Genomic DNA, 72,089 nt, shown 5'->3' on the forward strand with positions numbered 1-72,089 from the left:
TGTCACAGAATGAATATGGATCATTTGCCTTAGTTTCCTTGTACTTGCAGACTCCTTTAGGTGGATTGCTAACAATCTTTTTACAAAGATGAGTTAGGTGATTCATTGATCCACAGTTCTCACATCTTTTTCTAGGAGCATCTACAACATAAGCAAAATTATTGCTTTTGTTTATCCCAAATTTTTCATTTCTATTCTTCTTTTTCTTTTTGACCTGTTCAGCTTTAATCTCCTTCACAGGCTTTTTAGTTTCTTGATTGGCTTTTGGTGTTTCAACAGAGATGGAAGACTGATTTGTCTCATCATTTTTCTTTTCCTTGTCCTCATCAGCTATCTCCTGTTTGATGATCAACTCTTCTTCACTGAAGTTCACTTCACATGCCTTAAACAAAGGTGATTCAACTTTCTTCAAAATAATTGGAACATCTTCAGTTTCAGTTGATTTCCCTTTATCACTGACAGACTTCCTCTTGTTGTTCAAATCCTCATAATCAAGACCAATGGTAATGTTTTCACATGGCTTGTTCTTTTCATGATATTGGCCAATCAAATCAGAAGCATTTCTGAAGGATTTCAGCTTCACTTCATTCTTCTCCAGCTTTTCTCTCAATACTGCTTTAATTTCACTTGCACACTTTAATTTGTTCTTTAAGTATGCATTTTCTTGCTTAGCAGTATCAAGCTCAACCAGCAACAATTCAGTCTCTTGTTTTTCACTCTCAAGTTTTTCATTGATCTTTTTTAATCTGCTAACTTCCTCATTTGCAGCAACCATGCTTGTATGAATGGGGAACATTTCTGTGCTCATCTTTTCAACAGTTTCCTTATATTAACTCACATTTAAATCAATTGTGGTAAGAGTTGGTACCTGTGATTTAGATGCTGAAGAATCTCCTTGCTCCAAGGCCATGAATGCATAGTTTCCAACTTCTTCATCTTCATAATTATCTGAATCATCCCAGCTCTTGCCCTCAGCAATATAAGCTTTCCCTTGTTGCTTCTTTAGAAGAGCATCATACTTTGCTTCCAATTCAAGATAGGCTTTATCTTTCTTTGCCTTCTTGGGTTTCCTACATTCTGTAACAAAATGGCCCAACTCATCACAGTTAAAGCACCTTATTTTTGATCTATCAACAGATCCAGTTTTGTAGCCAGTTTTGCTATCAGGAGTGTACTTTCCTTTTCCTTTCCAGCTGCTGTCTTTGTTGAAGGACTGTCCTTTGCTCTTGAAAAATCTTGGTTTCTTTACTCTAATATTAGAGAATTTTCTAGCCAAGTAAGCCATTGATTTGTCTAGCTCATCAAGCTCATCAAGAGTGTAGAACTCATCTTCTTCATCTAATTCCAGTATGACTTGCTCTTCAGTGTCATTGACTCTTTTCTCACTTGTAGAAATTGCTGGAGTTGGGGATCTTTGCTTATCATTAGAAGTCTGGCCATCATTCACAATCAGTGCACTTGAGCCATCCATTACATATCCTTGACCAGCCCTTAATGACTTCTTTTGAATCATTTCAAATTCATAAATTTTTAGAACCCCATAGAGCACTTCCAGTGTGATCCTACTCAGATCCCTTCCTTCTCTAATTGCAGAGATTTTCTGCTCCAAGTGATCAGGGAGAGTAAGCAAGAACTTCAAATTCACTTCTTCGACATCATAAAATTTATCATGAAGCTGCAAGTCATTTATCAGCTTATTAAACCCTTCAAACACATCAGTAATACCCTCCTTTGGTTTAACCATAAAACCCTCATACTGAGAAATCAATATCCTTCTTTGATTTGACCTAACCTCCTCATCTCCTTCACAAAGTATTTCAATCTTTTCCCAGATCTGTTTAGCAGTGTCACAGTTGACAATGTTATTATACATTACATTGTAACATTGTCAAGTGACTCAATTAGTATCAGTTGCAAAGCACTGTCTAGAGAAACTTTCTCTCTTTCAGGTTCAGTATACTCAGAAGGATCCTTGAGAGCATAATGAGCTGGAATAACCATATCTCCATATGTGGTTTACTCGATTCTAACTATAGGAGTGAAGGGCCCGTTCTTGAGGATACCAAAAGATGATTGGCCATTCTTATAAACAACAACATTTTCTTTTTCCATAAAGCGTAATTGGCCTTATCAAAGGGAGGAATCTTGATACTACTGATTTTCTGTGTATTCATTTTTCCAAGATCTAATCTGTTTACTTTCAGATTTTGCTCTGATACCACTTGTTAGGTATGAATACAACACAGAAGGGGGGGGGTGAATGTGTTTTGGCTTAAATGTTTGACTTTCGATCGACTTAGGCTTTAGCAGTTGGTAGTTGTTAATGATTTAGTAGAATGGATGTTAAACATAAATAGATGTGCAAATATGTAAAACAAAGATCTTCAAAACTCACTTAATTTTATATTAAAAATCAAGCAGTGTTTTGCTACAAAATCTCTAAGTTCTTGTTTTAGAACTTAGCTTCTTTCCTGAGAGAGAACACACAATTTTCTATTCTGATTGTTCTACTTAACTAGAGGACCAGTGTTAAATTTATAACTCAGTTAACTGCTGGTTTACACAGTGGATAATAAATATCCTATTAGCTTTTCTAAACTATCACTTGTCATTTCTATTTATAGAAAAACAAATCTTCCATTTCTGGCTTAGCATATATTTAGCATCCCGTGATTATTTTAATCTCCTCTGTCAGTTAATCTTTGTCATTGATCTTGCACATCTCTCAAGCTGCTTTTTGTAGACTTGTCAATCCAGTTGTGTGAATTGTTTGTTGATTTGCAACCTTGGATATTGAACTGTTCTGCAATTCTGTACTTAGAGAAATTTCTTCACTTCGAGATCTCCAATTAAGCTGTAGAGAACTCGACATCTCGATAGGCATGTTGGCTTGTCGATATCTCTGAAACTTCATTGTTAACTTGACTTATCGACAACTCTGAGTTCTCTAGTGAATTTTGGTTTATCGATAACTCTGAGTTCTCTAATGGACTTTGGCTTATCGATAACTCAGAGTTCTCTAATGAATATATACTTGTCGATATCTCTGAGTTCTCGAATGGGTATCTGACTTATCGATATCTCCAATAGCAATTCCTGAGTTCTCTACACCCGGTGGATGTTGCTTATCCGTCGGGTAGACATTGCTCATCCGTCGAGTAGATATTGCTCATCCGCCGGGTAGACATTGCTCATCCGGCGGTACTCTCTGGAGTTTAAATGACTTATTGATAAGTCATTCTGGAGTTCTCGAATGATTTCTTTATAACACTAATTCTGTGACTTGTAGAGATCTTGACTTAGAATATTTTATACCAAACAGATTTATTCAACTCCAAGCTTCTTCATAATTCTTCTGAGGCATGATCTTCTTGATCTTCTTCCAGATAGAATTCTTAGGCTTGACATTGTTTAGAGAAAAATGCTCCAGTCTGCTCCATTTATATTTTACAGACATTAAGTGTTACAAGTATGAATTACAGATTAAGGTTACAATACAACTAATCTTAGGGTTGTCAGTATGACTTAGTCTTGTTATAATATAGGCATGTCTTACACAACAACTGACGCCCACCTCGGAATGATGGAGTTAAGATTAATTCTGATGCTGCTATATTCGAACAATCTAATTGCTACAACCATGCTTTTGTAGTTAGAAATTATCACGGTCATTTAATAGAAGCAAAGTCGAAATGCCTCCCAAATAATCCCTCTCCCGAGCTAGCTGAAGCTTATGGAGTTCGAGAGGCCTTAAGCTGAATCAAAGAGATGCAGTACTCGAATGTGAAGCTTGAAACAGACTGTCTTCAGTTATTCAGCTTATCAGATCATCTGTTAAAAGTTCCTCGTATTTAGGCAGGGTTATTGAAGAGTGTAAGGCCGTATTGGTGAGTTTAAAAGCCAAAAATGTGCTTATTAGATTTGTTAAACATTCAACAGTGTCTCGTTTCCTAGCGAGGCATAACTGTTCAATAGCTGATCATATTTGGAGAGTGGGGGATTTCCACTCCGAATTCCAGCATATACTGTCGTATGATTTAAGAAGCTAATGAAATCGCTTATTCTTGTGGCAAAAAAAAACTTCTAAACTAATCTATAGATTTACTTCCAGAATAAAATGTTCATAATTGGTGTAAATTAAAATTATTAGTTAATATACACTTTGGCAACAAAAATAATTAATATTACAATACTTGCATATGTACGCCGAACCCCCAGAGATAAAAGGACACGTACTCAACACAGGGCCGCATATGAGACAATTGTTCTCAGCGTTAGCGTGTGTATAATAATACTCCAGTACTTGCATACAGTTAGCACAAACACAATCAGTTCCTGCGATCAGATCCAATCAGCAATCTTCAAATCATCATGTCTTCTTCTTCATTCAGCGGCGATGAAACGGCTCCTTTCTTTGGCTTCCTCGGCGCAGCAGCCGCTTTAGTCTTCTCCTGTAATCCCCCCGCCCTCTCTCTCTCTCTTCTCTCTCTCTCTCTCTCTCTCTCCCTCCCTCCCTCCCTCTCTGCCTCTCTCTCTCCCGCTCTCTCTCTTTCTCTCTCCCGCTCTCTCATCCTCCCCCCCTCTCTCTCTCCCTCTGAATTTGTATGTAGACCTTGTAATAATGTCTACATGTGATTGTTGTTTTAGGTATGGGAGCTGCTTATGGAACAGCCAAGAGTGGAGTGGGAGTGGCATCAATGGGAGTGATGAGACCTGAGCTGGTGATGAAATCGATAGTTCCCGTTGTTATGGCTGGAGTGTTGGGGATTTATGGGCTTATTATAGCTGTTATTATTAGTACTGGGATTAATCCTAAGGCTAAGTCTTATTATTTGTTTGATGGGTATGCACATCTTTCATCTGGTCTTGCTTGTGGTCTTGCTGGTCTTTCTGCTGGTATGGCTATCGGTATTGTTGGTGATGCCGGTGTTAGGTATTCGTTCTTTTTCGTCTTCTCATGTTGGTTATTGATATTATTGGTGCATTATTTGTTGTTTATGTGGATATCTGCGAGTGTGCTTAAATTGTTACTTTGTGATTGGGAGTAGTATGAGTGAGTTCGGCGTGTTTATGTCATTGTTTATGTCATTGTTGATGCTTGGCTTTAAAATAGAAGGTTATTATGAAACACTATTAAAGGTTTTAAGTGATTTATATATGTCTACGAGGTTGTGTTTGAGGGATTAGGGAGGTTTGAAATCATTAAGCATTAAGATGATTCTAGTGAAGTAAATGCTGTGTTAGCTAAAAAGGAACATTGATTAAAAAATGTAGAATATGTCATATGCAGGACCATTTAACTCCAATAATAAAAGCAAAATGAAAACTTCATGCTTACAATATCGATTAACTATTATATAGTAATACATTAAAAAAAGTAAGTTCGGACCTTTATAAATCCAAAACTACAAAAGCGATCACCCTAGAATAATAAATCTCCATGCTAACAATCACAATGTGGGAATGATCTATTAGATACACATGTATAGATATATAATAGATGTATATATTTAAGAAATAACGGAGAAATGATCGATACCCTTGCATGAATGAACTCCCCAATTCTGCCATTGGAGAACCTCTCAATAACCTAGGGCCACGACCCATTTTGGACTTGAATTCAAATGTCCTAATTCCATTTTCCCCATCAGAGGAAATGTCTATTCCACCATAAATCCTAACCAAAACTTTTCTTGATCTCTCTGTTCTGTGGCCACTTAATCTGAAAAACTGATTTGTCGTAGCTTTTTTAACTCGAATTACCTGCGTCTAAATATGGTGTGTTTACATAGTGTCAATGCTTGGCAAATGTAATTTAAAATAGAAGGTTTTTTATGAGGCACTATTAAGGGTTGTCAGTGATTTATGTTTAGGAGGTGTTGGAAGGATCAGTAAGGTTTGAAAACATCAAGATGATTCCAGTGAAGTAAATGCTTTGTTAGCTAAAAAGGAACATTGATAAAAAAATGTAGAATATGTCATATGCAGTGGCGGACGCAGAAATAATATCTAGGGCGGTCCGAAAAAAAATGAAAATATTAATTTTTTTTTACATAATTTGTACTATAAATATAAAGACAAATTTAAATTAAAAAAATAAGATTTTTGTTATAATTGAATTACATAAACAAAATTAAAAAGGTTAGAATTTAGTTGAAATTTGATGTCGGATTTGATATACATACACAAGAATGAAAAAAGAGCAACTAACAAACAGTTGAGAGGGATGGAAGTATGGAACCCTGGTCTTCAAGATAGAAAACTGCTCCATTCCCTGGTCTTCAAGATAGAAAACTGCTCCATTCCCTGGTCTTCAAGATAGAAAACTGCTCCATTTACCAGCTGATCTGTAGTCGGAAAATGTTTTACATACACTACCTAGGATGTTAAATCTCAGGGGGGGGGCATGGACCCCCTAGATCCGCCTCTGGTCATATGCAGCACCATGTTACTCCATGATTTGGATAATTTTAATGTTCATCCTCTTGAGAAGCTCCTGTTTTTTAATGTTTTATTTTTCATGATGCCTGATTGTAGTCTTGGTTCTTGAATCTTGAGGAAAATTTCTTTATATAGGTAGTGTGCAGATTAATGGTAGAGGTCTTTCACCCTTTGATTCTTTTAAATATTTTTATAGAAAAGCATAAGTATTGACAATTCTTACTTTTTACTCCTGAAAAATAATTGTTTTTATTTGCGTCCAAGTCCTGCTACGAGTTTAATATGCTATGTGTACGGGGTTTTCTGAATTATTTAATGCGGACACCAAAAGAGAGACTTTTACTACTGTATTACATCATGCTAGCCACTAAATTCCTTTAGTTTCTATTTTGAACATTCCTGGCTACAGAAGTTTTTGCGATTTTATCTATTATGTGTAAATGTGCTTATATTATTCCTTTTTTTTCATTATCTTCCAGAGCTAATGCACAACAGCCAAAACTTTTTGTTGGTATGATTCTCATTCTCATTTTCGCTGAAGCTCTGGCTTTATATGGCCTAATCGTTGGAATCATCCTCTCATCTAGAGCTGGTCAGTCTAGAGCAGATTAAGAGTATTCCTGCTACCAAAGAGTAGGTTGGTTTATTAATCTACTAGTACTACTGTGGTGAGTATTCAAACTCAAAAGATATTCTCTTTGTTATGGGAGAGGTTGCTGTTACTCTATATTCGTATTGTAAATTAGGGGTATTCTTAAATAATGGTTTTTGTTCAATCTCTTTCACAAACCTAGTTTGGTCCTCTTTGTATATGTCCTGTTTAACGGGTTCTTTTTATCTCAAGTTGAGTTGCGATCTTGCAATTTGGAGAGACTATAACAGATGTATCTTGAATTGTTGAATTTTTGATGTTACATTAGTAGTTATGTACCCGTTTGAGAAATTTTAAAATAAGAAACTTATAACTTAAAATGAATAAGTAACTTAAAAGTGATAAGTAAATGAACACTTATAAGTTATATAAGTGTTTGGATAATTTTGCTTACAAGTCAGAATTTTTTTAACTTGAATGAGCTAAAATAATTAATTTTTAAATATAATTATCTCAATTCATAAATTTTAAATTAGATTAACATTTAAAACATATATTTTAAAATTAAAGTTAATAAAATGGCGAAAAATCAAAAGAAGTTGAAAAAAAATACGTCGTTATTAACATTTCACTTATCAGCTTATAAGTTGTAAATTCAACTTTTATAAGTTGGGTCGACAAACACTCGTTAATAAGTTGTTATGAGCCAGAATTAGCTTATAAGTAAGCACACAAACAGCCCCTATGTATGGGCGATCTGTAAGACTTATTTAACATCATCATCCTGAACTTCTAAATTACCTAATTATAACTAGTGCAGTGCACTGTCAAACTTTACTTGAAGTTGAACTTTCAAAAATCTAAATCTACTAGGTTACTGTTCATTTGGCTTAGTGGTTTGGCCTGTGTGCCGGTGTTAGTTATTTGTTTGTTGCGGCTAAGTGGATGCTCCGCTCCGCAGGGCCTTCTCTAATAGGAAAATTGCTTTAATCATCATAAGAAACAATGATCTATTTATTTTTGAATTAAACCATCAACAATTTAAAGCTGATAAATGGATTGAACAAAAGCCCCATATTTTTCTCTCCCCGATACGACCCGATTGACCGCTCTACTCAAAAGTGACGAAAAGATGCAAAGGTTTCGCTATTAGTAAGCACTCCCCTAGTTTTGACTCGCCCAGTAGAAACTGTGCCTTCTCTTTCCATTGGTCAAGCTTCTAACTGCTGCTTCTAATTGGGAATATACGATCTACTCTTTATTTTTGTCGCCCGGCTTTCCGAAGGAGGATCTTTCTTTTGGCTTTGCTGAAAATCTATGTATTTTTTTTAGTTAGAATTGATAACACATCTCAGCCGTTCGATTTAGAATTCTAGTTGGAGACGAGATTATTTCAAAATATGTATATGCAAAGCAGCTTAGGGAACTTATAACTTGTAGCCAAGTTTTTCTGTTCCCTCTGATATACTAATATTGGACGTTAGCCAATGTATATTTAGCAATTTCATCTCTACACGAAACTACATTTCAATTTTTGAAAGAAATGAAATTTCATTAACGTAATCTATCCTAAATGCCTTTTGCATGAATGTTTATGTTTCTTGAATGTCCATGCTTACTACTCCCTCCATCCCATTTTACTTCTCATATTTGAATTTATACGGTCAAATTGACTCGAGTTTGACCGAAGTTTATTAAAAATTCATAATTGAACAAAATAAAAAAATTACATAACCGGAAAGTAAATTTAATTTACTTTAATATATAATTTCTAGTTTTTTAAAATAATATAAGAGTAATATGTAATCTTTGGTCAAAAATTGATCAATTTTTTTTTTCTAAATAAAAATTGGTCAATTTAATTTTTATAAAAGAAATTGTGACAACTAAAATGGGATAGAGAGAGTATTATTTACTTTATCTAACATATAATTATATATATAATAAATTTTAAATTCCGCGCCGTGTAAGTTAACACATCACCGGCCACCATTCGAATTACGAGTAATTTATAAAAAATCGACATTCGAATAACGATAAATTTTTTACCGTAAGGCTCCCTGAATAACAAGACGAATATGTAGCATGTAACTTTTCTTAACCCACGAAACATTTATATTTTTTCTTGCACTTATATTAGTTTTCATGAGTATAAACAATTTAATCCGAAATAAATTGGGCAAAAGCATAAGGAAGTGCACAATAAGAACGCGTGGCGTACAAGGAAATGGAAACACACAAAGGAGGAGGACAAAAGGAATAAAAGGCTGCTTCATTTACAATATCAATATGGACGGCTCATTACGGACGTCCCATATTTTTCTATCTTCGTTAACGCATTCATATTTTCATCTCCACCCTTTTTTTCAGATTGTTCTTCATCTTTCTCGTTGTTTTTTCCTACGCAGAAAGAATTAACGAGGGCGGTGACGGGACCGCGCCTGCATTTCATTTCATCTCACTACATTTTTCACCCTCAGGAAGCTACACCAAGCTAACTTCCCGTAATATATAGGCATTGCATCAAATCGCTCCTGATTCATCATTTGTTTTCTTTCTTTTCTTAATAGATAGTGAGATATTTATATTTGTGTAAATAATGGCAACGGTGTTGCCAACAAAGAGTTCCTCATCGTTGATACAAACAGAGAGCTCATCAATGGCGTTACAAACAGAGAGCTCATCAATGGCAATACAAACAGAGAGCTCGTCCGTAATCCAGACGCCTGAGGAAGAGACACCAAGAACAAATGCAAAAGCTAAAAAGAAATCATTAGCAGCGTCACGGTGGGCAACTGTTCTACGCTGGATTCCTACTTCTACCGATCATATTATTGCTGCCGAGAAGCGCCTTCTTTCTCTGGTTAAGTACGTTTATTTTTTGGCATTTGTATTGCTATGTTATTTAGGCCATTTTTTCAATATTTAGGAATTCTTTTCAATTTGTTCTTGTAATTTGCAATTAGCTCCTTAATTTACTACCTTTTTTGTACGTTCAAAAAAATTAGATGTCAAATCTTTATTCAAATTAATGACCAAGTCTAGTTGAAAACAATTTTTTAAAAATTTTGCAAGTAGCCAAGTACCTATTTGTACACTGTAAATTTCCAGAACAGTTTGAAATTGCAATGCATAAACCTAATCAGGATGAATTTTAATGAACTGAAAACCTATATTAAGTCCATGTGCTAGCAGCATCCTCACAAATTAAATCAGAAACATTGGATATTATATTCACCTTGATTGCACAATTCTGATGTTGCAACTCTTGCTTGTTGGTTCGCTTCAACACCAGGACTCCCTATACACAGGAAAAGGTTAGCATTGGCTCTGGACCACAAGGATCTAAAGTAAAGTGGTTTCGCTCTGTGAGCAATGAACCAAGATTCATCAACACCGTCACTTTTGAAAGCAAAGAGGACTCTCCCACTCTTGTAATGGTTCATGGATATGGTGCTTCTCAGGGTTTTTTCTTCCGCAACTTTGAGTTTCTTTCCAAGCATTTTAAAGTCATTGCTATTGATCAGCTCGGGTGAGAACTAGTTTGCTTTATGCATCATCGATTGTCATATGGCATTACACATAATTAAGCAGTAAACTTGATCATTTTATATTGTATGCATTTGTCATTGTTTCTATTAACCAATTAATCTGGTATGCTACATAGATGTGTTCTCCTTCAGTGTAAAATAAAAAATATTTTATCAATGGTAGGCTATGTAAAAAGGATGATGTGTGCTGTTTATGCAAAAGCACTAGAAACGCCTTATGTTCCATGTAATCGAAACATATCTTATTCCTGGAGTAGGGAATCTAGAGATCCTTTATTTTCCATATGAAGATGTTTTATATTGATGTCAAACTGCAGCACCTCCATATAGTATCCTTCTTAAAAATTTAAAACTATATAGAGTTAATTTTAGATTGAATTCCTGATATAAGCTGCACTTCTTTTGGCGTGACATCTTAAAGTTATTTTTATTATTGCTCTTCATGTCAGAAATTTTCTCCAGCTAATTATTTCTTTCCTATACAGTTGGGGTGGATCAAGCAGACCTGACTTTACTTGCAAAAGTACTGAAGGTTGGCTATTATCTTCTTGGACTACTTCTTGTGATTAATGTATCATGGCAATTCTAGCTTCTCCTAAACATTTATTTATCATTAGTCGTTATCCGTGTTAGACTGTTTTCTCACTTCCAAATTATATGCTACGGTTTTGTTACCTTAATGCAGACCTAGGTATATTGATTACTTAACCTTCAATCTGCTACAACCCTAATTTTTGTTTCTTATTCTAGTGTGATATAATTTAAAATGCAGAAACTGAGGCATGGTTTATTGATTCTCTTGAGGAATGGCGCAAATCTGTGAAGCTTAGCAGCTTCATTTTGCTTGGACATTCATTTGGAGGCTATGTAGCAGCCAAATACGCTCTGAAGGTCAGTACATTTTCGTGTAAAATACTGAATGTGATTAGTAGCAGTATGAGTTCAAATTTACCTCCAATGTTAATCATGTTTATTTTTGTAGTATCCTGAACACATAGAACATTTGATTCTAGTGGGAACTGCTGGTTTTTCATCGGAAACAGACCATAAATCTGAGGAATTTTCAAAATTCCGGTCAACTTGGAAGGGGGCTATTATAAAAAATTTATGGGAGTCAAATCTGACACCTTCCAAGGTTATCAGGTGATTAGCTTTACCTTGGTGGTGGTGGCGATTGCCCTTGTCTTTGCTTTGCTCTCAAGTTTAACATATACATTAGCAAGTTTGAACATAGATATTACAAGATACTTTGGTAATACCTACAGGTCCTCTCCGTCTAGACATCTAGTTCAGGCCTATCAGTCTATCACTGAATATTATTAAAGTGTATCATTTAGATCACATATTAACAAGTTATTACATTGCCTCACATATTCTTGCACTGATGTTGAGTTTCTTATAATGCAGAGGTTTAGGCCCCTGGGGTCCTGATTTGGTTCGTAAATATACAACAAACAGATTTGGCACCTGTTCATCTGGAGATGTTTTAAATGAGGAGGAATCCAAATTACTGACAGGTAGTACTTCATAATAACCCCTTTGGTCTACCGCACATTCTGAATCTTGAATTTGAAATATATTTTTTCAATTGAAGATTATGTATACCATACTCTCGCGGCCAAAGCTAGTGGAGAGCTATGCTTAAAATATATATTCTCCTTTGGAGCATTTGCACGGAGTCCGCTTCTGAACAGGTGGTTCATCTTAAATTGTATATTTAAAAAAACAAAAAGTGTCTATGATGACGATTTAGTAACCTGTTGTTTGTTTTGAATGTGAAGTGCATCGGAATGGAAAGTGCCAACCAGTTTTATATATGGCGTTTACGATTGGATGAACTATGAGGGGGCAGTAGAAGCTCGTAAGAAAATGAATGTCCCCTGCGATATTATTAGAGTTCCAAAGGTCTCTTGCTACTCCTGTTGTCTTATAACTCCTAGAATTTTCCAGGGTAAGAACTCGTAACAATACAACATAATATGTTACTAATAGTAGTCTTATGTGATTGCTGCAGGGTGGCCATTTTGTATTTGTAGATAATCCAATTGGTTTCCATTCCGCTGTCATGTATGTTTGCCGCAGGTTCTTCACTACTCATCCAAGCAACAAAATTCCCGAAGGTCTGGAATCTGTATAAACAAAACAGAGCCACTGTTGTACATTATTTCCGTGCACAGATAATGCTGCAATAATCTTGCATTCTTTCATATACAAGCTCTGGCCCTCTTCGTGGCTTGGCTTCCGTATCTTTATGTAAAGAACTTAAATTTTATCTGAATCAGGATGACCCAGTTACACTATATGATACTCCATCCGTTCCAATACATTCTTTATATTGGGAGACTGGGGATTGACATAGGCTTCATAAAGTATGGTTTCCTAAATATTTTTTTTTCTTTTAAATTAAAATATAATGTTCAAATTTTTATATAGAAAAAGAAAATTTTTAAAATAAATTATACAAAATTATACTTTATTTATAGTAGCCTTAAAATGAGGGTAAAAATGAGAAAAAAACATGTAAAGAATACGGGGTGAGCAGTTGTGTTGAATAGTTGTACAGATTTTCCACTTTTTGCTCAGTTTTTTTTGTAGTAACATGCATCTCTAAAATTGTCTTTCTGTCAAAAAAAACATGCATCTCCAAATGTGCTGTAACTGGCATTCAATACTAAGCCCTAATGTTTTTTTATAATCTTTACCAAAAACTTAGTAGCCTGATTTTAAATAAAGGATTTAATAAAGAAATATGCTTTTAATTTCTAATAAAGGATTTCAAATGACCTGATTTAAGTTTAAATTTTATATTCTTATATTTGTACTTATATTTGAATATTTAGGATTTTAAATGAAATCTAAATCCAATTTTTTTTTTTTGTTTCGAAACATGGTATTTGGCCAAATTCACAACTTCAATGAACTGGAGGTTCCCAAATAAGCAATATAATGTTTCAAGCTCTTAGTGAAGAGATCCCAAAATATATCTGATGAGACTACACTCGTATCCATAACTGTTCTGATGAGACTACACTCAAGAGTTAAGTCTACAGCCAACAAATGAGGTGGTGAAGGATGGAGAAAGAAAGATATATTTGCCGAAAGTGCTTTACAGACCACGACAGTCTCCAAAAGTCTGGTTTAATAAATTTGAATCATACTTCATCAGTGAGAGTTTTGAAAGTTGTATTAATGATAACACGCTATTCACAAAGAAAAATGAAGACGGTGACATTCTTATTGAAGACGTATATGCAGAGGACCTTTTTATTTTTGCTGGAAATAATGAGCGCATAATGCTTGGAACTAAAAATTTCAGTGAAGACGACATTTTATGTCTGATCATGATCGTATGAAATATTTCCTTCAAGTTGAAGTAGTGCAAAGCTCTCTATAAATCAAAGGAAGTATGCCAAATTGCCAGTGAGATACTCCAGAGACTGGGAATGAATCAATGTAAATCGGTTAACCTCTGAATTTTTGATACTACAACTAAAACTTTGACAAAAAACACACAACTAACGTAGCTGTTAAGGGGCCTTTAGAAGGTGGTTAGTTAGAAGGTGGTTAGTGTAAAAATAATATAAGATCCTATAAAAGACTTTAATCTATTACCTCGAGGTTTTAGAGCGACTGCGACTGGTTACTTAACATGATATCAGAGTCACAGTCCCCTCCCTACTACCTAACATTCTCATAATTTATTAAGGACACAAAATGCAAAATTATGTGGAAAAATACTTTCTCTAATATCTTGAAATTTTAGAGTAACTAGTTTTTTAATAGGTAGAAATCAAAATCGAGAATGAGAATGAAAGATACGAGAATGATGCAATGCGAATAAGAATGATAGGGAGTTCCGAGAGGTGACGAAGATAATTTACCCAAGGATTGAGGTTCCAATTTCATGTCTGAAAATTACTAATTCAAACACCAATATATAAAGATTGAGGTTTAGACTTCCCTGAACATGCTCACAAATATTTGCTGCATGCTCGTGCTATAAACACTGCTTTTGTAAAACTAATTTTAATCTTTGACCAAAGATTCAAATCACCCGGGTTTGCTATAAGAATTATTTATAAAAAAAAACTTGTAATCTATTTCAACACATACACACACATATATATTAACACATAATATAATTTAGTGAGAAAAAAATAAAAAAATGGATAAAATGACGAGACTGGTCAATTTTCAATATATATAGTGATTATAGTAAAAGAAAGTAGTCAGTGAGTATATTGAAAGAAACTAGTGAATCTGGGTGGATTTAGCTAATTTATTGAGAACAAGTGAATTACAATAAACTATATTGTTATTTTTGAGGGTTACATAATGTACATATATATAATTATACATAAGACTATTCTAGAATGGTGGCAGCTGTACAAATCTACAAATCTGATCCCTGTAATTCTGGGATATGAATAAATCATACTGATATGCTGAATCAATTCATATCTTCTGTAATTACTGCAATTCAAACACTCCCCCTTAAGCTGGCTTGTAGATATCTTCCATAGCTAGCTTGATAACAAGTAGTTCGAACTGTCTTTTTAATAATTCTTTGGTGAGTATGTCGGCTGTATTCTGAGTCGTTGGAACATATGAAATACATATCAGGCCACTTTCAATCTTCTCGTTAATGAAATGCTTGTCAACTTCGATATGCTTTGTTCTATCGTGTAGAACTGGATTATAAGCAATCGAAATGGCAGCTTTATTATCATAGTAGATTTTTATAGGAATTGAAATGGAAATTCTCAACTCTTCCAGTAACTTTTTTATCCATATTGCTTCACAAATTCCATTTGCAAGAGATCTTAATTCAGCCTCGGCACTACTTCGAGCTACAACACTTTGTTTTTTGCTTATCTAGGTGACAAGATTTCCTCCAATAAAGGTGCAGTACCCTGATGTTGACCGAGCATCGGCACTTCCTGCCCAATTAGCATCAGTGTATACCTCAATCTGTAAATTACCACGCCTTTTAAACATAAGACCTTTTCCAGGCATTCCCTTCAAGTATCTTAATATTCGGTAGGCTGCGGTGAAGTGTTCTTGTCCAGGTGAGTGCATAAATTGACTCACCATACTCACAGCAAAAGCTATATCAGGACAAGTATGTGATAGATAGATAAGCCTGCCTACAAGACGCTGATATTGTTCTCTGTTGATTACACCTTCAGGCTTAGCAGGTGTAAGTTTTATATTAGTTTCAATTGGAGTCTCAGCAACTTTGCAACCTAGTAGTCCTGTCTCCCTGAGTAAATCAAGAATGTATTTTCTTTGATTGACAAAGATGCCTTCCCTCGACCTTGCAAACTCCATGCCAAGGAAATATTTTAGCTCTCTTAGGTCCTTTATCTCAAAGTCTTGTGATAATCGTTTCTTTAAACCTGTTACTCCTTCAAGATCATCACCTGTTATAATTATGTCATCCACATAAATAATTAAAATAGAAATTTTACCATCCCTAGACCGTTTATAGAACAGTGTATAGTCAGCTTGACTTTGAAAGTAACCATAGCCCTTTACGACCTTAGTAAAACATTTAAACCATGTACGCGGAGATTGTTTAAGGCCATACAAGGATTTTTTTAATCTTAATACCTTATCATGACCTAATACCTGTTCAAATCCAGGAGGTAACCGCATGAACACCTTTTCTTCTAATTCTCCGTTAAGAAAGGCGTTCTTGACGTCTAACTGATGTAAAGACCAATTGAAATTAGCTGCTAGAGACAATAGTATTCGGATAGAGTTTATTTTAGCGACCGGAGCAAAAGTCTCTTGATAGTCTACTCCATATGTTTGAGTAAACCCTTTTGCAACCAATCTTGCCTTGTATCTCTCTATACTTCCGTCTGTTTTATATTTTACCGTAAACACCCATTTACATCCAACTATTTTATGATCTTTAGGTGGATCAACAATTTCCCAAGTCCCACTTTTTCTTAGAGCATTCATTTCTTCCATCACTGTCAGTCTCCAATTTGGATCATTAAGTGATTCCTGAATGTTTCTGGGCACAAACAGATTAGAAATTTTTGATGTAAAAGAACTATGTTTTTTTTAGAGTTTACCGTAGGACATATATTTGGACAAAGGATGATTAGTACATGAACGCTTTCCTTTCCTAATTGCTATAGGAATATTATGATCATCAGAAACAATATTTGGATCAGACAAATTATTGGAAGTTGGAGAAAGGTTAGCTGGACTGTTAACAACACTAGGTAAAGGCATATGTGAAGTACCTGTATTTTCAGATTCAATGTCCGGGATTGTTGATTGGACTTGTGCAGAAGGGATATCTGGTTCTCTACTTTTTTGATAATTTTTCCTCCTTGTATAAACCAGAAGCTCTGTACTCCGTTCCTTAGGAACTTTAGATAGTATTTCTCCCCCTATTAAAGAATCAGTTATACTTGGAATATCACTGCTAGGATTTCCAGTTTTACCAGTAGTGAGAGGCATAACAACATCCTCTTTATAAGATAATATGTCATTATCCACAATTTTAGGTAAAGGAGTGGGTATCATATCCCAAAAATTTTCTTTTGTTTGCTCTTGTTCCTCTCCCTGAAGTAAACCCCTTTTAAAAAATGGTTGATGTTCGAGAAAAATGACATCCTTAGATATTGTGTTTTTTCTCGATTTTGGGTTAAAGCACTTATATCCTTTTTTATTTGGGGATAACCAATAAAAACACATTTTTCAGCCCTAGGATCAAGTTTTGACCTTTTTTTAGTGGATAAGTAAACATAGACAGTGCACCCGAATGTTTTAAGAGGAATGTCTGACAAAATACGTGACTCGGGAAAATACCTTTTGAAATGTTCAAGAGGAGTAACATAGTTTAAAACACGTGTAGGCATACGATTAATTAAGTAAGATGCAGTTAAAATTGCTTCTTCTCATAGATATTTAGGAACGTGCATAGAAAACATAATTGCACGTGCAACTTCAAGTAAATGCTTATTTTTTCGCTCTGCGATGCCATTTTGTTGAGGCGTATCAACACAAGTAGATTGATGTTGAATGCCTTTTTCTTTCAAAAAACTTGTAAGAACTCTTTTAAAATACTCGGTTCCATTATCAGTACGAAGAATTCCGATTTTAGTTTGAAATTGGGTTTTCCACCATTGAGTAAAAATTCTTGAACAAGTCTGCAACTTCAGATTTTTCACTCATCAAATAAATCCAACATAAACGAGTATGATCGTCAATAAATGTGACAAACCACCTCCTACAAGTATAAGTTTTAATTCTAGAGTGACCCCAAACATCACTATGTATTAAGTACTATGGTTTAGAGGCTGGATAAGGTCTGGAAGGATAAAGAGTTTTATGATTTTTAGATAATATGCAGCTTTCGCAAAAGAATCAAATCCCTTAAATAAGTTGGGAAACAATTTTTTAAGATATAAAAAACTAGGGTGTCCTAGTAGGTAATGCCGAAGCATAATTAGATCTTTATTAGGGATAGAACTGATACTACTGAAACCTCGAGCTTCTTTATTCTTGAAGGCATCTTCAAAATAGTAGAGACCATCTATCAACTTAGCACTGCCAATCATCTTCCTCGAACTCTGCTCCTGAAATATACAGTGAGTTTCACAAAATATAACACGGCAATTAGAATCTCTGGATAACTTACTACCTGACAAGAGATTACATGCAAGTTTTGGGACATGAAGAACAGATTTAAGGGAAATGGTTTTAGATAGATTAATCAAACATTTACCAGCTATTGCAGAATATGAGCCATCTGCGATACGAATTTTTTCATGACCAGGACAAGGATTATAAGTATGAAATAAGTAAGAAGAACTGGTCATGTGATCTGAAGCCCCCGAGTCAATGATCCAGGGGGTAGAATGATGAGGAAAATAAGAAGATAAGGCTTTTTTTCATTACATGTTTGCGCAACAAAAGCATTGTGAGCAGTTGAAAAGCCTGGATTAGAGTTTAACAGCTTTAAAAGATTGGTGACATGCTCTTCATTAAGTGTAACAGATTTTGCCTCGTGTGCAGCGGGAGAACGGTTGGGCCTTCATGAGAACCCTTCCAATTTGTTGGCTTTCCATGAATCTTCCAACAAGTTTCACGTGTATGACGTGGTTTGTTGCAATGATCACACCAAATACGAGGCTTCTCATCAGTCCTTTTAGAAGCAACTCGTCCAATATTAGTACCAGCTGCAAGAGGAGAATTCTCAACTGTACTGATGAGATTCCTTTTTCCAAGCATTACTAGGCGACGCCTTTCCTCGCGACGGACCTCTGAAAACACTTCGCCCATAGATGGAAGAGGTTTCCTAGCAATTATCCTGCCTCTAACTTCATCAAACTCAACATTAAGACCAATGAGAAATTTAAAAATACGATTATCCTCCACCGTTTTCTTATAGTGATTACAATCCTCTGGAGATTTCCACTCATAATTATTGTATAGATCTAAATCTTGCCAAAGACGTTTTAAGGAATTAAAATACTTAGTAACATTATCCTCACCTTGGCGGATTTCTCCAAGCTTCAAAGTCAGCTCATACACTTGAGACTGATTTTTTAAATCAGAGTACATCTAATTGACGTTATCCCAAAGCTCTTTGGCTGTGTGGTAGCACATATAGTTGGAACTTATATCCTCCTCCATTGAATTCACCAGCCAAGTCATAACCAAAGAATTCTCTGCATCCCACGTTGAATAGGTGGCATCTTTTGCATCAGGCTCTTTCTTATCCCCTGTCAAGTAACCAATTTTACCCATGCCATGGATGTATATGCGAACAGACTGAGACCAGCATAGGAAGTTTTCTCCATTCAGTCGTATAGTAGTGATCTGAATGGAGTGAGATTCTGTTGTAGGGTTTTGAGTCGTAGAGGTCCTTGTGGACTGCTCAATGATACTTGCGAAATCAGAAATATTATCGGACATGGTGGCTATATTTAGGTAGAGAGGAGTTAAATAAATATTATGGTTTATTGTCCAGGCTCTGATACCATGAGAACAAGTGAATTACAATAAACTATATTGTTATTTTTGAGGGTTACATAATGTACATATATATAATCATACATAAGATTATTCTAGAATGGTGACAGTACAAAATCTACAAATCTGATCCCTGAGATATGAATAAATCATACTGATATGATATGCTGAATCAATTCATATCTTCTGTAATTATTGCAATTCCAACATTTATGTATTATAAAATTTTAATACTACTTTTGTTATAAAATTTTAGTACCATTTTTGAAATGTTAAGAATTTAGAGGAAAATTGAAAAAGTAAAATATATAGAAATAAACGTGACATTAGTATAATTAACCCGAAGGTGTAAATATTTAAAGAGGCTAGGGTAGAGAAGCAGGAAAGGAGGGATGGGGGACACATGGAAACCTAGTGGGTGTACACGTGTAGTTGGTGGGATTTGTTTGCATGGAGATTGAACACTAGTTATATTAATATTATATCACTTGTTGTTGGTGGTGTTAGATCTGAAGGAGACAGCAAGCAAAGGAGGGGGGAAGGAACATAAGGATAGCTTAGTTGTTGTACACTTGTACGTGTTGGATATGCAAAGTACTCGACTACCTGTACCGTTTACAAGTAGTATTGTGTGAGTACTGGCTAGTCGACCGCGTATTCCTCATATATAGGGAAGGGAACAATATGTTTAGAATTGTGCTCCCTTATATTTTTGTTTTGTGCTCGGCCCTCAACTTTAAGTCTGATGACCAACCCCCTTGCTGTCCTCTACGTCGCCTTCACCCAGCTCCCAACTTAACCCTTTGTTTATTGTGTGTAGTGTTTATATTTGCTTGCTTGAGCCTTTTTGTATATGGCAGATGAATGCCTTTTGATCCATACATCAACCAACTCTTCCTCCGGACAACAATATATGGTAAGCAGTCCAAAATGATCTGTAATATAAAGCATCATCAACTTACCATGTGTTACATCCAGATATATGCAGGGCCTTCCCTATTATTCATGAGAATCCTGGAGCCTTATCTTTGGTGTGCCCAGATTTACATTTTACATCACTTCTGGGCTTCGGATCTCATGTGTTTGTTTCCAATTTTCATTTTGTTTCTCCAAATAAGCTTCCAACTCATATTTATCAAACTTCTTCTCTTCTATTCATTTTTGCAACACTTTTCTACTTTTTATTTTGTTTGTCCTATGTATTCACTATGCGGATACTCCTCAAAATATGCTCGCACTCAACACATCCTGTCTAACACCATGAAACTAATATCTCAATCAAGGGCAGATCTTACAGATATATAGACCATTTCATTTCCAACAATAATGGTTTAAAATCCTACAAAATTTTCAATTATCAACTCTAAAGTTTTTTTTAGGCAAGGGCTATATGTTCATCAACTTTTGTACATACTCTTGCATATATGCGAAAACCGCCTTGTCCCATTGGAGAATGACCCCTTAGAACAAAAGCTTAATCACTTGAATCTCAGTGCAAGGAACCTGTTTTTTCTTTAGACCAACAACTGAATCCTTCAATAAGAGATAGCGAAAAGAGAAAATAACACAGTTTATCCAGTTTTATTGATGATACCACCAAATGGGTAACATTGCCGAGTAACTAGAAATACAAAACACATTGCTTACACAATTTTATTTTGTCAAGTCCAGAAAAATATCATCTCGGCAAATAGAAAGACGCCGAATTTTCATAACTCAGCTGCTAAGCAAGAATTTAAAGCTTTCAGAAACAACAGTTGCGATATGCTCTCGTTGTGTTTAAGATTCTGACCAGATGTTTACCTGCAGGTGGTCCTTGATGATGGATGTAACATATCGCTAGAAAAACAAATTAAGTGTCTGCTGCGGCGGTGGTGGTGAACGAGTTGTCTCATTATTTGCAAGTTTGTGCAACTCTTTCTCTACCTCTATGTTATTGTACATCTTCTTTGCAGCCATGTTTTCCTTAATCATTGCAGCCATCTGAAGTTGCACATAAGCTAATAAATCACTGACTGGTGCTGCTTGTGTAAAAATATATATATACAATAATGATGTTCAGGTTAACAATTGACACTCCATATCTACCTGCTGCTTCAGGAGCTCGTTTTCTTCCCTTAACAAATTTTCCTACACAAACAGGTTAGCAAAGTCACACGTCATTACAATTTCTCTTGTTATGTTAGTTTAACATTATAATGCCGATGTCCGTGTATAGTGGCCTGTTGTATTTTCAACAAAGAACCACTACATCCTTTATTAAAAAAAAACTAAGAACCGCTAGTTAAGCACCGAATATGCTCCACATATGCGAAAATTATTTTTCATCTTTCATTGTGCTTAATTTACAAAATTTTACACAATAAATACATAAAAGTTCGGATTAATTTTAGGATATGTAGTTAGATGTTTAAATATTCTTGGCGTAATCAATATAAATAACCTGTAAGAGAAATAAAACAAGTCGAGAGTTATTAAAATGATATAGAGTGCGACTTAAAATTTAAGATGGAGTAGTATATGAAAGTTGTCCTTGCAACAAATATAACAGATGCTGCCAGTCAGTGGTAATAACAACTAAGAAATAATATGTTCCAGTGAGATATTTCTTTAAATCTGGTCCCTCGAGTATATTGGATACCACAATGCTTCCCCCGGCTGTTTGTAATCAACAACGTTAAGAACCCTTACTTCTGGAGTCAAAACAAATTTTATGGAGAATAATAAGGATAAAATACCTTTTCCTGGAGACTTCTTATTGATTCCATCATCTGTTGTGTCTGCATATTAAGTAAAATTAATATCAATTGACTAGACACCATACACAACACTGCCTATTTCCCATTTTTAAGTGATGTTTGACCTTTTGACATGCATATTACGTTCTAAGAAGATAATAGTCATACTTCATTTAATTCTTATATCAAAAATAAAATTTATGTCCAAGTGCGAATCTTTAAACCTCAATTTACTTGTTTTGTAAGTCAAACATTACTTAAAATGGGATAGAGAGGGAAATATGTACTATAAAACGTGCGCCAGCAAGTATGTCCAGTAGACAATTCATAAATATGTCCCTGAGGGATAAGTTCATTCTAAACATTGGTACATAGGTAGACATGTCCCTATTTAACATCCAGTTAGAGAGTGACTAGCATAGCAATCGTTAGTCACAGCAAGAGAAACTCACATAAAACAGGATGTTCTAAACCAACTAACCATAATTGTTGTATATAGCATAGAAGGTAAGGTAGGAAAATGCATTAAATTAAATTCCAAGTTAATCACCAACATATGAGCTAACCACAAGTCATTAGTATGTTCAAATGTAAGTCCTAGGTAGCCTAGGTTCTTTGAAATCTAAATTAACCAGATTATAGCTTGGAATAATGACACGCTTTAAACTCTAATCAACACACAAAATTCTAGGAGCATAATAGTTTCTTACAAAATTCTGATTCAGTATTTCTTTGGCTGTCAAGACAATCCATAATCGTTGTTTTGGCAACAATTGACTTGTTAAAAAAGAGACATTGCATTTGTGTATTCTAGACAGAGCATATATCACCAATTTAAATAGATAAAAAGTTTAGGTGTTCATACTTTGACCGAGACTGTTGCCGCTCTTGTCTCTACTAATGCAATTTCCAGATCTTTCTCTAGTTGTTCAAGTTCAGCAACAGTGAGCTGGTCTAAATCTAATTGATTGAGGTAACTAGACAAGATTAATATATACATGTCAGACGTATAAAATCACATAATATAATTATCCGTTAACATTCAAATAATAGAGTACTTGCCTTGGAACTCTTTGCAAGATATTTCCATTCCCCCGACTCGTAGCACCCTCTGAGTTCTATGCACAAGTGAATATTACACATTATCAAGTTAGCAACCTACTGTAACAATCCCTTAAACTAGGATCACCAACCAGACAAACGTCAGACTTGCTTCCAAAAACTTTTTACCAAATAAGAATTTTTATTGGGTTAAATAAGACTAGTTAAGTAGGCAGTAGTAGAAATAATTAATTTTTTTAGAATATAACACATCATGCTAATGCAGTAATTAGCTACTTATTGATCAAAAGTTTTCACTCTGATTATTTTCTGGTGTCTTCCTAATCAGTCATTTGTTATTTACTTGTATAAAATTTTGACCAAAAATGTTAAATATATTTAGATTAGCAACTAAACAATACAATTTACATTGGACAGAAGTTTAAGTTAACAAGTGGCTACGTAACCTTTTGGATTGGAAAATATTTGTAAAAAAAAAACAGTGAATTTATATTGACAAATATGAAAACGGTGATTAAAGGATCTTAATTATCTCAAACAAAAAATCTTCCAAACTAAAGTGAAGGTTTATGGTAAATTTGGGTGGCGACCATGGTGGAGGATACTCCTTTCATAGTTCAGAGACAGGAAATATAATAATATTGACCAAAGTGTGACTTTTGATATGTTGTATATTCATAGTTGGACGAATACACAACTAGTATGAGAAAATGGTTACCTTAAGTTCATGAATTCCACTGGCTTCTCTTCCATGTTCATCAGAGACACTATGATATTCTTCAAGAATTGCATCCAAGCTGAGTATTCAAAATGGTACATAACAATAAGATGATCAAGTGCATAAAAAATTTGAAGTAATTCTTGTAAACAATCAAAATCATAGTCCTTGCCAGAAATGCACAAATCAAGTGCAAAGTTAAATACGAACAAGTGATGAATTTGTAAGAACAAAAAGCTAAAAAGAATTGATCCAAATTTGCTACCACCGGGAAAAATCTAGTATCTAATAAAATTCAAAGATGGCTAAACAGTTTATAGGATGGTTGGAAACCTAGAACATGTAGTTCTTGTAAGAAATTATAAATGTTATTCCATTAATGTTGTACACGGTGAAAACAAATGACGAGAAGAGATACTGGGTTTTAAATTACCAATTATCCTATAATCTTAAAGGTGTTAAGAAGACCTACTATGATCTTATATATTTTTAACATTGAAAAGTTGATCATGCCGGCAATCTTAGGAAAATAATGTATTATGTAAATATTAAATATTGAGAATATACGGGGACATCTAGAAGTTGAACTCGTGACCTTTCTCATTTGGAGCTATGATACCATGATCTAATATTACATTTAATAATGGGAATGGAAAACAAAATAAAAGAAATACATTCATTGCATATTTATCATGAAAAACTGACTTATTGCATTAATAAGGAAATATTCAATTTAGGATTAACACATTATCACCAATTTAGGCAATATTGGGTATTTAATAAACTATTAATTATATATGCGAGTTTGGGGATTTAACAATGACATGTGGTTTTGGAAAGTATCATTGATTTAAGATCTTTAATTATTAATTTACTAATGTATAGCAATATTGATGGACATGGTTAGTTCTTTTACATTTTTCCTTGAACAAGCTCAATATATATAAATTTATGTATTATATAGATGTGTGTATGTGTATTCACATTCGACCCGACAATTTTTAAAACGACACGAAAATATTACACGAACACGAAAAAATAGTGTTTGTATTTGCATTTTGAGTACACGACACGAAAAGGTACACGACACAAGATATCGGTTTTGTATTTATCCTTTGGGTACACGACACGACACGAGTTATACGAAATAAATATATTTTTAATTAAATATTAAGTTTTATTATAAATATTAATATCTAAATTAATTAAATGTAAATATAAATATGTATAATTATAATGAATATTTTAAAAATAATGCATAACTTTATAATGTTGTAAGTATAAATGATTTAAATGTATATATTTAATATAATTTTGTACTAGCCTATAACCTGTGCTGATTATAATATTTATAATTTTATTATTTTATATAAATAAACTATAAAAAATAATAATAATATATGATTGAAATTAATAAAGTTAAAATATTTACGTATGATTTTGCATATATCATATTATAGATGGATTCAAAATTCAGATTATTAAAATCCTATAGAAAATTGAGAGTTTCGAATAGGATTGTTACATGTGGATGACTTGGTATTATTTATTTATTTTAAAAAATTTCTTGATTTACTAATTATTTTGTTATATTATAATTTGAATTACTAAAATTAATTTTGAAAGTATATGATTCCCTACGAAGGAGGTTAAAAAGAAGTTGAATGAAATTAGAAATTAAGTTGGATAATAATTCATAGAGTTTGTAGTTATATTAGATACATAATTTAATTATTTTTAATAAAATTATATTTGTTTAAATGTTTTGGAAGGTATTAACATATGTTTTAGAAATGTGTTAACCAACCGACCAAAAGAAACTATTTTTCGCTTATAATAATATAGTATAGATATATTTTACCTAAAAAATTAATATTTTCATTTATTTAATTAAATATATTAATATTAATATTCAATTTTACACGAAACACAACACGAGAACGACACAACGTAGGTACACAAATACAAAAGTACACGAACCCTAAATGGGTCGATTTTGTATTTAGCCTTTCAGTACACGACACGAAAAGGTACACGACACGAAAGTACACGACACGAACGAATTGTCAGGTTTAATTCACCCACACTCTATAATATAATTGCATTATTATTGAAACAATAAAAGATTGGTAGGAAAGTTGGTCAATTTTGGGTAGTATTAAAAATAATAATAAATTATAGTATTTAATAATTTCGACCAGACTAAAATTATACAATAAAACCATGAAACTTTTGCATTACATTATGGACGGTAATATTATGAATGAGATATTATTTAGAGATATATTAAATTAACGTTGTAATAATATTATGGATTGATTATAAATTATCATATAATTAAAAATAAGTATATATATAATTATTTAAAGAATAGATAACAGATAATCCCCGTTGATTTCGATACATTTACTATTTGCACGCATTTCGAGATTTCTATAAAATATAGTTTCGTAATGTTTTTTTAATAAAAGTTTAAACATAAAACTTTCATACAGAAAAAAAAATTAAAAAAATATAATGGAGTTGTACTTTAAAGGTGTATTGAAAAGCATGTAAAAAGTGATGTAGAGAATTCAATGAGACAGAGAGTATCATATTATGTTAAGATATAAAAAATTATATTCAAATACTCTATGTTAATTTTTGTTTCAGATCTACTTTTCATTCTTTTAAATTTTGAATGTGCATGGCTAGTATTTTACTTTAATTTATTTACTAAACAACTTTTACACATGGAATAATTCCTAGGTTAATAAGGTTCTGCTGCATAAGCTATACATTGTAGGTATATTCAAATTTTGATTTTTAAAGGATCATAGAAAATCTTGGTTTATTCTAAGATTTTTGAAAATTCAAGTGTATTCAATTTGAATTTAAAATAATTAATTAAAATATAATATTAATTATTTAGGTTTTTTAAAATTTTACTAAAATCTAGACGTATTCAATCAAGATGCTATTGAGCAAAAAAAATGCTAAACTATCCTAAAAAATATGATAACGCTCAGTTAAGATTGCATATAATTAATTACAATTGATGGTGTAGAGTATTGTTTATATTCTTAATAAACTCTCCTTCATAGAGTATTGTTTTTCCAACCTAAGTCTTTAAGCTTATATCATAGTTTTAAGTTGGGACATCTCATGTGGTTCGTATTAAGGCTTTAACTCGCATCAACGGCCAAATAAAAATTTAGATTTGTAATCTCATACAATATGTCGATACTAAAAAATGTTAACTATGCTTTCATGCACTTTCCGAGACGTGGGATTTTCATTCTAAAATCTTCACCTCTAATATTTTTTGTTATTATGGATTGCGAGTAGTTTCTTAAACTCGTGCTATATTTTTAAATTTTGACACTCCAGGCATCAATTTGGATTCTTGAACTTTTGTGTGGCTGCTTATAGTGTTTAAATCAAGTTTTTTTCTCAACTACAAAAGAGAATTCATGTAATTATGTGTATATTTATGATCATAAATTGTATATAACTATCAATACTCGAAAAAAAAATTCTTTTTTAGGCTTTTCCATCCTTCCAAAGGTTTTATATTTTCTATTAGTTGTTTGATTTTACACTAGTGGATATTAGCCACTTTGAACTCTTCTCGTGTACCTTACCTTATTATATATATATACATATACATATATATAAGAATCCCCTAAAATTTTCAAGTTCTTATATGTGACATTGTATACGTCTATGCCATGGAACTATTATAATTGAGAATTTTTTTTTATTTCTAAAATATCAATTGGTCTTGTACCACCTCAAACGATTTAGCACTAAGGGTTCAAAACCTAGCATTAAAGGTGTTACGATGATATACGAGAGGAATAGAGAAAAACCCGTGAATGGTGTGGAGGGCAGATCTGTTTATGATATAGTGAAAGAAAGAGTCGTCTCATTTCCATACTTCTTCGTTCTTTCTAATTCATTTACTTTAAGCTTGTTCTGAACGCCGTATAACATCATCTTTAACCAACCTCCACTTTCCAACCCTTTCTTTGAACCTTATTCAATGATCGAACTTAAAGATATGAACTGAATACCACTTGATGAGCAAGAACAAAAGAGAGGGATATGGAAATAATGAAGTAATGAAAGATGAAGTCATTGCTAGTAGTAACGACTTGCCACAATCCATTGGTTCATATAGAATCCATGTTCTAGGTGTATCATAAAATATTCTTTTCGCTAAATGTATATTATGAAATAGAGTGTAAGGGTCCACCTCGAAACCAATGGGGGTACTAACTAATAGCTAAGTCTTCTCCGAACCGCAGGAGAAAGTTGCCCATCATATGGCTCACCAACTTTACTTGCCTCTATGGGGGCTCGCTCCAGGCAGGTTCGGATCACTTACAATACACAGCTCTACGAAGAAAGGATATAGGTTAGAATCGTTTTCAATATGGTTCTTTTAGTGTATTTGTTCGATGAGAAATGCGAGACGAAAAAGGAACCCATCTTTTCGACCGGGAAATGCGAGTCTGTTTTGTCCACTTTCTCCATCCCCCTTTATGAAAATGATGAAAAATGGAAAGCGAAATTGCTTCTTAATTTTCGTCTTTAATCTTTTCAATTCATGCCTCGCTCGTTGTCACCTATGTTGAAGAAATATTTAGAACCCTATAACAGTGCTTCTCAAGGCTCCACCTTCCCCCTGAATAAGTAAGGCCCTGTTACCATGGGCGAAGATTGGGATAAAGAGTAAGGATTGGAGCCTCTTTAGCTCTTCCAGGCACTGGACATGGGTTAGCTCTATAAATGTGTAGAGTTAGAGCCAAGTGTAGTGTGGTGTAGTAGTAGGCACTTCTAGAGAGCATCTCAATATACGATCGCACACAGTAACTGGGAGTCCTATTACACCTATGGCCAACTTCAATTCACCAAACTAAGGTTCATCTCGTGTAGTGATTGTGAACTTGTACAAGGATATTGAGTAGACGGTTATTGTATCAGACTCAACCCTATCTTTCGTAGCATGCATTCCCATCCGTGTCGCAACTGATTCGATAATTTACGTGCTCGGTGCACAGAGAACTATCTTCGGTCCGCCAAACTGACTCGTGGCAACCTTTCGGCTGCCCAACAACCTAGAACGCTAGTCACTATTCCCACTAGGGCTAGGAAGTAAGCCCCATAATCCAATGCGGCAAAAGAATAAATAGAATTTGCTACAAAAGCGGGCTAACGGGGGTATTCCTGCGTATGAGAACATAGTCATGGAGAAAGTAATAGCTGAAATAGGATTCATTTTGGCTAGAGCGCCCAAATCCGATATATAATTGACACGGGTTTTCCGTAATGCTAAAACTATGATGAAATCATCTATTATCATTGATGCATAAATAAAGATACCAATTAGTAGTGATTGAATTCTTTATATGGTTCCGTAAGAGAAACCGGTACGAATATAACCTACATGTCAAATTGAACTATGAGCTAAAATTCTTTTGACTTTTGTTGGGGACATGTCGGCCAGTGCTCTTAAGATCAGAGAAGCAATACTGTAGAAAAATAAGATTTGTTGCAATGTACTTCCATAGAACCATAAGTAGAAACACGTGAAATATTGGTAGAAATATAGATTGTAGGTGCAATAGATAAGAATGCTGTAATCTAGCATAGATATCAGCTGCTCACATATATAGTTCAAAGAGATATAGAATCTGGGGGTGGTTTTCTTAAGGGATCGAGAAATGGAATAAATAGGGCCCGCAAGTTTTTAATTCACCGCCGGGGAATTCGCTCGAAAAGGAACGACGAATTCTCAACAAAAAAGTGCTCTATGAACTGAACGTGGAAGTCGTTTTCCATTAGACAGTTGTTCCCGTAACTCTACTTTTGACTTGGATTATATATCCAAAAGGTCTGCTCTCGGCCATTTCACGCGTTGCCCTAGCAGAAGCGCAATCATCTAAAGTGGATTCTCTGTTTTGTAGTGGATGCCGAACCTGCCTGCCTCATTGACTAAGAAAGAGGGGGCGAACACAGTAGCTACACGAACCCCTTCCTTTCAGTTATTTCCACCGCTTTTACGGGCTGAGCCGGAATTTTTTATTCTATTAGAAAGGGCAGGTAAAGTCCGAAGGCTGCTATCCCAATAGGCCAGCGGGCAGAACGACCTTGTCGACCCTCCATAATTAGAAGCTACATTTATAGTTATTGTCACATGGCTTAGAAATCATTAATTTTCACCATTTTAATATGAATATTTTTTTTCTCCCCCAACAAGATATTACTTATATGACCACCACGCCTCGTAAAACCTATGAACCTCAAGTAATTTGATACAAAACACGGTTTTTAATTTTTTTATTTATTGTAGTTGTGCATATGAACGCAATCTTAATATGAGTTTATGGTTACACTTATCTAGTTGTGTATATGAATGTGAAAAATATGTGCCCCCTCCTCGAACCTCCATTTTAATGAGGTTACCCCAAAGTTTAAATATATCACTTTAATTATGATCACCATATATTCGTAGGTCGAACACAACTCAAAATATTTGCTTGATATAATCAATTGAATAACAAACTTGCATCTACATAAATACTACTATGATACTGTCTGGTTTACACTTAAGTCCACGCAAATTAATTTTTTCCTCTCAATATTCCTCTTAAATACTAATGGAATTGAATGGACATTTAAATTTTTAATGTGCGAGTTGTGGTAATCCCCTTACAATGTTTCGCTCAAACCAAACAAATGAACACAAACTTGTGGCATCCTTATACGAATCATATAACTAAACTAGTACTATATCAGAAACACGGATCTCTAAAGATATGCGTACGTTCAAGAGTCTTCTCGCACAATGAAAACACAACTTATTATCTAATATTCAACTCCGGAAACATTTTACTCTTATACATGTTTCGCACTATTGGGCCTAACTCGACCAAAAAGCCATCTCACTCCCCTTTCTACTAATCTCACAACATCTAGCCACTCCACGGTCGATGTAACACTACTCAACAATCTTTCTTTCATATATCGAGCCTCGAAACCCTTGTCAAACTCCACTAAAGACTAGTGGGAACCTAGTTACAAATCTTTGTAACATGGGTTCCGATACCACTTGTTGGACCATAAATACACCTTAAATTTAACATGAGATTAATATAATATTCTCCATTACAATCCTAGCCTTCAAAATTTTATTTTTGGTACCTCTTACAATGTCACGTGCTATAAAGTAAGTGAACACTTATATTTAAGACTTCTTAAATTGAAGTCAAGTTTTCGTATACTTTTTAGAGTGAACTTAATTGACACCCCAACAATTCTCCACACAAGCCATTATTATCACACAATTATTATTATCTAATTTGATTTAGAAATAGAGTTTGTTTTGGGTGTAGCCATTATTATCCATAGTTAACATATATAGTAATTGTTATCATATTAATGAGATTTGTTAGCCACACAAACAACACTTCAACTTTCACTCGACATCAACTAAATTTCCGCTTATTAAATAAGATAAATTTAAGGTGCACATTTATCTCGTGTAAGTAAGTTATCATAAATATCATTATGAATTTGTTAACTTATTCGATAAATCAAGTTGATATTACTAACCGTCTTGTTAGAATAATAATTCAAAGTTGTTTTATTTATTTAAATTGTTTCCAGTTATTAGTTTTTTGGTTATTAGGACAAGTGGAATTAGTATCAGATAGATCATGATGAATAAGTAGTAAAATAGTAATTGAAAATTATCAGGTAAATATCTTTTAAAAGTAGTTATCATAATAATAATATATTATCCAATACCACCAGCTTATGTATTCTAAATTTAGTAATTGAAATATTACAAACTTTGTTCATAAAATATTAATTTTTGTTTTTCCAAAACCAAAAATGATATTGGTGGTAGAATGATCTTAATTCTTAAAGGCTCTGAGAGAATTTGAGAAAAAACATAGTCATGAACTCAAACAACATATCAAGTCTTCTCCCTCAACGGTGAAAATTACAAAGTATGGAAAGATTATTTGAGAGGTTTGTGTTTGTGAAAATGGATTGAAAGTTAGAGGGACAACATCTGGCAAAGAAATTAATACTAAATCAAATAAGGTCTATGAAGATTAACTAAACAAGGGTTCACGTGTTTTATCAATAATTCATGCAGTCGAGTTTGAGAAAATTTTCACAAGAATCATGACTTGTGAAACAGGAAAGGAGGATTGGAATAAGTTAAAAAAAATTATTTGAAGATATATAACACAAGAACAAAGAGCATGCAAGTTTTAAATCTTAAAATATATCTCGAGACTTTAGCAATGCAAGAAAAATATACCATACAAGATTATTATGACAAATTGATGGACGTGGTAAATTAAATGAGGTGGATGGAAGAAGATCAACCTGGTAGCAAAGTTGTAAATAAGCTATTTATGAGTTCACCTGAAGATTGGAGGAAAAAAATTCATCTCTCAGAGATTGTAAAGATAAAAGTAAACTAGCTATATTTGAGTTAATTAACTTTTACAAGCCCGATAACAAAGAAGGGATATGAGAAATAAGGAAGCTAAAAAAATATGATGGAGCTTTTTTCATTTAAAAAAATCAAAAGAGAAAACAAGGTTTTCTCATTGAGATCATTACGAGAAGACCGGTTATAAAGAAAAAGAAAATTGGTCATAAAGAAAAAGATTGTAGGCATAAGGAAGCTTTATGGTTTAAAAGCAAGAGTTTTGGACATGTGCACAAGTATAGTAAAAACAAGATGGGAGAAAGTTTCGTTCATTCACAAATTATTGATGAATAAAGATATTTTGTTTTGGAGAGACGTGCTCAAATGTGTAAGTTGGTGAGAAAGTGCATCAACAAGTGAAATTAATGAGAAGTGCACCTATAAGCAATAGTGGAGAAAAGTTCTCTAACAAAAAAAAAATGAAAAATGCATCAATGGTTAACTAATTTTAGAACTTTGAAGTAGAAGGGAGTATTAGAATAATAATTCAAAGTTGTTTTATTTATTTTAAATTATTAATTATTGGTTCTTAGATAAGTAAAATTAGTTTCAAAGATTAGGATGAATAAGTAATAGATATAGTTATTGGAATTATCATGTAACTATCTTTTAGAAATGCATGTTTTCCCAATTTGTCTATAAAACAAGCTTAGGTATTTGAAATTTATGATTTAGATAGTAAAAGCTTTGTTGCTAGCATATTAAATTCTGTTTTTCCGTTAAAAAACAATACTTCTTACTAGTAATCAAATTAAACGGTTTAATAAGATAAGTATAAAAAGCAATTTTAATATGATTGGTTCCCACTAACCAAATATCTAAATTATACATAGAATGTTTTGGTGGTTATGTAATATTTCTTAATAAATTGATAAATATTATTATTTAAATGACGATGAATATTGTCCATATATATAAAAAGAGGGTAGGGACCATCCCACGCTACAAATTTCAACACAAAATTGGGATAATTTGATATGATTTCTTTTTATGGTTTTCCTATACTCGCATAATCTATATTTTACTTAAAATTATTCTTGCTAACCTAAAACTCCTCAATTATTTTATCTCTAGTTGTTGCAGATCATATTTCAAAACCGTTCAATGTTATAGACTTACTGGGTTTCAGGTTCAAATTGAAAAAAATGGCTTCGAGGCTTAGAAAAAAGAAAGAATATTTTTTTTCATGAAAGTGGTTTATACATAAACTTGAAATAAGATGTTGCTCCCATTGAATTAAACGACTATAACATTAAGTTTCGAAAAGGTCTACCCGAATATACTATTATCTTTTACTAAATATGAACCAAACTTCAACTATAATTTACTTGTCTTCTTTTCAGTTCTTGTTTATTCGAAGTGTTATTAGTTCTTTCAAGTTCTTCCATTTACTTTTGATTTTTGAAAAATGATTCACCGATAACCTTATTTATTGAGTTTTAAGTTATGCAATATTAATTGTTTAAATGGTGTGCTTTCAAAAAGTAAACTTTACATTAACACGAGTAATAGTACATATTATTCTAAATATTGACGAATATTAATGCGTGAGTAAAAACTGAAACAGACAATTGAAATGAAATGATCAAAAATCATGAAATGTGCATGAATATAATTCTCGTTGAATTGGTGTATATGTATATAAGTACATATTCTAATAGTACAAAAACAATCATCTTTAACAAAAATAATACATAATTTCAATCATTTTTAAAATAAGAAATATTAAAGAGTCATGATGATCATGTAAGGGAGATACAACATATTATAAGGGACAAATTAGTAAAAACATGATTTAAAAAATATTGTGAATAAGTTAATATCTGAAGGAGAAATATATTATCACCTTTCCCCGTGAGAAAATGGATATAATTTGTCACGGTTAGAGAAGATAATGGTAGCAATACGAACATCACACAAGATAGAGAGTTGTTTGACTTTTTTAAACAATCCACTTCTTCTCTTTGAGAAAGTCACTTGTTGATTACACTTGTCTTCGATTCGCTTGATTTCCAACTTCTTTCTCCCCATTTATTTGCTCCCAACTTATTCTTTCCTCCACGTCAACCCTAGGTCTTGTGTGTTCTTCCCTGTTTGAATTTAGATAAGGATTAAATGAAACATAATTTATTTTTACCAAATTCTTTATTCAAAATTTGAGATAGTCATCGTCACAATGTTCAACCAATCGAACTAATCGAATCAATCGGGTTGAAAGGATCGACTAGTGAATTGTTGAAAAGTCGATCAACATGGGCGACTTGAGTGTCAACAAGTTCGATCGACTTGTCAACAAGAGCAAAATCCGACCAAAACCTAAAAAAAAATATGAGAAAAAATGTATTTTCTAATTCCTACTCCAAATCAATATATACAAATGTTCATATCAATTTTTCTTCTTCTCACTTTTATGAACCCTTAAATATCTTAAAAGTAAAACTGATCATACAAACTACAAAATTTACATGAAAAAATATCTTAAATGAATGGTTTGAAAGTATAGTTGTTGTCAACGACGAATTATATTGTTTGGTAATATTAGACATTTTTTAAAAATTAACAATGTTCAGAACATATATAATCATAAAATTAATTTGTGAAAAATATTTATGAAACATACCATGAATAAACATGAGTGTGTTTGATAAATGGAATTACAAGGACTTGGGAGACTTAGGGTGTGTTTGGTATTCAGCAACAACAGTTTTTTGCTGAAAACCAGTTAAAAATTGTTTGGTAAAATTTAAAAGCCGATTTTCGGAAAAGTACTTTTGGCCTAAAAGCTCTGTTAGAGAAAGCAAGTCCCTCATATTTTTAGAAAAAACTGTTGTTTAGCTTTTGCGGGAAGCAAATGCTGATTTCACCATCAAACCTGACCAAAAGCATTATTATTTTTAATTTTTTACATCAAAACATATACATATAAAAAAAAATTCCAAACAATTATCTAATTTTTACATCATCATTTTTTTCAGCAGCACTTTTTCTACCAGCACAACAATTTTTAACAGTAATCACAAACAGAGCCTTATTTCCATTTATAAGAGGTTATTAAAATTGGACTAACACTCTATATTGTCTCGAGATACACCGCAAATAATTATGAAAGTATTTGTTAACCCAAAATCAAATATTTGCGGGACTATTTTCGTTTATAAAGGATTTTAGAAATAAAACTAATATCCAAAATTTATCTCAATTAGGCAAGATGAACGAAATAATTTTCCCCCGTAATATTCCCGTTGATTAAGTTTCAAACACTTTAAATGACAAGAACCGATTTCTCTATATTTTAGTTTAAAATTGGTTTCCTCGGCTCTAACATTGTGCTCCAAATGAGATAAAGAGAATAGAAGAGAAAGAGGACGAACATTTTAAAATTTTATTTCTAAAGTGTGCTTTCGAGTTTTTTGATAAGAGAAAAAAAAAATTATAAGAGAAATTTTCCTTTAATTTTCTATAAAAATAGGAAGATTTGAAAATATTCTCATGCGACTTTTTAAATCATACCTACCATTTTTTTTATAACTTTCTTTTCTCTTTTCCAACCTAAACTTGGGAGTGGGAGATTTTTTTAGTATATAACTTCTTTTCTTTTTTCATCCCATCTTTTATACTATATTATGTTAATTTTTTACTTCTGATAGCACAAAAATTCAAGATCTTAACTCTTGACCAAGTGCAAGTTGAGCGGAGTCAAAAAGCTCAAACTTTAATTTAGTTAGAAATTTAGGTCCAAGATCACGCTCAAATTCGATCAAATTATTATAAATATATAACTTTATTATTTGTAGTATTATAAAATAAAAATTAGTTTAGGGATGTGAGTTCGTGAGTCGAATGATTTACAACTCCAACTATCTCTACACATGTAAAATACTAAAATTTTAAGCCGGGCTCTATTTTTTTGTTATCAAGATTAGGTCCATTATTATTGATTTGCATTTGATGCATTGAACTATTCACATATTTGTGCAATTATAGTCATTGTAATCAATTTTTACAAGTTAGTATCTTGGATCACAGGGGTCCATTATTATTAGGGTTAAATATCAAAATGGTCACTCAACTGAAGATCATATATCAGTTTAATTATCAAACTTAACGGGATATCATTTAGATCACTAAAGTAATAATAAATATCAAACAGATACCTCAAAATATGTGCTCGAGAATTAAAATTTATTTTATGGAGTTCTAAACTTTTTTTTAAAATTTAATTACAATCAAATGAAAAGTTATGAATACATAGTATTTTAGATGATTTTTTGAGATTTTTAAAAAATTATCTACTAATTATTTTTATTTAAATAAAGCAAATGACTACAAAATTAAAAATAAATAGTAGATAAATTTTAAAAAATCTTATTATATTATAGAAAATACTAGAATTCATACATTTTCATTTGGCTGTAATAGGATTCAAGAAAAATATATAGAACTCCATAAAATAAATTTTAATTTTCGAGCACATATTTTGAAGTATATGTATGATATTTATTATGACTTTAGTGATTCAAATGATATCCCGTTAACTTTGATGATTAAACCGATATACGGCGTTCAGTTGAGTGACCACTTTGATATTTAACCCAATATTATTAATTTACATTTGACATAAATTGAACTGTTCACTTGATAAATGGGATTAACACTAAGTTACAATCAAGTTTTAATTAAGTTTATAGCTTGTTTCACCAAAAAATAATTTAATTTTTTTTAAAAAATCCTTCATTTTCCTGTCTTTAACTGACCGCTGGAGATTTTATTTTTTATTTTTTTGAACACTTAAGAAAATATTATCTAACAATATGGTGTCAATTTTTGTTATAAAAAAGTTCACTTTTCAAGGCACGTAAAAATAAAAATAAAAATAAAAATAAAAATCTAAATCTGCTATTAATTTTATTTTGTTTTGTTTTGTCTCTGTTTATTATTAGCAAGTCATTGAGTAATGGAGTAGAATCATTAAGCAAAATCTTCAATTCTTCCATGTCACTGAAAGCTAATAGAGGTCAAAAGCTAAAAGAAAGTGATACATAATGTTATCTTCTTGATGAATCAACTGAATATGGAATAAGAATTAGGTGTCATATAATCTTTTCTAACATATAGTTAACACAAGCGGCACAAATTCTATACAAAAAAAAAACAAAGGGGATAAAAAAGATAGAGTATAAACCCTACAGTCCAATTCCAAGAAACTAATCATGTAAATTTTGAATATATTATTTAAATAACAAAATCTAACATCAACATATTATTAAAATTTCCCAACCCTGAAATTTTTTACCTGAAGAAGAGAGTCACTTGATCGATGGAGATGAGAGCAGGAGCTAAGGATGAGTGAGGAAGAAGATCAGAAACGCGTGATTCATGTGTGCGTGTTTGTGTGGTCTGTATATATATCTCAAGTTCCAAGAGATAAGGAGGAGGATTAAAGAAAAGAGTCAACTTAGGGAGAAGAAAATGTTTTTACGGGATGTCTTCCGGAAATAATGCTCAAACTACACTACTTTCCAGTTTCAAGTACCCAAAATACCCATATGCAGGAAAACTGCCATTTTTACCGACTGAATACGCATTTGTATCATGCGTATTCTATTTTTTTGAAAATTAACAAAGACTGTTTAGTGTAGCAGTTGATACGCATATCTGACATGCGTATCCTTTGTAAATTTTTTAGAAAACAGGGTACGCATGATACAAATGCGTATTCAGTCGGTATTTTAGACATTTGGGCAGTTTTCCCGCATATGGGTATTTTGGACACCAGACCCCCAAATGGTGTGTATTTTAGTTTTTTACCCTGTCTTTTACTGGTAAAATTAAATTAATTATTTTTGCAGCTTTCATTTTGACAAGATCAATGTGAAATCAGTACAGATTATAATATTAAATTAAATGAAAATGTTAAACATTAACGGGTACTGAGTTTTTATTTACACCCGGTGTTTGTTTTTTGTAATTTATATATCCTTGTATCTATTATTTATCAAATAATAATTATAATACTAATTTAATATTTTTTGTTGAAGTGTTATATTATTAATAACATTGTTTCTGAATATGATAGTATTAATAACATTACTTGATCACTTTCATACATAATTACTTTTATTATTTTATTTCAGGTTCTTTTAAATAAAAATAACATAAAAATATTAATATCTATATTTTATTCATATTTTTAATATCTCATTCTGAATTTATGTATTAAGTTTAGAAATAAGTTTAACAATGAGTGTTGTACCAAAATACTTATTTTTATTTATGGGGGCAGAAAGTGTAAGATTTTTACTAAACGCGCATTATTTATACTTATTATTTGTTATAAGGAACGTGTATGCTAAATCCGAGTATTCACTAAAATCAAAATAATTATTATATTAAATACATATAGGTGACATGCATAAATAATTATTACATTGAATGCGTATAGGTGACATGTATATAGTTCAGAATATAAATACATATGACCTAAATGCGTATTTGGTGGATATTTTGAACCATGTTGTGCACCGGTAGATATTTTGGACTTATTATTTTTAAAAGTGATGCCTTTCGATAATAATTTATAGATGGATATTAATTAGAACACAATTTAAAAATTTTAAACACATTTTTTTAAAACAAATTCAAATCAACAATATTAAAGCGATATATTCCATCACAATTTTTCATCAAGAAATTGACTCTTGTTTTTATTAATTTTTAAAAATTAAGATTCTAAAATATCGTGAACAAATGTGTATATTATATTTAAATTATGAATTGATAAAAGATGATTAAAGATACAACTGAAAGAAACTAGTAAATTGAATTCTTAAACTATAATACTCGAATATAACTATATAAGAATAAAAAAGATTTTATATGATTTTACATAAATATAAAATACAAATTTTTGGTGGTGGCCCCTTTTTATAGGAACCGGTCGATTTTTTAAAAATTATTGATAAATCACTCAAAATCGGTCCAAAATATTTGACTGATTTGACCGATTTTCGATTGATCACCGATATATCATCCGACTTTTTAAAATGACATAATAAATCGTAAATCGATATCTCAACTGAATAATTCCGATTTTGAAATTCGATGGCCTAATTCACATGAATAACACAACCGACAATGTAATATATGGGATTTTCGCGATTTATATTTATGTGAATAAATGGTTTATTATGTGGTTTATATACTTTATGTGAATCAGCGAATGAATATTTAAATATAAATTATTTCAGTTTGACGAGTCAACTATGATTTGAGATATGGTTAGTCAGTATTATTGAATCGGGCCGTCAGTGGGGATGTGACCTGTATTTTCGAGTTGTGGTGAATATGTTGTGAACTTGATGATTTCATTAACAAAATATCTTAGTAGATTTTACTAAGTGAAAAATGTAGCACTCGACGGATAAGGATTGTAGTCCCGACTGATGACTCTACATAGTCCCGACGGATGATAATTTACTATCCATCGAGTGAGTAGCTTGTGTAACAATAAGTCTGTAGCACATTTCTGCATACACATTGTCCAGATTCTGTAAGTAGTACTCAAGTCATGTTGACTTTAACTAGATATGCAGAATAGGTTGATTAACTGTACATAGATGATGTCTTGTAATTCTGCATAAATGAAATGAAGTCAAGTGCCAGATAGCTACCCGACGGATAAACAACAATGCCACTCGACGGATGATCAACTAGGCAACCCGACGGATGATCATGTACCCGACGGATAATCAATTCAAACAGCAGTTGACAGTGTCAACACAGTCACATGCGTCGAGTATATGCAAATGAAATGTGGAAGCCTATTCAACTGGGTTTTAGAGAACAAAGAAGCATTGCCATTTCCATGCTATTATGAAGATATTCAAAGATGCTGGAAAAGAGTAATGAAGCAACATAGTATTAGACTAGATAGTTTTTGTCTTATCATCTTGTCTTATTACTTTGTAATCTTGGTGTTATATAAACCAAGAAGTAGCAAAAAGAACTAAGCAATAAACAGAGAAATATTTGTAAGCTGTATTCTTAGCATTTCTCTGAAATCTTAGTTTTTAAAATTTGTAAGCAGCTGTGAGCTAACTGCTACACAGAGTTCTCTTGATATATTATATATCTCTGGTGGATACATTCAAATCCACCAGAAAGTTTTTAAAGACTTGTGTTTTTAATTACTCGTGTTTTGATTCATTTCAAGTTATTATTCCGCACTCTGCAAATCAATTCACACTGATATATATTTAAGTTAGAACACCTTAATTTGTGAAAAAGTTTCAAGAATTCCATTCAACCCCCCTTCTGTAATTCTTGTTACATTGTTAGGGACTAACAATTGGTATCAGAGCAAACTCTTGATAAACAAAGAGTTTAAAGATCACAACAAAACAACAAGATGAACAAAAAGGATGTTGGAGTCAAGATTCCTTTTCTGGATAAAGATAATTACCATCACTGGAAGGTAAAAATGCATCTTCATTTACTTTCTCAAGATGAGGCATATGTAGATTGCATAGAAAGAGGCCCTCATGTACCAATGAGAGCTGCAACTGGAAATGAGTCATCTGTCCCCAAGCCAAGGCATGAATGGTCTGATCCTGATATTGAACAAGTCAGGAAGGATAAGAAGGCCATGAATATTCTGTTCAATGGAGTTGATGGTGACATATTTGACAACATCAACAATTGCAAAACTGCCAAGGAAGTTTGGGATACTATACAGATTATCTGTGATGGCACTGAGCAAGTAAGGGAAAACAAGATGCAACTACTTATTCAGCAGTATGAGCATTTTTATAGTGAAGAAAGTGAGTCTCTCACTGACATCTTTAGTAGGTTTCAAAAACTACTAAATGCTCTGAAGTTGCATGGAAGGGTCTATCAGACAAAAGACTCCAATCTTAAATTCCTTAGATCTCTTCCAAAGGAATGGAAACCTATGACAGTCTCATTGAGAAACTCTCAAGATTATAAGGAGTTTACTTTGGAGAGACTGTATGGCATCCTGAAAACTTATGAGCTTGAAATAGAGCAAGATGAGAGGATGGAGAGAGGAAAGAAGAAAGGAGGATCCATTGCACTAGTTGCTGAGTTAGAGAAAGAGAAGGAGATGAAGATGGAAGCTTTTGAATCAACTTCAAAGGTCTGTGAAAATAAGGGCAAGGGGCTGGTAGCAGAAAATGAAGATTCTTTGAGCCAAGATGACATGGAAGATATTGATGAACATCTAGCATTTCTTTCCAGAAGATTTACCAAGCTCAAGTTCAAGAAGAACTTTGGAGCAGCTAAGCCAAATAGAAACATGGTGGATAAATCAAAATTCAAATATTTCAAATGTGGCTTAGCAGGGCACTTTGCCAGTGAGTGTATAAAGTCAGATTCCAGCAAAAAGAAGTTTGAGCCTGTTTATTATAAATAAAAATACTTTGAGTTACTCAAATAAAAGGAAAGGGCTTTCATTACACAAGAGAATGACTGGGTAGCTGATGGTCTGGATGAGGATGAGGATGTCAGCTATGTCAATCTAGCCCTAATGGCCAAGTCTGATGAAACAGAGAGAAGTTCTTTAAGCAATCAGGTAATCATCACTAACCTTGCACATTTATCTAAAGCTGAGTGTAATGATGCAATAAATGACATGTCTACAGAATTATATCATTTGCGTGTTACACTTAAGTCTCTTACTAAGGAAAATGAAAACAATCTATTTTTAAGTGAGAGGAATAATGTGCTAGAGTCTCAATTCATTGATTTTGAAAAATTAAGAATTGAGTGTAAGATTGCTAAGGAGGAATTAACTGAGTCCTTGAAGAAAGAAGAGATTTTGAAGAAGCAGCTTGAACGAGAACAGTAAGTGATTAAGGCATGGAAAACATCTAAAGATGTTCATGCTCAAATCACCAAAGTTCAAGGTATTGAGTCCTTTTGTGATGCAGCCTGGAAGAAGGATAAGGGGAAGCTGGAATCCAATTTGGTTGAAGGATTGCTAATAGATGTAGACTCAATGGATGATGAGGGTCATCCGTCGGATAACAAAAAGGGTTATCCGTCGAGTGACATAAATCTTCATCCATCGATTGTGAGCAAGCCTGTAAGTAAAGCCAAGCTTGTCAAGTTAAATGAGAAATATAGATCAGTTTCCAAGAATTTTGTTCCAGGAGAATATAGTCAAGTGAAGAAGAAGGCTAATGTTGGTCATATGATTGTCAAGCAATTGAGTGACAGACTTGAAAATATTGAGGTTAAAACAGAGGCTAAAAGGAAAAATAATATAAATGGTAAAGTAGGGATTAACAAACACAATAACTACACACCTGATAAATACGCTCCTAGAAAAATATGTGTCAAGTGTGGTAGTGTAAATCATTTGTCTGTTAATTGCAAATATGCCATGCCTACTTCCATATCTGTGCCACCTCACTTTCCCAACATGAATGTCATGCCTTCTATGCCTATGAATGCTATGTCTACACATAATATGAATGCATAGTTTTCTAATATGCCATTTGCACCTAATCCCTATTATAGTGCATTTAGTATGCCACAAATGCCATTTAGCATGCCTTACTGGAATAACATGTTCACTAATAGCATGTCATTCCCTGTTAATCAAAATATGCATGATAATTCTGCTGTAATGAATGGTTTCAAAGGTTCAACTCAAATGACTAAGGATGAATCTGATATCCCCAAGTCAAATGAGATCAAATCTAAGAAACAGAAAAAGAAAGCTAACAAGGCAGGACCCAAGAAAACTTGGGTACCATAATCAACTTGATTTGATTTTGATGTGTGCAGGGAAACAGAATGAATCTATAGTACTTGGATAGTGGTTGTTCAAGACACATGACTGGTGATTCTACCCTGCTCACAGAGTTCAAGGAGAGAGCTGGCCCAAGTATTACTTTTGGAGATGACAGCAAGGGTTATATTGTGGGATATGGCTTGATTTCAAAAGACATTATCATCATTGATGAGGTTGCCTTAGTGGATGGTCTCAAGCATAATTTCCTGAGTATCAGTCAGCTTTGTGATAAAGGAAATTCAGTGACCTTCAATTCAGAAGCCTGTGTTGTAACTAACAAGAGGAGCAACAAAGTGGTTCTTAGTGGTGTGAGAAAAGGAAATGTGTACCTAGCTGACTTCAACTCATCAAATGCAGAGTCTGTTACTTGTCTTCTCAGCAAAGCAAGTCAGGATGAAAGTTGGTTATGGCACAAGAAGCTATCCCATTTAAACTTCAAGACCATGAATGAACTAGTAAAGAAAGAACTGGTTAGAGGCATTCCTCAAGTGGAGTTTTCTAAGAATGGATTGTGTGATGCCTGTCAAAAAGGAAAGCAGATCAAAGCATCATTCAGGAAGAAGCTTGATTCATCAATTGAAGAACCCTTGCAACTGCTACACATGGATTTGTTTGGACCAGTCAATGTATTGTCAATTTCAAGGAAAAGATTTTGCCTAATTATTGTTGATGATTTCTTAAAGTTCTCCTGGACATATTTCCTAAAGTTTAAAGATGAGGCTAGTGAAATCATTATCAATCACATAAGGCAAGTCAATAATCATCCTGATTTCAAAGTTAGAAGAATCAGGAGTGACAATGGAACTGAGTTCAAGAATTCTACTATGAGAGCATTCTGTGAAGAAAATGGGATTATGCATGAGTTTTCAGCAGCAAGAACTCCACAACAAAATGGAGTAGTAGAAAGGAAGAACAGATCACTTATTGAAGCTGCAAGGACAATGCTTGAAGAGTCTAAGTTGCCAACATATTTCTGGGCTGAAGATGTAAATACTGCATGCTACACTCAGAATATTTCTCTGATTAATCAAGCAAAATGCATGACTCCCTATCAATTGTTCAAGAACAAGAAGCCAACTCTAAATTTTCTTCATGTCTTTGGCTGCAAATGTTATATCTTAAGAAATCAAACTGATCAGAATGGGAAGTTTGATGCTAAAGCAGATGAAGGAATTTTTGTTGGATATGCTGTTGGTAAAGCATACAGAATCTATAATCTGAGAACCTACATTGTTGTGGAATCAATACATGTTGTGTTTGATGATAAAAAGATTGAAGGACTACAAGATGGAGATTACCATGAGAGCCTCAAGTTTGACAATGTGGAGATGGTCAGTGATGATGAAAGTGATCAAGAAACTACTATTAAGGATTGTGCAGGAAAATCTACATTCAATAAAGCTGTTAACTCAACATCCGTCGAGTTACAAAATGCATCATCCGTCGGTAGACAATATGCATCATCCGTCGAGAGACAACCAGCCTCATCCGTCGGTACTCAAAATTCACCATCCGTCGGGTTATCATAAAGGGCTGAAAGTCAGAATAGATCACTTTCAAAAAATTCCCCTCTATCAAATCAAAGATCCATAAACTCAGGGGGGTTTCAAACAATCAAAACTCAATCACACATCAAGACAACAATGAGGCCTCTTCATCCAGAGCTAATCTACCTCAACAAAGAAAATGGACAAATGATCATCCTTTTGAACTTATCATAGGTGATGTATCTTCTAGAGTTCAAACAAGGAGAGCAACTCAAGAAGAATGCCTATACAGCAGCTTTCTTTTTAAGGAAGAACCAAGTAGAAGAAGCTTTGTTGGATCCTGATTGGATTTTAGCTATGCAGGAAGAGCTAAACCAATTTGAGAGGAATAAGTTATGGAAGCTGGTGCCCAAGCCTAAAGGAAAGAATCCAATAGACACCAAATGGGTATTCAGAAATAAGATGGATGAAAATGGCATAGTGGTCAGGAACAAAGCTAGATTGGTTGCTAAGGGCTATTGTCAACAGGAGGGAATAGATTTTAATGAAACATGTGCTCCTGTTGCAAGACTTGAAGCCATAAGAATTTTCTTAGCCTATGCAGCCCATGCCAATTTCAAGGTCTATCAAATGGATGTCAAGAGTGCCTTTCTAAATGGAGATTTGGAGGAGGAAGTCTATGTCAGTCAACCTCCTGGTTTTGAAGACTCAAATTTCCCAGATTATGTTTACTATCTATTGAAAGCACTCTATGGACTAAAGCAAGCACTTAGAGCCTGGTATGACACTTTATCAAAGTTCCTTTTGGAAAATTACTTCACAAGAGGTACTGTAGATAAAACTCTATTCTTTAGAAATATTAATGGCTCTAGTATACTTGTTCAAATTTATGTAGATGATATCATTTTTGGCTCTACAGATGAAAAACTTTGCAAAAAGTTTGCCAAACTGATGCGAAGTAAGTATGAAATGAGTATGATGGGAGAACTAACTTACTTTCTTGGTGTGCAAGTTAAGCAAGTTAGTGATGGAATATTCATTAGTCAAACTAAATACATTTATGATCTTTTAAAGAAGTTTGATCTAATGGATTGCACATCTGCAAAAACTCCCATGGCCACTGCAACTAAGCTTGAATTAAACACTACTGAAAAGTCTGTGGATATTTCAAGTTATAGGGGCATGGTTGGTTCACTTCTGTACTTAACAGCTAGTAGGCCAGATATAATTTTTGCTACATGTTTATGTGCTACATTTCAGGCTGATCCTAGAGAATCTCACTTAGCAGCTATTAAGATAATTTTCAGATATCTCAAGGGAACACCAAAACTTGGCATTTGGTACCCTAGAGATTCTGGTTTTGATCTAACTGGTTATTCAGATGCAGATTATGCAGGTTGTAGAATTGATAGAAAAAGTACAACAGGAACCTGTCAATCTCTAGGAAACAAGCTTGTGTCCTGGTTCAGTAAAAAGTAGAATTTAGTGTCTACTTCTACAGCAGAAGCTGAATATATTGCTGCTGGCAGTTGCTGTCCATAAATTTTGTGGATGAAAAATCAACTGCTAGACTATGGTCTGCAAGTTGAAAGGATTCCTATTTTCTGTGATAACACAAGTGCAATTGCCATCACTGAAAATCCAATACAACATTCAAGGAAAAAGCACTTAGACATCAAGTACCACTTCATAAGGGAACATGTAATGAATGATACTGTGGAACGACACTTTGTTCCAAGTGAGAATCAGCTTGCAGATATATTTACCAAGCCACTGGATGAATCCACATTTTCAAGGTTGGTAAGTGAGTTAGGTATGCTAAATTACTCTTAAATCTTTTTAGATAATTTGCAAGTTGTAATGCAGCCAGAAACTTAATTGATTTTTCAGTCTTGGATGAAATTTTGGCTAAGTCAAAATTTACATCTCGACGGATGATCATTATCCATCGAGTTTGATCATCCGTCGGTATACATTTTGTTAATAAAATCAATTATCTTTTATGGAATATTTTATAACTCGACGGATAACTGATTTATCCTCATCCGTCGAATTGCTTAATCTTAGCCGTTAATTTCCTGAACATTATCCATCGGGTATATGATAAGTGGCATTTTATACCACTTAGAACGTCTTAAAATAGCTTAAATTGGTGTCTTGAAATCAAGTATTTTGTGTATTTGATGCATTTTTCTAGTGTTTATGCATTTCAGGGTATTAGTTGCATTTCGGGGGAGTAATCATCAAGAATAAGCCTTGGCATGTTTTCAGCATTGCGAGAGTAAAGAAAGGGGCAGATTACAGCGAAGAAACGGAGCAAACTCAGGAATTTTCCAATAGGGTCCTGAGTGCCCGCTCAGCTATGTTGAGCGGTCGCGCAGGAAGCTGAGCGCCCGCTCAGCTATGCGGAGCGGCCGCGCAGGGTCGAGAAATTTGATAAGTTATTTTAGACTTCTACTTCTGTTTGGCTTCCAACTTCTATGTAATCTGAGTTTTATGGGACTATTATGTAAGTAGATTTAAAGACGTTTTCAAGAGGCTAGAGTGTGGTATTAAGCAAGGAGAGAAGGAGACAAGGAAGAAGACCATTTTAGCACACCGCAACGAAGAGGAAGCATATTTTCTTGTGATTCTTTATTTCATTGTAACATTGGATGCTAGTTTTCTTTCTTTTGAACCTAATTACTCTTGTGACGTACTCTGGTTTAATATAATTAGTTTAGTTATTATTCTCTTGTGTTTGTTTATCATGTTTTCATATGAACCCATGATGACGATAAGTGCTATTATGGGCTAATCGTGATCATGGGGTCGTAACGAATTTACTATGCAATTCTTTAGTTAATTGTTTAATACCTTAGTGTGTGATGATTGTATGATATCTAGTATTGGTTGTGCGTATTCGTCTTATGTGCGTCGTGAACATATAAGATAGGGTGTTAATCTCTTGTGAAGCGACGGTGGATCTCGAGATTTAGAACTTGCCATGCTAGCATAGGTTCATGTATGATGTGCATGATTAGTGGGTAACTCTAACCGTTTTATTCGCCCTGTGTAATCAAAAGAAATAACTTGTGCTTAAATCATTATGTTATCAATTTCTGTAGACATATAGGAACTCAACATAATTGATGCCTATTCAACTTCTATCTTAATTGTGGATGTTTGGTAGAATGGTATTAGTACAATGAAAGTTGGCTTTTATCAGTTTAGTGTTATTCGATTAATATCATCACTGTTGCATGCTAAGGGTAATAACAATAACTATTGAAGGAAGTAGTAATGAAGTTGTGATCTCATGAGTGTTTTTATATTGTTAATTCGAAGTGTTAATTAAGTGATTAATTAAGTAGTTAATTGTAGTTAATATTTAGTCAACAATTTTAAGTGTTAGTGTCTTAACATTGAGAAGTAATCATACATTGGTGAGTGAGTTTAATTGAACATATTAGTCGGAGTCTCTGTTGGAACGAACTAGAAGTTATTCTAGATTACTTGCGAACGCGTATACTTGTGTGAATATTAGCGCGTGTTTTCGCCCTAACAAGTTTTTGGCGCCACTGCCGGGGACTCGGCGTATTTGTTTAGTTTATGTACTTACCATCATTGGTCGTTAGGACTCAGTGATTAAGATGTATTTGTTACTTATTGTTTCTGGTTGTTTTCAGGTACTTTAGCGAGCGTTTATGCAAACTCGTTCTCGTACTCGCAAGAGGACTTTAGATACAGCTGAGAAGACAGACGAAGTTCTTGATATGCAGGAGAAGATAGATTTTGAAGATTCGGATTCAGGAAGTGAGCAGAAAGAACCAGTAATCATGGGTGATCGTATTGTTCCGGCAGATTCAGCTCTTATGGACTTTTCTCGGCCTAAAATTGATGACATTCAGTCAAGCATTCTTCATCCGGCTATTCAAGCTAACACCTTTGAAATCAAGCCGGGCACTATTCAGATGGTGCATAATTCTGTTTCTTTTGGAGGTGCTGCGACTGAAGACCCCAACATGCACATAAGGAATTTTGTCGAGATCTGCAGTACTTTCAAGTATAATGGCGTGACTGATGAGGCTATCAAGCTGAGGCTTATCCCATTCTCACTGAGGGACAAAGCTAAGGACTGGTTACATTCTGAACCAGCTAGGTCCATCACTACTTGGCAAAATCTTGCACAAAAGTTTCTGGTGAAGTTTTATCCGATGGCAAAGACTGCTGCTATGCGGAGTGCTCTTACTCAGTTTGCACAGCAACCTACAGAATCTATGTGCGAAGCTTGGGAACGCTACAAGGAAATGTTGAGAAAGTGTCCACATCATGGAATGCCCGATTGGATGGTGATCACTGGTTTCTATAATGGTTTGGGGGCCCAATCTCGGCACATGCTCGATGCAGCAGCTGGAGGCGCCTTGTGGGCCAAAAGCTATACTGAGGCTTACAATCTTATCGAGACTATGGCTGCAAATGAGCATCAAAACCCAACCGAGAGGATGATGCCTGGGAAGGTAGCAGGTATTCTGGAAGTCGATGCAGCCACTGCTATTGCAGCGTAGCTCCAAGCGTTGTCTATGAAGGTTGATTCTCTAGCTACATATGGAGTTAATCAAATAGCTATGGTCTGTGAGCTTTGTGCAGGTTCTCATGCTACGGATCAGTGTTCTCTCGTCAACGAATCTGTTCAGTATATGAACAATTATCAGTGACAACAGCAGCCTGTGCCAGCTACTTATCATCCTAACAACAGAAATCATCCAAATTTCAGCTGGGGTAATAATCAGAATGCTATTCAGCCACCATATCAGCAAGGTGTGAGTAAACAGTTTAATCCACCTGGATTCCAGCAACCGCATTAATATGCTCAAAGGCAATCATATCCTCAACAGGGGAGTGCAGCTCCACCTACTAGTGCTGATTTTGAGGAACTGGAGCTGTTATGCAAGAGTCAGGCGGTATCTATCAAGACCTTGGAAAATCAAATCGGTCAAATAGCCAATGCAGTGCTCAATCGTCAACCTGGAACACTTCCCAGTGACACGGAAGTACCAGGCTGGAAGGAAGCTAAAAAGCAAGTCAAGGCTATTACCTTAAGGTCTGGGAAAGTTGCTGATGCTGAAAAGGCAAAAGAAGGAGAAGCTGAAGTTAGAGATGAAGAAGCTAAGCAAAAGGAGAAAGCGGCGGAACCAAGGAAGACTACTGTTGAACACACTCTACCTGAGGGTAATACAGGGGAGAAATAGCTCTATCCTCCACCACCTTTTCCTAAGATATTGCAGCAACAAAAGCTGGATAAGCAGTTTGGTAAGTTTCTGGAGGTGTTCAAGAAACTTCACATCAATATACCTTTCGCCGAGGCTCTGGAGCAAATGCCTAGTTATGCGAAGTTTATGAAGAGTATTCTTTCAAGGAAGGTGAAACTGGATGACCTTGAGACCGTTGCTCTAACGGAAGAATGCAGCGCTGTTCTGCAGCAAAAGTTACCTCCAAAGCTTAAAGATCCAGGTAGCTTCACCATTCCTTACACCATTGGCAAGTTGTCGTTTGACAAGTGCCTTTGTGATTTGGGAGCAAGCATCAATCTGATGCCATTGTCGATCTTTAAAAATTTGGATTTGCCTAATCCAAAACCCACCTACATGTCTCTATAACTGGCTGATCGCTCTATTACTTACCCAAGGGGCATAGTGGAGGATGTGCTAGTCAAGGTGGATAAGCTCTTTTTTCCTGCAGACTTTGTTATTCTGGATTTCGAGGAAGACAAGAAGATTCCCATAATCTTGGGAAGACCTTTCTTGGCCACTGGCCGTACCTTGATAGATGTGCAGAAAGGTGAACTTACTATGCGGGTGCAGGATCAGGATGTGACCTTCAATGTATTCAAAGTAATGAAATTCCCTACAGAAGATGAGGAGTGCTTAAAAGTGGATGTGATTGATTCTGCGATTACTTCAGAACTCGATCATATGCAAATGTCTGATGCATTAGAAAAGGCCTTAGTGGGGGATTTTAACAGCGATGATGAAGATGGCAACGAGCAATTACAATATCTGAATGCTTCTCCCTGGAGGCGAAAGCTGGACATGCCGTTTGAATCTCTTGGTACTTCTGACCTCAAGAATGCTGAAGGAAAGCTCAAACCATCAATTGAGGAAGCACCTACCTTGGAGCTCAAGCCATTACCTAAACACTTGAGGTATGCTTTTTTAGGTGATGCATCTACTTTACCTGTTATTATTGCATCTGACCTTTCAGGTAGTGAGGAAGACAAGCTCTTAAGGATTTTGAGAGAATTCAAATCAGCTATTGGATGGACCATAGCAGACATCAAAGGGATCAGCCCTTCATACTGCATGCATAAGATTCTGCTGGAGGAGGGTAGTAAGCCAACTGTTGAGCAACAGCGCGGACTTAATCCTATCATGAAGGTGGTGGTGAAGAAAGAAATTCTGAAATGGCTGGATGCAGGCATCATTAATCCTATTTCTGACAGTTCTTGGGTGAGCCCCGTACAATGTGTGCCTAAGAAAGGAGGTATCACTGTGGTAGCAAATGAGAAGAATGAGCTCATCCCCACGAGAACAGTTACAGGATGGAGAGTCTGCATGGATTACAGAAAGCTGAACAAAGCCACGAGGAAGGATCACTTCCCTCTTCCATTTATTGATCAGATGCTGGACAGGTTGGCTAGTCATGAGTATTATTGTCTTCTGGATGGCTACTCAGGGTATAATCAGATTTGTATTGCACCAGAGGATCAAGAAAAGACTACCTTCACTTGTCCATTTGGCACGTTTGCTTTTCGTAGAGTTTCGTTTGGTTTATGTGGCGCACCAGCCACTTTTCAGAGATGTATGATGGCTATATTCTATGACATGATTAGAAATAATGTCGAGGTATTCATGGACGACTTCTCCGTCTTTGGACATTCGTATGATGAATGTTTGAATAATCTTCGTGCCGTGCTCAAAAGATGTGTGGAAACTAATTTGGTGCTTAATTGGGAGAAATGTCATTTTATGGTGCGTGAAGACATTATTCTTGGGCATAAGGTCTCTAGCAAGGGTCTTGAGGTGGATAAAGCCAAGGTGGGAGTCATTGAAAATTTTCCACCACCTAATTCTGTGAAAGGAATCCGTAGTTTTCTTGGTCATGCGAGTTTCTATCGGTGGTTCATCAAGGACTTTTCAAAGATATCTAAGCCATTGTGCAACTTGCTTAAGAAAGATGTGCCTTTCAAATTTGATGATGAGTATTTGACGGCATTCGAGACTCTCAAGAAGAGTTTAATCACTGCACCAGTTATTACAGCACCGGATTGGACAGAGCCGTTTGAGATGATGTGTGATGCGAGTGATTATGCGGTAGGTGCAGTTCTTGGGCAGCGCAAGAATAATCTATTTCATGTGGTCTACTATGCTTGTAAGACCTTAAATGGGGCCCAAATGAACTACACCACTACTGAGAAGGAGCTCTTGGCTATAGTCTTTGGTTTCGAGAAATTTCGATCTTATCTGCTTGGGACAAAAGTGACAGTATTCACTGATCATGCGGCCATTCGCTATTTGGTTGCCAAGAAGGGTTCGAAGCCGAGACTCATTCGTTGGGTGCTATTACTTCAGGAATTTGAGTTAGAGATCAAGGATCGAAAGGGTACTGAGAATCAAGTAGCTGACCATCTCTCTAGATTGAAGAATCCCGAGTCTACTTCACAGGATAAGACATTGATCAATGAATCTTTTCCGGATGAGCAGTTGTTCGCAGTTCAGGAGGAAGAGCCATGGTTTGACGATATTGTAAACTATCTTGTCAGCAATATAATGCCTCTTAATTTGACCTCAGCTCAAAAGAAGAAGTTTCTACATGAGGTGAAGTGGTATATGTGGGATGAACCATATTTGTTTAGACAGGGAGCTGACCAGATCATCTGGAGATGTATCCTATTCTGTGAGACGGAGGGGATATTACGAGACTGCCACTCTACAGTTTATGGTGGACACTATGGTGGTGAAAAGACGGCAGCTCGTATTCTGCAAGCAGGTTTTTTCTGGCCTACTTTATTTAAGGATGCTCATCAGTTTGTCTTAAGGTGTGATCGTTGCCAAAGAGTGGGAAATGTGACGAGAAAGGATGAGATGCCATTAAATGTGATGCTTGAAGTCGAGGTCTTTGATGTTTGGGGAATCGATTTCATGGGGCCTTTTGTCTCGTCCTGCAATAATCAGTACATCTTGCTGACAGTCGATTATGTCTCGAAATGGGTAGAAGTCAAAGCTCTACCGACAAATGATGCAAAGGCAGTGTTGAATTTTCTTCATAAGCAGATTTTCACAAGGTTTTGAACACCTTGGGTAATCATAAGTGATGAAGGGTCGCATTTCTGCAACCGTAAGTTCACTTCTATGATGCAGCGTTATAATGTGAATCACCGAGTTGCTACTACCTATCATCCACAAACAAATGGTCAAGCGGAAGTGTCTAACAGAGGGATCAAGCGCATTCTAGAGAAGGTTGTTTGTCCGTCAAGGAAGGATTGGTCTTTAAAGATCGATGAAGCTGTTTGGGCTTACAGAACAGCATATAAAACTCCACTTGGTATGTCCCCGTTTCAACTGGTGTATGGTAAGGGGTGTCATTTACCTGCGGAGCTTGAGCATAAGGCCTATTGGGCGTTGAAAAAGTTGAACCTGGATTTAGATGCAGCTGGTAAGAAGAGAATGCTTCAGCTTAATGAACTTGATGAATTTCAACTTCAAGCGTACGAGAATAACAAAATGTACAAGGAAAAGGTGAAGAGGTGGCACAGAGGAAGCTACATCCTAAGTTATTCGTGCCGGGGCAATAAGTACTCTTATTCAACTCTCGTCTCCGACTTTTTCCTGGGAAGTTGAAATCAAGGTGGTCTGGACCTTTTATTGTCAAAACTGTGTTTCCACATGGAGCGGTGGAGATTTTTAAGAATGATCCGGACCAAGCATTCAAGGTTAACGGTCAGAGTTTGAAGCACTACTATGGGGACACGGAAAACCGAGAAGTGGTTAGTGCCATTTTATTGTCAACTTAAGGAAGGTACGCAATGTCAAGCTAATGACGAAAAAGAAGTGCTGCGTGGGAGGCAACCCATGAATTGTTGTTACAGGAACCCTTAGAAGTTAATAACCTATACAAAACCACAAAAAAATCAGAAAAACCGGGCTCGAATTTTTTTTTTCCAGAGACCCCCTGAGCGCCCGCTCAGCTCTGCTGAGCGACCGCTCAGCTCTGCTGAGCGACCGCTCAGCTCTGCTGAGCGACCGCTCAGCAAGCTGAGCGCCCGCTCAGCTTTGCTGAGCGACCGCTCAGGGGTCGGCTGCCAGAATTTTTTTTTAAGTTCATAAAAAAACCAAAAAGATTGAAAAATCAAAAAAATAAAAATACAGCCCCATTACCCACGATTTCTTTTCCCATTACCCCATGATTTTATCCCTCAAACCCACTCCTAATCTAATTTTAACCTAATCCATACCCTATATATACATACACTTATTTCATACATCTCCCACACACCTTTTACACTTAAACTCTCTCCCAAACACAAAACACTATTTTCAAGCACTTTTATTCAGATTCAATGGCACCCAAGAGAGCAAGGACTATTGATAGCAGCAGCACGGTCCCTACTGCTGATTCATCGAGGGGTACTGCTGCGAGGCCTCGGTTGAATGACAGAGCTGCGGAGGAGGAATACACTAGGCTTTTGGAGAAACCGATTCTGAAGGAGAGGGGGTTTTTACCATCGGGGAGCGATGGTGAGTTGCTACCGATGATTGCTGAGAAGGGGTGGATAGCTTTCTGTGAGTCACCTGAAGCAATACCGATGAGCGTGGTTCGCGAGTTCTATGCGAACGCGAAGGCCGAGAAGAATGGGTTTTCTGTGGTCCGAGGGCTGACGGTTGATTATCACCCAGCGGCGATTCGTCGTGTGATTGAGCAGCGAGAGAGGAAGCCCGAGGAGGAGAACTGGAATGAGAAGACTGCTGAGGATTTCGACCTGGATTTGATTTGTGCTACTCTCTGTAGGCCGGGCACAGTTTGGACCTTCAAGACAGGAACTCATGAGTATCGTCACTTTCCGGTGATCGCTATGAACAAGTATGCCCGTGCATGAAATGCGTTAATTTGTGCTAATATTCTGCCTTCTTCACATGCACATGAGGTCACAGTTGAGAGAGCGCAGTTGTTGTGGGGAATTTTGAATGGGGAGTACTATGTGGACCTTGGTGAGTTTATCTACCAAGGAATTCTGAAGTTTTTGAGGGGAGCTAAGCACATGAACATCCCTTATGCATCCACGGTCACGAAGCTTTGCCGAGCAGTGGGAGTGAACTGGCCGTCCCATGAGCAGTTGCAGTTGCCTGCTGCTCCGATTGATTTTAGGACTTTGAATGGGATGCAGGAGTGGACCGGCGGTGAGCCCGAGGAGCATGGGCTGGGTTATCGTCTTCCAGGAGGGCGTCCAGCACGAGGTGCTACTATGGCTAGGCCTAGGCGTGATAAGGCTGGTTCTTCGAGAGCTCAGGAGGGTGCTGGGATGGTTGATGTTCAGTACATGAGGCTGTCACGGCGTATGGATGCCATGTACGAGACACAGAGCAGGTTTGCTCAGGAGCTCACCCTTGCGTTAGGGACTGCTTTTCGGGGCCTTCGAGCTGACATCTAGTGGCCAGTTTTTGGTGAGGACTCTGCATACCCGCCGCCTGATACTCCACCCACTGAGGGAGATGATGATGATGACTCCGACTAGGTATACCCTGTGTTCCTTTCTACTACCTTCACTGGGGATAGTGAAGATTTTAAGTTTGGGGGTGGTAGTTAAGGAATATTTTGTGTGTGTGTCATATAGCTGCATATTAATGGTAGTTTAGTTCATATAGTTGCATAATTTTTGCCATATAGTTTTTTTATTATTTATAGCTTTATTTATTTATCATGTCATGTAGCTCATGCATATGGCATGATCCCTTTTGCGATGATTTACCGACTGAATTGTGATATTGATATAAGTGTAGTGATAGCATTAAAGTGATGTTGAGTTATGTAGGTTGATATGCATGCTAGAAGCATTTGTATTTTCACTAAGTCTTAGAGAATGCGTAAGTACTAGATTGTTGTTATGATCTAATTATTTTCGAGGTTAATCTATTTATTATGCTTAGAATTTGATAATAGGTTCTTAGTGATAAAGGCATGAAAAAGAAAAAAATGGAGTAAAAAATGGAATTTGTTGCTAATTGTGGCTAGGCGTCAAATGGCTAGTAGCCGGCTCGTAGGGTTCTGCGAGTAGTCTAGGGTTGAGCAAGATGGAGCGAAACACACTTGCTCAGAAATTTTGAAAAAAAAAAGAGAAAAAAAAATAGAAAAAGAGAAAAACATAGAAAAAAAAAGGAAAAAAAAATAATAAAGAAGTTAATGCATAATTGATCTCGAGTGGGCTCTTTGGTATTTGAGTTATTAAGTTCTTAGGGGACTTTGTGCCTAGTGACCTAAGGCTTTTAGAGTCTGGGATCCGCTAACCTAACGCTCGCTACATGGATACCATTATATAAGTCTTTTGTGGACCTCACTTATTGCACGGTCAAATAAGCATTATTGTTGTGAATAAAAAGCATGATTCCGTAATAAGCTCCATTATTCTCGTAGTGTTATAAGTCACTTTGTGCCTAAAATTTTTATTCTTTGTATAATCTTGTGATTGCCTTGATGATAGTTGAGTCATAATAATTGGTCTAGTTCCGAAGAATATCTGTTAAGCATCTCCACACACCACGTTTCTGGCTGTATGTTTGATTGCATGATTTGATTGATCTTTAGTTGCCTAATTGCATTTGTTGAGATGTTGTAAGTTGGTTGGATTGATCGTAGTAAGGGGGATCGCTGCATTTCATATAGATTGCATTCATGCATGTTTTTATTTATTTTTGAGTCTGTGACGCTTGAGGACAAACATCGATTTAAGTTTGGGGGTGTGATAAGTGGCATTTTATACCACTTAGAACGTCTTAAAATAGCTTAAATTGGTGTCTTGAAATCAAGTATTTTGTGTATTTGATGCGTTTTTCTAGTGTTTGTGCATTTCAGGGTATTAGTTGCATTTCGGGGGAGTAATCATCAAGAATAAGCTTTGGAATGTGTTCAGCATTGCGAGAGTAAAGAAAGGGGCAGATTACAGCGAAGAAACGGAGCAAACTCAGGAATTTTCCAATAGGGTCCTGAGCGCCCGCTCAGCTATGCTGAGCGGCCGCGCAGGATCGGGAAATTTGATAATTTATTTTAGACTTCTACTTCTGTTTGGCTTCCAACTTTTATGTAATCTGAGTTTTATGGGACTATTATATAAGTAGATTTAGAGACGTTTTCAAGAGGCTAAAGTGTGGTATTAAGTAAGGAGAGAAGGAGACAAGGAAGAAGACCGTTTTAGCACACCGCAACGAAGAGGAAGCATATTTTCTTGTGATTCTTTATTTCGTTGTAACGTTGGATACTAGTTTTCTTGCTTTTGAACCTAATTACTCTTGTGACGTACTCTGGTTTAATATAATTAGTTTAGTTATTATTCTCTTGTGTTTGTTTATCATGTTTCCATATGAACCCATGATGACGATAAATGCTATTATGGGCTAATCGTGATAATGGGGTCGTAACGGATTTACTATGGAATTCTTTAGTTAATTGTTTAATACCTTAGTGTGTGATGATTGTATGATATCTAGTATTGGTTGTGCGTATTCGTCTTATGTGTGTCGCGAACATATAAGATATGGTGTTAATCTCTTGTGAAGCGACGGTGGATCTCGAGATTTAGAACTTGCCATGCTAGCATAGGTTCATGTATGATGTGCATGATTAGTGGGTAACTCTAACCGTTTTATTCGCCCTGTGTAATCAAAAGAAATAACTTGTGCTTAAATCATTATGTTATCAATTTCTGTAGACATATAGGAACTCAACATAATTGATGCATATTCAACTTCTATCTTAATTGTGGATGTTTGGTAGAATGGTATTAGTATAATGAAAGTTGGCTTTTATCAGTTTAGTGTTATTCGATTAATATCATCACTGTTGCATGCTAAGGGTAATAACAATAACTATTGAAGGAAGTAGTAATGAAGTTGTGATCTCATGAGTGTTTTTATATTGTTAATTCGAAGTGTTAATTAAGTGATTAATTAAGTAGTTAATTGTAGTTAATATTTAGTCAACAATTTTAAGTGTTAGTGTCTTAACATTGAGAAGTAATCATACATTGGTGAGTGAGTTTAATTGAACATAATTAGTCTGAGTGTCTGTGGGAACGAATTAGAAGTTATTCTATATTACTTGCGAACGCGTATACTTGCGTGAATATTAGCGCGTGTTTTCGCCCTAACAGTATACTTACAGTTTGTAAGCATAACACGACGGATAATTGATGGAATCTTTACAGTTTATTTTTTAAACGGCTATTTTGGGTAATTTTCATTGGTTACTTTATTTTACTTTATTATTTTTGACAGTTATTTTTTTGAGATAGTATAAGAGCTTATTTCATTTCCATTGCTTTTCTTTTATCATTCTCAAATTATCTGCTCTAAATTCTCTCTCTCAAAAGCAACTATCATCTCTATCTCTGCAATTTCCACTCTCTAACAATGACACTAGTAGTCAAGATCATGTCACAAACTGGATACATCTATGAGAAGAACAACTTCACGGCTCTAGTAAACAAGGGGATTCAACATTCAAGTGACTACCACAAAATGATGGATTTTGTGAAGAACTGCAAACTCAGCTATGCAATGCTAGAATCACCCACCATCTTCTGTGAGGTTGTTGAAGAGATGTGGACTACTGCTTCATACAACTCGACAGATAAGACCATCACACTCACCGTTAAAGGTAAAGAATTCTGTATCAATAGTGATGTTATCAAAGCATGTTTCAAGATTCCTGATAATACTGTGACTTCACACACACAGACACTGATATAGTTAATATGCTTAATTCCATGAACTATGCACTCACTACTTCTAAGTTAAGTGACATTAGGAGATTGGGTCTTAGGAAGGAATGGAGTTTCATGTGTGATATAGTGACCAGGGTCTTTTCTGGTAAAATCAGTAATTTTGATTCGGTCAATATTTCTATGCTTAACATGCTCTACATGCTAGTTACAGATAAGTTATTTAATTTTAGTGATCTTGTTTTGTTTGAGATGGGGTTTAAATTAGGGGAGTTAAATAAGAGGGGTAAAAATGTTTATTATGCTAGATTTTTCATGATGTTAGCTAACCACCTCTCTGAGGAAATTGTGCTTGAGAACCCAAACAACAAATTAGATTGTTGGGTTCAAGAGAGAAGAATTATTGCAGATTTGAAAAGGGCAAATCATCACAAGGAGAGGCCACTCTTCTATTTCCCTGTAATGGAAGCACCTCAGGTAAGTGAGGTAAGTTCATCTGTTCCTACTATTCCAACCACACAAATTTCTTTGAATTCTAGTGTAGCTATGGCAACTGTGTCAATGACCCAACATTTGCCTACCCAAGATACCAAAACATCAAAAGTTTTAAAATCCAAATCAAAGAAAGCCCCCTCTGGTATCTCTCAAAAGATGTCAGTTGTAAAATCCACCAAAACCAAAGAGGGGAGTGTGAAGGTGGGAAAGGTAGGTGAGGGACAGGGTGAACATAAAAGAAACCCTAAGGATAAGGATGTAGAGTTGAGTGGTTCCTAGCCTAGCCACACTGTAATTTCCCAACAAACTGCAGTGATTAATAAGGACAAAAGCTCATTTCTAGTTGCATCCTCTCAAAAGGATGTGACTATTGAACAAAGCTCTCAACCAAGAGCACATGTCAAAAGGGTAAGGGACACTAGCTCACCCCAAATTTATGCCAGAAAGAAGAAATCCAAAACCCTTGGGGATGCACAGGGTTCACACACACTGTGCAAATTGGTGCTAAAGACACAGTCACTGCACCTTCACAAATTCAGCTTGATGTGTCTCCAATAAATGTGGAGTCACAACCAAAATCATTAGTAATAGAAGCACCTCAAACACCAAATTCTCCCACAAACTCTCTGGATGTTAATATGATCAACACATCAATCCCTGATTCCCCTTCTTTAACTTTGTTGGGGAAGCCAAAATCTAGTGCAAGTGAGCATCATCTTTTGGATGATTTGTTGGCTCACTTGCCAATTCTTTGAGGAACTGTTAAATCATCTGTGCCCAAAATCTCATCAATCAGCACAGAGTCCACAATTGTTTCAATTCCAAGTTCATTCATTTCTACTCTCTCGATGGATATCGTTCATCCGTCGAGTAGTGATTGTATCCCGATGGATAAGCTTAACAGCAGTTATCCGTCGGCTAGCCAAACTACTACCCCAACGGATGTCCCTTATCCGCCGAGTGTCTCTGCACAGCTTCACATTTCCTCAATTATCTCAAGTACAGAAGATTTAGTAGTAGTACAATCACTTCTAGGATTGAGGGAAGGGAGTGACAATATGAGTGAGAGTCTGGGTTGCTCCCAGGAAAAAGAAGAGGAAAATAGTGAAAATACGCAATCCACTTCTTCAGGATTGGAAAAAGAGAGTGAGAGGAGTCCCACCTTAGATATTGAAGGTGAGGGTGTGAGGGTAGGAAGCCAGGGTGAGACCCTGATGCAACAAAAGAGAGAACAAGAGAGAAATGCAGGTACATGAGCTATAAGGATGGATGTCATTGCTAGTGAGTCAATGAATGTCCAGGATGCAGACAGGGAGGGACTCTCTCAGCAACCTCAAGCTGTTATAGATTCCACCTCCCTTGATACTGAGGCATTTACTCACCCTGTTACAGCTTATCAACTTCTAGCTGAACAGGGCAATGACAATGCAGAAAGGATGCTCAATTTGGTGCATACCACTCAGTCAATGCTAAGAGCTAAGGATGCCATCACAGCTTTGCCCTCTACAGCTGGTGATGTTGACTATGAGACTGGTGCTTCAGCAGATTTCTTTGGAGATGAAGGTGGAGATAGTGAAGAAAAGCCATTGGACATAGGGGGAGAAGTAGGTTCCAGTTCAAGATCAGGCATGTCATCATGGGCATTTTCAAAACATTGTGATAAACACTACTTCAAGACAACCCTGATCCAACTCATAAATCAGACAAATTCTGCTTTTCAAACCACTACAAATGCCAACACCAAGAAGCTACTTCAAGCACATCTTGCCTCTCTGCAACTACAACAAATTCAAGGCTTTCAACATGCTAGAGATGTCAACACCATCAAGGGTGATATTGATGAAATGAAAAAGGCTATCTCTGATAAGATGGACTCTAAGCTTCCAGAAGCTACAATGCTTGACATCAAGAGACAACTCAGGAAAAATTCTGATCTTGCCACAAAGATAGATGCCTTAGATACAAGAATGACAGTAATGGAAGCATCTCTAACAGCAATTCATCTGCATCAAGCTCAACATACATACTTGCTTCAGAAAATGGTGGCTGCACAAACCTCCTCATCTACTCAACTTGATGATAACAAAAAGGGGGAGAAAGGACCAAGTGAGGGGGAGAAGCTTCACATTCAAATCAGTAAAGTAATTGTGCCTACAATTGCTCTCACCAAGCCACCAGTAACAGACAGTATTGATCTGATCAATGAAGCAGCAACCAACATAAGAGCAGCTGAAAAGAAGAAGTTGAGTCCAATCAACTGGGAGAAAATTGATGAGGACATACAAAAGAAGTTTGGGCTAATACAGAAGCCAGAAAAATCATCCATTCATCACTCTCAAGTCAAGCATATTTCTGTGAATGAAATGAGCATGAACTATCTGGAAAGAGGACAGCCATCTTGCATCAAATCTCCAAAGGCTAAAATAATTCTGAAGCCAAGGGTGAACTATCAAAAATCATCATTAAAGAACCCTTTGGATACAGTGTATGAGACACCTAAGCCTGATGAGAAGAAGCTTCTGTCAAGATCAATTTTCTTCTACAAGGATCCAGCTGATTCAGCTTTAAAAAGGAGAATTGCTAAAGTTTTCAGAAATGGTAAAGAAATTTGTGTGGTGGCTGGACATCCTCAATTTGCTCAAGCAAAGAGAGAAGAAAAGGCAAGACTAAAGCAAGAAAAGAAGCAAGCTTCTCTAGATGCCAAAAAGGCTAAGCAAAAGAAAGAGCAAGCTGCTATCTTGGCCAAGCTACAAGCTGTAAAACCAACACAACAAATTCCTGCTCAGCCATCTGAAATCACTGAATCTCAATATCCAAAGAAGCAAGTTGAACCATAACAGAAGAAAGCTCCAAGATACAAGGAATTGGCTAAAAGAACCAAAAGGAAATTGGACTTTGTTGATAAGGATTGGAGTTTCAGTTTTCCAAGGAATCCACTCCAACTACAACTCAAGCATCAAAACCCTCTGTGGCATTTGAAGACATCAAGATGGTGGATCCTTACAGGAACATTCATGGTGAACCTATTGTCCCTAAGGATGAACCAATAGATTGGGAGAGCCTACCAATTCCTGACTTCAATTTGCCAATCCTTAGCAAGTCAAAAAGAACAAAGTCAAGAGCAGTCAAGAAAGTGAAGTTGTCACCTCTCAAATCCAAATCTCTAACTAAATCTCAATCCAAAGTCAACAAGGGAGATTATATGTACTTATGTGACATTAAGGAATTCTCTGATCTAAATCTCTATCTAGATGAACTAGAAGAAGTGAGAGGGATTGATGCCTACAGGAATCTACCTGAAAGGTTAGTTTTCAAGTACAAGGGAGGAAAGGAGATTCAATGGCCACTTCACAGGATTCTTCAAGATAGCCAAGTTGTGCTGATAAATGTTTACTCATCCTTCAGGAAGAACTTTGGATTCAATATAACTGCAAGAAGACTGGTTCTAAAGAAGATTGAAGAATTGAGGAGTATTAGAGCTAAAGATGCACTCCCAAAGACTCTAATCATTCCCTTCCCTACACAGGGAAAAGAGTGCATCTAAGGCCCTACTGGCTGATGGAGTTCATGGATGACAAAGGAGTGAGAAGATTTTTCAGATTAGAAGACCAATTGAGCATCTCTAGCAATGAGACTCTTTTGGAAATGCAAGAAAAGCTAAATCTCTCAGAATCTGATGAACTGGAATTTCACAGACAGCTCCAAAATCAGATAGAAGAAAACAACAAAAAGCTTGGAAGGAGATCCAGATCTTCAAGGAAATAGATTAATCTGCTCAGGCTAGAGGAGCACCTTGAAAATGACTGTGAGCAAATATTTGTACATTTTGTTAATTAAAGCACTTTACAGTATTTTCTACTTTCTTTTGAAGCGGTATTTTTAGGGTGTTTTGTTATCATCAAGTTTCTCTTAATTTATGGCTACAATTCCAGTAGACATAAATTGGGAGAGATTGTTGTGAATATGTTGTGAACTTGATGATTTCATTAACAAAACACCTTAGTAGATTTTACTAAGTGAAAAATGTAGCACTCGACAGATAAGGATTGTAGTCCCGACAGATGACTCTACATAGTCCCGACGGATGATAATTTACTATCCATCAAGTGAGTAGCTTGTGTAACAATAAGTCTGTAGCACATTTCTGCATACACATTGTCCAGATTCTATAAGTAGTACTCAAGTCATGTTGACTTTAACTAGATATGTAGAATAGGTTGATTAACTATACATAGATGATGTCTTGTAATTCTGTATAAATGAAATGAAGTCAAGTGCCAGATAGCTACCCGACGGATAAACAACAATGCCACTCGACGGATGATCAACTAGGCAACCCGACGGATGATCATGTACCCGACGGATAATCAATTCAAACATCAGTTGACAATGACAACACAGTCACATGCGTCGAGTGTATGCAAATGGAATGTGGAAGCCTATTCAACTGGATTTTAGAGAACAAAGAAGCATTGCCATTTCCATGCTATTATGAAGATATTCAAAGATGCTGGAAAAGAGTAATGAAGCAGTATAGTATTAGACTAGATAGTTTTTGTCTTATTATATTGTCTTATTACTTTGTAATCTTGGTGTTATATAAACCAAGAAGTAGCAAAAAGAACTGAGCAATAAACAGAGAAACATTTGTAAGCTGTATTCTTAGCATTTCTCAGAAATCTTAGTAATTAAAATTTGTAAGCAGTTGTGAGCTAACTGCTACACAGAGTTCTCTTGATATATTATATATCTCTGGTGGATACATTCAAATCCACCAGAAAGTTTTTAAAGACTTATGTTTTTAATTACTTGTGTTTTGATTCATTTCAAGTTATTATTCCGCACTCTGCAAATCAATTCACACTGATATATATATTTAAGTTAGAACACCTTCAACCCCCCTTCTGTAATTCTTGTTACATTGTTAGGGACTAACACGAGTTGTTAAAGAAATTAGAGATAGAATAAATATATAAAAATAGAGATTTAATAGAAATGTTGTGGATGTGAGATTTTCCCTAGTTGGAAATGTGAATATATGTTATTTGAGTCATTTGTTATTGATTTTGTGGTTAGTGTATTTTTATATATTTTTAAATGAATTATTGATTGAAAAATAGTGATTATTTCACTCTAAAACATTTATGTAAAATCATTGAAACATGTTTAAATCTTAAAACTTGTTTTGTTATCTCTAAAATAGTTCTAGAGACTTTTTAAAAATGATAGTTAGATATATTACAATGTATAGGTATTTTAAAATAATTTTTAAAAGAATTATTTCTATTTTGCGTTTTAACTTGCAAAATTCGTAATATATAAACCATTTGCTCAAAATTTATATTAAAAATATGGCGATAAAGCTAATTTTTCATCTTCATATTAAAAATAATTTCAAATTATTTCCACCTTTTTGAGAACCCCGCTATTTTATTCTAATTCGTTTTAGCATTTTTGCATAAAAGAAAATGAAAAAGCAAATCAGAAAATATTTATTGGGAGATTACTAAAATACCCATGGGCTCCAAAAAAGACCCATAGGCCTTCCTGACCTTCCTTTTATCCTCCTCTCTTCGTCACTCTCAATTCTCATCTCTCTTCTCTCTCTCGGTAAATACTCCCTCTCTCTTCTCTCTCCGTCATTTTTTTCGGTCGATTCTTGTTGCGAGGTCGGATTTCCGTTATAATTTACCTCCTAATCCCTATATACGGGTTGCATGTATGTATAGTTTTGTTTTGGTTCAAATTAATCAACACCTATTTTGGGGGTTCGATTTAAGCTCTCGATTTTGATTGCTTAATGATATACTTGAGTTGGGTGATGAGTTTACGTGATACTGGTGAGGTTCGTGGAAGGAAGCCCCAATTAGGGTACTTCCGAGGCCTTGCTCTTCCGGCGATGAGCTCCGCCGAGCCTTAAAAATCAAAATTTTTAAAAATTCACTATTGAGCCTTAAAAATCGAAGTCAGGCCTATTCTCGTTTGTGCATGTAGTTAATTCAAAAATTCACAATTCTTTTAATTTGAAAATTGCTTGATTTTAGTTCGATTTTTGTGATTATTTGGTGTTTAGAAGTTCGATAATTTGTTTAAAGAATAGTTGTAAGGTTGCATGTCGAAATTGATGAGGTTTTCAGATTATTACTTTCGAAAATTTGAAGTTTTGACATGATTTTTTTGTGAATTATTGTTGTGTACGCGCTTGATGTTCGGTTTTGATTAAGAATCAATGGTTTTGATGTTCGATTATGCATTTAAATGTTAAGTGCAAGATTTATATAGAATTTAAAAGATTATGCAAAATTTTATATTTAGATTGTATTGGAGTTTAATATTTGAGTAATTGATTGGATTATTGTCATAATATAAGGTTGATTGGTTGAGGACTAAATGGAAGTAAGTAAATACAAATACTTCGTTTCAAATTTTCTGCAGAAATGTAATGTAATTAATCAATAATTGATAATACAAGTTGCTTAAAGATTGGAATAATAAATATATGAATATGAGTCTGCTATTGCTCGTGATTACGTGGCTTACTATGTGTAAATGATGATATGTGTGATTGGAATAATAAATATATGAATATGAGTTTGCTATTGCTCGTGATTACGTGGCTTACTATGTGTAAATGATGATATGTGTTATCTGTAATTGACATGTACTTATGTAATTATTTGAATTAGAGAAAAGCAAAGTCGACAAAAATTTAAGTATAATTAAGTAATGGATGTGATTATGTGTATACGTGACTATGTGATTATAAAGTAAAGGTGTATGCATATATGTTATTTAACGCGAAAGGGTAGAAAGTTAAAACATTCATGGGAGCGTCATTTTGTTATGAGATCCCTAATTAGGGTTTATTTAAATGTGTAGATTCAGGCAGCGAGAGTGCTCAAGGTAGAAAGGGACAGTAACCCTATTCAGATAAAAAAAGAAAGCTTTTGAGGCAAGTAACTCTGTCCTCCCTTGCAAAATAAAATGTGATATGAAATGTTAAAGGAATTGATAGAGATGATGTGATAATGTTATCCCCTCAAACTCAAACACCCTTATTGCTAGCTTATTCTTTATATACTTGCCATGATTATTCCACTACCATGTTCATTTCATTATTTCCTATGTTACCCTGATACTTTTGTTTTGATAATAACTACACTTTGCTAACTCCCCCACGTTGAGATTGATTATGCTTTGCTAGTACCTATACCTTCCCACTAAATTTTATTTCTTGAACTACGTTTCCTTGTTACACCCTTGATTTAGATTTGAATCCCTGAAATTGAAATTTAAGAATGATTTTCGACTTGAAAGAGTCCAAATAATATCAAAGGATGGTAATTCTTGTAAAATGAATTGTGAATTAAGATTATAAACAAATTTCCAATATAAAGGTTTTCATTGAAATCCTAAAGATTGGAGGCTTAAGTGGTCGTGTAATAACGTTCCATCCAAGTGTATGGAGCTCGGAGGTATCCTGGAGCGTTGTGTAACCGGAGATAGACCAGTATATAAGAAGGCCAATATAGTGCCTTAGGTACCTTTTACAACCGGATGGAGGTCAGTACGTGTTGATCACCCGTATCGTATTTATCAGTTATACACTCCAATCCATTTTATTAAAATTATCGAAAAATATGATTTTGCAAAGTATCTATTATAGATGAGTACATTTAAAGATTGATTTCAAAAAATAATGGAAAGATTTGAGTCAGAAATGCTTAAACCCAATCAACCTTTCTTTCAATAACCTTCTGGAACCTAAACACTTAAAACCCAGAGCCAAAACTTGTGGGTATGAACCCTTTTAACATTAAAGTGATCTGAATAGTTATTAATCATTATGGTTACTTGTTGCATTTTATATTCATATTATTTTGGTATTGTTCTAACCTTGACAATTAAGCTTGAGAATGGCAAGGCTTAGACGTGCTGCCAGTAAGAGTGTTTATAACGTTCCCTTTCGTACTATTAGGTTTGCCATTCCAGATCAGGTAGATGGAGTCAGTAAGATCAACGACATATTTTGCGCTGTATAGTATTTTGGTTCAGATACTCTTTGGTTATCTGACAATTCCAAGTTGGAATTGTTTTAATATTCATAAAAGTTTGTAATAATATTAGTTTAATATTTTAGTTTGTAATACCTTATCTTGTGTAGGCCCTATAGCATCTCGGCGTTGTCATTATTTTATTGCATGGTTAATTATTAATATATTGGTGTCGTGGCTCCTCGATCTTGACCTCGGATCGGAGGTCATACAAGTTGATATCAGAGCTACATGATTTAGTTCCTGAAACAAGTTAGGTTAAAGTGAAAATGAGTGAGAGCGTTCGACTCATATAGAGTTGAGTTGAGACTATCAGGAATAGTCTTGAATGTTAGGTCAAAATAGAGAATTAGGTTGGTTTTAGATTTAAGATAACCCTAATAATGTTTCCTTGGTTTTATGTTTTATGTTTTTGGATGTCAAGATCCTGATAGAAGCACATATGGTAGTGATGTCCAGTCGACTCCTCTTGTTATCCTTCATGGCTCTCGTATTGATACCCTTCCACCTCCATCTTAGGTGCCACGGTATATTAGTTCAGATACATATGAGGATCCCTCTGAGGACATTACCCCTATGCCTGTTTCTCCTATGGTACCACCACCTAAGCCCACACCTGTTAGGGCAGATTTTCCAGCACCCACTACTGAGATTCATGTTGCCGCTAGGGCCACTACCTTGCTTATGCTTGCCCATGGATACCGATCTGGCCAGAGACCGTGACTTGAATGAAGGACCTTCCTCTAGTGATGCTATTACTGAGGCCCGCATGGTGCATAAGCTGAGGTAGATGTTTTCCGTGCTGAGGGAGATTCTAGACCGTGATGTTTGGAATAGAGATGTTAGCTGGTTTCAGACAGGACAGCTGGTGGAGCCGGTAGTCGGTTGTGTTATTTTTCAGCACCAGTAAGCTCAGAATGACTGGGTCAGATGCCATGTTTTCCTGTTATGTTTTTCGTTTATTCTAGTATTGTAGTTGTAACGGTTGGTCAGAAGTGAGGGGCGAGTAAGGGGATATTTTCCAGTTTTTCCCTTATTTGACCCTAGTTATGTTGTGGTATTCTATTTTCATTCGAACATGTTGTTGTAACTGTAACCTTGGCACTATCTATCCACGCATCTTTGTTTATTTACTTTTGCACCTTAAATTATAACTGCTTACTTAAACTGTTGAATAATAACTTTGTTTAATACCTTTTCATAATACCTCTATTTATTACTTTGGTAACAAACTATCCCAACTCTTAAACATGCGGAAACCCCTTATGCGACGAGCTGACGAGCGAATTATTTAGTAATAGGTATTCATGTGCAAAAAGGATAAAATTTGAAAAGAGAGTTTTATAGATTATTTTACTTAATGATTTTGATACTTGATATTGACTTCCATGTTATCCTATTGTCGAATAAGTTGATTGTTGGAAACAGTAAATGGCAACCCCACCAATCAGCCTAGAAGAAGAGAACCAAAACCAGAATCAAGAAAATCTTCCAATGGATACTTCTTCAATAACAAGCAGCTGCACTTGCTAGGCAGCAACCCCCAACACCCAAATTTGGTAGTTTCAAAACCTTTCAGTCTATTCACCCTCCTGAGTTTATCGGGACAGCTGATTCGATTAAAGAGAAATCTTGGTTAAAAGAAATAGAGAAAGCGTTTTTTTAGCTGAAGTAAAGGATGATAAGAAGACTAAATATGTGAGTTTAATTCTGAAGGATGGAGCAAATTAATGGTGGGAATCTACTAAGGTATTACAAGAAGAATAGGTTATCACCTGGAAGAAGTTCACCGAGTTGTTTTTGGATAAATATTTTCCAAGCTATATGCGAGATGAGTTGGAACTCAAGTTTTTAGAGTTGAGGCAAGAGAGTATGTTTGTGTAATAATATGAAACCAGGTTTTCAGAGCTAGGAAGATTTGTACATGTATATATAGACTCTGAGTCAAAGAAAGTAAAAAGATTTCAACAAGGGCTTAAACCATGAATTTGAAGCCAAGTAGCTGTTTTTGAATTAAGAACATATGCCGGTGTTGTATAGAAGACCCTCATAGTGGAAGGAGAGAGTGAAATAAGCAGAAAGGATAACGAAGGAAAGGAATTTTGAAGGTTCAAATAAGTTACAAGTGCAATGATGTTCTAAGTTCAGGAATAAGTTCGGAAAGGGTTCGGGAAGTTCGTTTGATAGGAATCAAAAGTTTCAGAAATTCAAGTATGGGAACGAAAATCGTTTCAAAAGTCAAATCAAATAGCCAAGGATAATGGACCTCCAGTTCAAGATTGTAAAGTTTATGGAAAGAAGCATTCTGGGAGATGCGGCAAATTGAATATCACTTGTTTTAAATGCAACCAGAAGGGTCACTATTCCATTGAATTTACCAATACTATGGAAAAACTATGGATGGCTTGTTTTAAGTGTGGGAAAGTTGGTCACATAGAAAAGAATTACAAGGAGCTTGTTCAAAGGGCTAATGTTCTTAGAATCACTAGACCTCCTCTACCAACTCCACCGGTACAACCAAGGGCTAGAACCTTGAACATGACCGTGAAGGATGTTGTTCAGGATGCAAATGTGATTGCAGGTATGCTTATCATAAATTCTATAGAAGGAAAAACGTTAATAGATTCTGGAGCTATAAGATCATCTGTATTTGAGAATTTTGTGGATAAGTTGAATTGTGTTACCCACCCTCTAAAATCTAAATTGGTTATTGAGGTAGCGAATCAGGATAGAGTTACTGTCGATAGAAGATATCCTAATTACGATATTATATTAGAAGGATGTCATTTCTCCGTTGACTTAATACCTTTTATGTTAAGAGAACTTGACGTTATATTAGGAATGAATTGGTTGAGGAATCATGACGCTCAGATTGAATGTAAGGATAATAAGGTGAAATTAAAATCAAAGGATAGTAAAGAAGTGGTATTTCGAGGCTGAAAATAAGAAAAGAAGTTTTTGTCCATGATACAAGCAAGGAGATTGCTACGACAAGGATGTGAAGCCTATTTTGGCCCATGTGATTGATTTTAGTAAAGAATCACCAAAGATGGAAGAAAATCATGTTGTGTGTGAATTTCTTAACGTATTTCCTGATGTATTGCCCGGACTTCCGCCAGATCAAGAAATTGAATTCACCATTGATTTGGCCCCTGGAACTGAACCATTCTCGAAAGCTCCGTATCGAATGGCGCCAGTTAAAATGAAGTTGTTAGCGATGCAATTACAAGAGTTATTGGACGAAGGAGTAATCCGATCAATTCTATCACCTTGGGTGAAGTAGTACCATTCGTCAAAAAGAAGGATGGAAGTATGAGGTTATGCATAGATTATCGCGAGCTTAATAAGATGGCCATTTAGAACAGATATTCTTTACCACTGTAACGCCCCCAAATCCGGGGTCAAAGAATTTGGTCGTCGCAATGAAACCTCAATAAAATATAACTTATTTAATCAATAAACAAATACTAGCAGTTGAAATACACTATCTGCGACCCCAAACTAAAGTAAGATCTTTTTAGGTTCCAATGCTAGAAACATGAATTTCCAAATTCCATAAATCAAAATTTCCTTCTTTTGAAACTTCTTTCAACAATTTCCAAATATAAAACTAAACCCACTAGTATAACTTCGAAAAGAAGTATACTAGGCCCAATTATATGATAACACAACTAATAAATATATATAAACAACTTTACATAATAGAAATTACACTAGTTCCGCAAACCTTGAACCATCTATCTTTATAAAATCTTATTTCTCATCTTTGCTCAAGTTACGCGTCTAACATCGTCAGTCTACTTCTTTTTGGAAGGTTAGATTTAAAACAAGCAAATATTAGCGAAAGAAATTCTTAGCAAGTTCAATATTACATATTTATGGTATTTTGATATAAAATCGATATTTGCAATGGAGCAGAACATTTATAACAATAATTGTTAAATCATAAAATTAGTTAAGGAATCCAATAATTGTTTCCTCAACCGTATTCAAAACCATTTGATATATTTGGGCAAAATGCTTCAGCAATAATTTGAATCTCATTAGGGACCAGAACTTGTAAAAAATATTTACAAGAATTTCGTTTCGTAAATAATAATATGAAACATCAATTTTGGACTGAATCATAAACTTTATCTCATTTTATTCAAAACCGCACCCTTGATATTAATACTCATTTTGATGTCAACGTCAACTTAGCTATCAATACTAATTTTTGATGCTTACAACATATCATACTGAAGTGAACAACAACTTAGATATTAATACTAATTTTTTATATTAACAACAAATTAAATATCAATATCAATTTTTGATGTAAACCATGCAACAACAACATCTGAACAATGAAAGCTTATCATAAGCTTAAAGAGTAAACGACCGTTTTAGATTGGAATCCTTAACTGACGGATGTACTATCACAGTTGGTCAGTTCGTGTGATAGCACTGAATCATAATTCGTAGAAACATGTCCACAAACCAGGAGTACTCAAATAAAAAGGTAATATATTTGCCTGGGGCAAAAGTGGTATTATAAATATTTCATATAATACCTAGCCCTTCATTGGACCTCCGTCAGGGCCACTTACGCATTCATCCAATAAAAAAAATATTTTCTTAAAAGAATCGATTCAATCGAGATCTTGAATTACATAACTTTTCATTTCAC

The 72,089-nt window shown here is 35.0% G+C and overlaps 4 protein-coding genes, 1 non-coding gene and 1 pseudogene across 5 annotated transcripts; 3 read left to right on the plus strand and 3 right to left on the minus strand.

Moving 5' to 3' along the window:
* The first annotated feature begins 4,249 nt into the window (after positions 1 to 4,249).
* Positions 4,250 to 7,217, plus strand: LOC141721193 (V-type proton ATPase 16 kDa proteolipid subunit-like). The gene is made up of 3 exons (XM_074523973.1): positions 4,250 to 4,453; positions 4,648 to 4,933; positions 6,921 to 7,217. The coding sequence occupies exons 1-3, from the start codon at positions 4,372 to 4,374 to the stop codon at positions 7,051 to 7,053; spliced, it is 501 nt and encodes a 166-aa protein (XP_074380074.1). The 5' UTR covers positions 4,250 to 4,371; the 3' UTR covers positions 7,054 to 7,217.
* A 2,048-nt stretch (positions 7,218 to 9,265) lies between these two features.
* LOC141721194 (1-acylglycerol-3-phosphate O-acyltransferase-like) lies at positions 9,266 to 12,884 on the plus strand. Its single transcript, XM_074523974.1, has 9 exons — positions 9,266 to 9,901; positions 10,329 to 10,565; positions 11,070 to 11,116; positions 11,357 to 11,475; positions 11,567 to 11,727; positions 11,992 to 12,101; positions 12,179 to 12,278; positions 12,366 to 12,489; positions 12,599 to 12,884. Exons 1-9 carry the CDS (start codon positions 9,633 to 9,635, stop codon positions 12,719 to 12,721), a joined length of 1,290 nt encoding a protein of 429 aa, XP_074380075.1. The 5' UTR covers positions 9,266 to 9,632; the 3' UTR covers positions 12,722 to 12,884.
* An 8,230-nt stretch (positions 12,885 to 21,114) lies between these two features.
* LOC141717220 (MADS-box protein FLOWERING LOCUS C-like) lies at positions 21,115 to 38,107 on the minus strand. Its single transcript, XM_074519314.1, has 8 exons — positions 37,893 to 38,107; positions 34,446 to 34,689; positions 24,103 to 24,181; positions 23,385 to 23,440; positions 23,188 to 23,299; positions 22,323 to 22,364; positions 21,673 to 21,714; positions 21,115 to 21,567 (listed from the first exon to the last, which is right to left on the minus strand). Exons 2-8 carry the CDS (start codon positions 34,628 to 34,630, stop codon positions 21,424 to 21,426), a joined length of 660 nt encoding a protein of 219 aa, XP_074375415.1. The 5' UTR covers positions 34,631 to 34,689; positions 37,893 to 38,107; the 3' UTR covers positions 21,115 to 21,423.
* On the minus strand, positions 28,137 to 28,934 carry LOC141716817 (uncharacterized; annotated as a pseudogene).
* An 11,009-nt stretch (positions 38,108 to 49,116) lies between the features above and the next one.
* LOC141722676 (small nucleolar RNA R71) lies at positions 49,117 to 49,220 on the minus strand. Its single transcript, XR_012575683.1, has one exon. It is a non-coding gene; the product is annotated as a small nucleolar RNA R71 (small nucleolar RNA).
* Positions 49,221 to 69,805: 20,585 nt separating this feature from the next.
* On the plus strand, positions 69,806 to 70,703 carry LOC141719830 (uncharacterized). The gene is made up of 2 exons (XM_074522200.1): positions 69,806 to 70,312; positions 70,395 to 70,703. The coding sequence occupies exons 1-2, from the start codon at positions 69,806 to 69,808 to the stop codon at positions 70,701 to 70,703; spliced, it is 816 nt and encodes a 271-aa protein (XP_074378301.1).
* Positions 70,704 to 72,089: the final 1,386 nt, after the last annotated feature.

This window comes from Apium graveolens, chromosome 4 (assembly GCF_009905375.1).
Source record: "Apium graveolens cultivar Ventura chromosome 4, ASM990537v1, whole genome shotgun sequence".
NCBI lineage: Eukaryota > Viridiplantae > Streptophyta > Magnoliopsida > Apiales > Apiaceae > Apium > Apium graveolens.

What these genes read in the sequence shown, in the direction of transcription:
- LOC141721194 (XM_074523974.1), top strand. Translation starts at nt 9,633, where the DNA reads ATGGCAACGGTGTTGCCAACAAAGAGTTCCTCATCGTTGATACAAACA. An exon ending in ATTGCTATTGATCAGCTCGG is followed by an intron (nt 10,566 to 11,069) that starts GTGAGAACTAGT and finishes TTTCCTATACAG; the next exon opens with TTGGGGTGGATCAAGCAGAC. An exon ending in CAGCCAAATACGCTCTGAAG is followed by an intron (nt 11,476 to 11,566) that starts GTCAGTACATTT and finishes TTATTTTTGTAG; the next exon opens with TATCCTGAACACATAGAACA.
- LOC141717220 (XM_074519314.1), bottom strand. Translation starts at nt 34,630, where the DNA reads ATGGGGAGAAAGAAGTTGGAAATCAAGCGAATCGAAGACAAGTGTAAT. An exon ending in CCATTTTCTCACGGGGAAAG is followed by an intron (nt 24,182 to 34,445) that starts GTGATAATATAT and finishes TTGAATACTCAG; the next exon opens with CTTGGATGCAATTCTTGAAG. An exon ending in TAAGAAGTCTCCAGGAAAAG is followed by an intron (nt 21,715 to 22,322) that starts GTATTTTATCCT and finishes CTGTTTGTGTAG; the next exon opens with GAAAATTTGTTAAGGGAAGA.
- LOC141719830 (XM_074522200.1), top strand. Translation starts at nt 69,806, where the DNA reads ATGGAAAAACTATGGATGGCTTGTTTTAAGTGTGGGAAAGTTGGTCAC. An exon ending in TTGAATGTAAGGATAATAAG is followed by an intron (nt 70,313 to 70,394) that starts GTGAAATTAAAA and finishes CCATGATACAAG; the next exon opens with CAAGGAGATTGCTACGACAA.
- LOC141721193 (XM_074523973.1), top strand. Translation starts at nt 4,372, where the DNA reads ATGTCTTCTTCTTCATTCAGCGGCGATGAAACGGCTCCTTTCTTTGGC. An exon ending in AGCCGCTTTAGTCTTCTCCT is followed by an intron (nt 4,454 to 4,647) that starts GTAATCCCCCCG and finishes TTGTTGTTTTAG; the next exon opens with GTATGGGAGCTGCTTATGGA. An exon ending in GTTGGTGATGCCGGTGTTAG is followed by an intron (nt 4,934 to 6,920) that starts GTATTCGTTCTT and finishes ATTATCTTCCAG; the next exon opens with AGCTAATGCACAACAGCCAA.